Here is a 71,160-nt window from a genome sequence, read left to right as displayed (position 1 = left end):
ATGTGAAGACATTCAAGGTATGTCCATCTTGGATCTGCATTACTAATAGAGTTTGGATGCTGTGGGAGTGGGCAGAGAATGCAGAGCTTTCAGAGGGAGCTGTCACAGCAGAACCATCCGCAGCTGGGAGGTCTCCTGTACCTCTCCTGGACCAGGCTCTGAGCTCACCTCATTCCTTCATTGGTTACCAGCCAAGGGCTGCACTGGTGAGGTGCGATCACGATCAGAGATCATCAAGGTGATTACTGTGAAGAATCAGTTCACACTGACCCAACTGCACCAGTGCAACATCCAGCCTTCGTCACCCAGCAGCGTATTACCTAAGGAAAAACTGACTTATTGGGCAACTTCTTAGGCCTTTCCAACTTGTCCAGGCAGTGCAGGAATACTCAGAGATACCTTCCTGGGTTATTCCTCAAGCCAAATCCTGACACATGGACACAAACTTCACAATCCAGGCTGCTCCATGGATAGTGACATTGACATGCTCCCCTTGAGCAGATGGGTGGAGAAATTCCTTCATGCCAGGAAGGACGTAGACAGGCTCTTGCTTTCAGAGAGCACTAACTCACACTCTGTGATAGCAGTGTCCTCCTTTCACGCCATAGTGAGCTAACCACAGAGCTCTCCATCTGCCCTACCACCCCATCAACCTTACCACCTCTAACATCTTTCCTTCCTTGGGACATCTGGATCTCCATGTGCTGAGGTGATACCCATGGCCCAAAAAACTGCATTCCCATCTCCCCCATCCTCCCTCACTCCTGTGTCTCAGCCCCCTCCCCCTGACCTGGGGATAAATGAGACGTCTACTGTGGCTGCAATATATCATTCTTACTATTTGTTATGAGGTTTTAATGAGTGTGGAAGATTAGGATGTTTGCAACAGCGTAACAATAAAATACATATCTCGCTCATTCCTTGCCAAAAAGTACTTACAAATAATAAAAGTGAGGCTAGCTGAATGCATAAATCTCCTTTCACAAGCCCCCACCCACTGTGCAATAATTAGTACAAAGTGCAGTGCTAATAGATCATCTTACTTGTGTGGGAAACTTGACATTATGCTTTGTTTATATTATCCCTTTGGCAAGAATCTGCATGGCAAATCCTGGCAGCTTGCAAACAAGAGGCTCTCAAGGAAGGTTTCCAGACTGTCGTGCAGAAAAGCAAGCCACAGAATTGCGTGCCGGTCAGGATGCCGAAGCCAGCTGGGGAGCTGAAGCGTTAGATCCAGCTTTTATGGAGTGGAGCTACCAAGTTTCCAGCTGACTAGGAGCAACATCCTGAGACTGATTTGCTAAGGGCTGTTCCCACCCCAGCCACAACAGACCAGTGTGAACCTTGGCTTCAGGATGGTGCCCTTTGCTTAATTATATATTCAGGGCCCAATTTACCGCCTGGGCCTCCTGATGGGAACAGACGGGGTTGCCCAGACTTGAGGCAGGCACTGAGTACAGCCCCTGCGGTCTCTGGCTCTGTAAGTAGAGAGTTTTCATCCAGTGCCCAAATAGCTCCAGCTCCTGAGACCCTTCTGCTCCACTCAACCCCTTTGGAAGTTTGGCTGATTCAGGCTTCACTTCACCAGGCTTCACTTCACCTCTGTCCTGGGGTATAGGGCAGTTGCAATACAGCTTGTCCAGAGCAGGAGGAGTTTCAAAACACTGCCTGTAGGCTCAAGGGCTCTCTTCAACTCTCTGATGACCAAAATGAGCAGCAGGTCCATGGAAAACCAGCCCTCACTTGCAGCTCTTCATCCCACATTTCCTTTCTCTCTTGTTGGACTCAAGTCCCTTCCCTTTGCTCATTTTTCCATTGCAGCCCAGGGAGAAATGGACAAACCAGAGCCCAGTGCTTGGACATAGAGATGCATTCCTGCCTGGTGAATCACAGACCATTGGCAACCAGAGGTCAAGGTGTGTTAACAGGAGTGAACATTGTTATGGAGGAGAAAAAGGGTTTTCTTACCAGTTGGGTGAAAAAGAAGGGAAAATTTCCTCTTTTTTTTGAGAAACTTGAGAACCGTCTCCACATTGTCTGTTTTGGGAGTTTAGTAATAGAGTGCCTCCAGAATGAACCTTGCTCTAAGGATGGATCCCAGTACTGGCAGCTAGTATTTTCAAGGTCCTTGAAGTCTGTTGCTCAGTAATTTCCTCTGCTGAGGGTCTCCCCACACTTGGTCCCACTAATCCTAATTCCCCAGGAGCATTTTTCACCCATTCTGTAGGTCTGGTGAACAGCAGAAAGCCAACAATGCCAACCTCTATCCTTCCACATGGGGTACTTTCTTATTTCTCATAAAGTGCCAGCATTACAAGCTCCACCAGGTTCCCCCTTTGTGGCTCCAGAGCACCTATCTTTGACTCAAGCTGGCACTGGAGTGTGCTGAGCATGACGTCCTCTCAGCACTTTCCCATCCCTTTCTTCTGAAGGCGTTTGGAAGGACTACCTGAGAGATGAGCCCATCTGCCAGACAAGCCCCAGCAACCTTCACAGCAGCAGGTGTGGCTCAGACTCCACCTTCTCCTATGCTTTAGCCATGCACGTCCACATTCATTCCTGCTCTGGCAAAGCCTTGGCTTGATTCCTCATTTCTCTGCAAAGCATAGGTGGGCTGCCAGCCCCTATTCTTGCTTAAATCTCTCTTACTGTTCTTACTCAAGCGTGGCCTTCCAGATGTACCAAGCTTGTCCTGCTTTGTGGCTGGAGAATGGACAGCAAGTGTCTTATCCAGATGGAGAAATGACTCATCTACCTGGGAAATACATGGCAGTCAACGCAGGCTGCCCTTTGCCCTTCTACTCAGGTGCTGTTGCAAAACCTCCAGAAAAGGGGGAAGATTTTGACCTGTGGGCCTTGCAGATTTACACCCTGCCTGTTTTTGAATTTGGGTATGCATACCCACAGTCCCCTACCACTGGAAGAAACCTGGAACCAAATTTCTGACGTTGTATGGTACTTTTAAAGCTTTGAAGTAAGAGTTGGCATTGATGTTCCACATGGGAATGACAAAGAGCTTGCTTTGTAGGTGTTGGTCAACTGGAAAGAGTACTGCAAGCATGTGCTTTGCCATGCCAGACCCAGCTTGCTGGAACCACTGCAGATAAATTTATTTTATTTTATACGCTGGAGGGCTCAGGGAATTCTGGTAACGTGCGAGTAATCCTGAACAAAGTGAGAAGAAGAGGCGCAGTACTGCCGTGCTGGCGAGGCTGCTTCAGGCAGGAGGAACTGGGCAGAGCTCTGACATTTCGGTGAGTGATGAGGTTATTTGAGGGGAAAACATTCAGAGCCCGGTGTCCGGCAGCCAGTGCCGGCAGCAGCCTCTCCCACTGCCCGTGTTGACTCCGCTGGCTCAGGACAATGGCAAATGGGCTGAAGAATTGACAGTTTCCCCACAGAATCTTCCCAGAGTTACTAAAATTAACCTTTTTATTCCCCGCTACTGGATAAATATAAAGGTTTTACTTCCCTTAACCTCTTTTTCCCACCCAGTGGGCAAAGAGTTTGTCAGAGCTACAGTTAAAATAATATATTAAGGATTTCCAATGGTGCAAGTCAAACTTCACATTTCCTAATGATTCCAGATGCCTTTTTTGTCCTCAGACATTTCAAGTTAAACCTCTATGAAACTGACCTTTTGGCTTGTCATTCTCGGTAAAGACCCCAGAGATGAAACACTTCTTTCAGTCTGTCACTACTGTCCGCAGACCGCCCTCCCCTCTCCCCCCTCCTCTATTTTATCAGCAAGAACCCATAATTGAGCCCTTTGACAATAGTGGGACTGTGCATTTCTTTGTCAACAACAATGGGCCGTCCAAGTTCATTACTGGAGATTGTTTAAAAATTGATTCATGGGCCAGTAGTAGTAGCTTATTATACAGCATAAGTGACAGTGTGATCTGGATGGAGGCCGAGTCATTCTTGACCAGTCATGTCCAATTAGAAAGAACATTGCACACATTCCTGTTGGAGCCACATTAATGAATTAGTCCTACCACAAACTGAGAGAAGCTTGCAGGACCCTAATACCCTTTGTTCCTAAGGATAATTCAGTAATTTATAAAGAGAACAGTGTGGAGCACATTAGCAAAAGAATAGTAATCACAGGATTCAAACTGTCCTTGCACTCGCCCTTCCTTTTCCTGCTACGGGGGAAAATCCTCCAGGTTTCTGGTGAGCTCTGCAGCCTTTAAGCTATGTGTTTTCATATAGCACAGCCTTGCAAGCCTCCTTCATCTCTCCTGCAATTGTGAAAGCAGTGCTGACAGTGACCAGGGCTGCAGTGCTTGCAGCCCCTTGGCTTCACTTGGCTCCTCAGCCTTGGCCAACATCTAGCAAGGATGCTCCACTTCTCAGGGTGACAGAACAGCACACAGCATATCATTGTCATGCAAAAGTCAGACCCACGCATGTTTCCGTGTTTTGGTGCTTTCTCCTTGCTCTGCAATTAGGCACTGGTGTAACTCATTGTGCTGGAAGAGTTACCTCTGCACCTCGTTAAAAATAAGAAAGAACCATTAAAGGCACAGTCCTCAATCTTAGAAGTCTAGAAACAGTGTGTAAGTCTTAAATAACAGATCTGATATTTAGACATGCTGACATCAATTTAACTTGCAGCTCTCTGTCACCAGGTGACTAGACTTGAATGAATGTAGGAGCCATGAACCAGATAGCCAGCACTAACTGGTAGGAATGGAGTCCTCGCAAAGGCTGTGTTCAGGAGAAAGATCATGAGAGGTGAATGTGTCCAGTTTGCCAAGTGCTGACAAAGTCCTAGAGTGGAAGGTAGGAAAGCTGTCAGCTAGAAGAATGCTGAGGAATTTCTTGGGTTGAGGAAATGCAATTAATGAATCAAATATTTTCAGCAGAAAACACTTGCACTTCAATACCATGGGAACTGTGCAAAGAGCCAAGATAGAAATAGTATAAGCTCTCCACAGAGAGAAGGTTACCGATCTTCTCCATTACAAAATCAGCCCCCAAAAGGAGTCCCCCTCCACAGGTATATTTGGAAGTGCACTGCACAAAGCACGGTTCTGTGCTACCCACTCACTGTAGGTGACCACAAGCAGTTACTGCTGCCATTGCCTTCAGTACGTAACAATTTTTGATGTGGAGCAGATTCTGCTTATTGCTCACTACATCCTGTGTTTTGTACAGCAGAAATGCACCCATGGTTGGTCACTTGCCCTTAATGGCAATATAAGTAGTAATAGTACTTTAGTGTCATTTTGCTAATAACATTCATAACAACATTTGGACTTCTAAAATCCACTTGAGAAGAAAAACAGACCATTTTTGTATAGTGATCCCAAGCTGTGATATTTTAAGAAGAGCTGTCATTTGGTATCAAACTGTGCTTGCTGTGACAGCAGTGCTTATAGAAGTCATTGAATAGCCTGTGAAATTCTGGTGTAGATAACTTCAAAAACCTGTACTTTTTTGTAATTAGTAGTCATTGATCACCATGTGCTCTCTTACGAGAAGGTTTCAAAAATGTGCAGTTCTCCACATGGTCTTTCCAACCTTATGATTCTATGAGGTATGATGGTGGTGGGTTCATGGTTGGACTAGATGATCTTAGTGGTCTTTTCCAACCATAATGACTCTACGATTCTATATGTGCTACATCATTCATGTCTAAGTCATTCGTGCAGAAATATAGCAAATGTAAATATGCAAACGATTGTCAAATTTACCAAAATCTCAAGGAACAGAAGAAATACCATATCACTTGTCTGTAATCTTAACATAATCATGATTAAAAATTTATGCAGTTAGAATTTAATTAGTGAATCATGCGACCATAAATGTGTTTGCATGTCTATTGTGAATGAAGCCTGCATCATCTCAGGGGTGGCTAAATAAAAATTCTTTTTGGAATGAGAACAAACCTGTGTAGAAATACAGAATTCTCATTCAGCACTTCAGCAGCACCACTAGTAACAAAAGAATTTGAAAATGAAAGTATGCAAACACACATTAATAGCACAGGACTGAGTAAACGTGTGCTGAAGGCCTACTGAACTGCAGGATTACACTGGTTCTCACAATTTTGATAAGGCTGAAGCTTTTTTTTTGTATTTTCCAAGGAAGTGCTGATTTTTCCCAAAGATCTTTCAGCCTCTGAAATACAGGGCTGAGTTCCTCTGTGCCTGAACTCGAACTTGTAATTAGAATCTCCTGCAGCAGATAAAAATGGGAAGGGCATGGTAGTGTCTTCAGGTGCTTTCAGCAGGAATACCAGTTGAAAGCAGTAATTTCCCAATAAAAACACGCTGTCTCAGAGTCTTTGGCCCACATCTTAGCTAACGAGAATTATTATCATACAGCAGAGGAGCCCACCTGCTGTGCTGAGGGCTGCTGCAGAAGGAGGAAATGGGTACAGGGTCTGAGCAAAATCAGATCCCACCCCATGATGGCTCTGTTTGGAACCTCTGTTTTCACAGAAACCATCAGGGTTAAGAACAGAAGACAATCAACAGGAATAAGAAAGCATCAATATCTTAGACTTCTAGATGGGGAGCTGACTCACAGGCATGTAGACATCTATTCCAAAGCCACGACTTAACTTAATTTTCTGCTTACTAGCCCAGTGCTCTGACCACAAAATTGCTCTGGGTGTGAAAGTTCCCATAATGGTGAAGCAGCAGAGAAGCAGTCAAACTCTCATTTGCCTAATAAAATAAAATGGTTATGAATTGGGAAGGAGGCTGGGGGTTTTGGAGAGCTACTTTTGCAGTAAAAGATGTCAAACCTTATCATCACCTGTAGTCACACACATGTTTCTCATCACATCCTGGCCATCCTTCCCATGCTAATCCATCTCTACACCAATCTCAATGACAGCTTTATTTTTGGAAAGTCATTTCAATACAAATTTGAAGGGACACTCTGAGAAGTTTGATGCTCAGTCATAAGGCAGAAATCCAGGCTGGTGGCAAGACAAATCTCTCAAATATCCCAATGTGAAACCAAATCTAGAAGTTCCACTCTCCATGGTAACAGATTCTGTAGTTTAGATTCAGAAAATGTTGCAGGCTATTCAGGTGTGGCATGGTCACAACCAGTGCAGTTAATTTTATACAGTCAAGTATGAAATATGTCCGTAGGTTTCTCCATGTCAATGAATGACAGGAAGTGCTGAGCTCATTGCAGAGCATTGACTGTATGCTCACATCCACTGGGCATGTTTCAGCATCTCACCTCTGTATATTCATGTCTTGTGCACTAAATGATCATTTGGAAGAACATGAACAGGAAAATATATTAAGGGCATTTAGCACATTTTGTTCATACTTAACAAGTACAAGAAACCATGTAAAGGTAATAACCTTTTAATACATGACCCTTCTACATCTTGCTGTCAGATCAAGAATTCCCTTGAAGGAACCTGCTCCATCACACACCACTGGGTTTTTGCAGGGGGTATGCTATATCCCATTATGGGATGGGCAAACAAGTGAAAGCATGCTGGGAAAAGCAGAGGAAGGAAATTGAAGTGATCTGGAAACTGTAGGGCGTTTTGAATACCCTAATTTCTGCATGAGTAAATTTCAGTATTTAATCTGCAGAAACTTTCTCTTCCACCAACAGCCAAACGTACACAGGGAAAACAGAAATCACTATGAGAAGACAGGGATGTTTGTGCATGTATTGAAACATGTTAGGGTTCCAGTGTCTGCAACTGGAAGAGAATTTGCTCATCACCACAGATGCAGAGTCCAGCTCAGATATATGAGGTAAGTATGCATGGGGAAACACATGGGTTCTCCTGCGTGACAGCAGGCAGCCCTCCATGCAAACACAGTATCTGCAAGTTGCCCTGTATTCCATGAAGGGAAAATTTTACTGAGTGAGAATTACAGTGCTACCACCTGGGAAGAAGAGCTGCAGAGCTGCAGGCAGGAGCCTCTTTAAACAGACTGATGAACCCAGGAGAGCTGTTCCCAGCCTCCAACCAGCGGGTGGATCTCAGACAAGATCAGGAGTAATGTTATCTCAAGTGCCTTTCTGCCAAAGTTTCCTTTCCCTTTCCACTCATGGAAGTCTGTCCATGCACTCTGCATTGGACTGGGTAATGAGAGTATTTATGTACAACAAATGCTGAGTTTCCGTTGAGCTGATTGAGACTTTGCCAAATTGTGTTTTGTTCCCTCTTGGCTAGTTTTCTTTGAGCTTTACAGCAAAAATGTCACATCTTTTCTTTAGCTGGGCGTGTTACATTTGATTTTGTTAAGCTATATCTGATGGCACTAACCAGCAGTAAGATTCAAAGTCATGCAACATGTTCTGGCACAGACAGCATTATGAATTTACACATATGGTTGTTCAGATCTTGTATCGAATATCCTCTGGCATCAGATCTGAAATTAATTGTATATGGCAACCAAAGACACACAGTATCTGTCTGAATAACACAAAAGAGAGAAAGAGCTTTGCCGTATCACCAGCTCTCATCTGGATGAATGGCAGGCATCCCAGCCAGCAGTAGGGCAACCCTGTTGCTTTGAGCCTTGCCCCGTGCTGTTCCCATGGTCCCTCTCTTCCCAGTTTCCTTTCTCTTTTCTGGACCCACTGGTGCCACAAAAAGCTAACCAGCCATCTTGCGGCAAGAAATCACAGAATCACAGAATGGCCAGGGTTAGAAGGGACCTCAAGGATCATGAATCTCCAATTTCCCTGCCATATGCAGGGCCCCCAGCTTCCCCATTTAATACCAGACCAGTCTGCCCAGGGCCCCATCCAACCTGGCCTTGAACACCTCCCGGGACAGGGCATCCACAACCTCTCTGGGCAGCTGTTCCAGCACCTCACCACTCTCATAGTAAAGGAAGTTCCTCTCTGTCTTCTTGTAATAATCTTGTCCATTAATCTGGTTTGGATGTTGACTCCTTTGGCACAATTAAGCTTATTCGGTAAGGTTGTAGGCAGATATCCAGTGTATGAGACTGCTAAGAGAACACCATTAGGATTTTCTGCAGGCAATTGATTTTCAGCCCATCAGAGCTGTGTGCCATGAAGAGCAGTGTGGAAGCAAAAAGTCACCACTAGCCAGGAGTCCTTTGGGAAGATCGATGGAGCAGAGGGAATGGGGTCTGGGAGCAGCATAAGGACAAAAAAAAGCTGTATTTTCCATTCACACAGACCCACCACAGTGATGTATTCTGGAGTAGAGATGCTATTCCCTCACTCCTAACCCCACTGACATCCTTGACTGTTTCCAGTGACCCAGGCTGGTCATAACAATTTACTATTACATCATTAAATTGTATTATTTAGATTACAACTATGGACTTGCTACAAGTCTCGAGACTTCAGTATGTGGTTCTCAGGGTAAGTCTTCCACTGAGGAGTTCTGATTACTCATCTGATTCCCATTTTCTTTTTCAGCTCATGCTCTAAAGTCCATACGTTTCATGAAACTTCCTTTTTCTGTTTACTGGTGTCATCAGTAATGTCCTATGTGCCATGGTACATGGAGCCAGCCAGCTCTGCCATACCAGCTAACACTGGAAGACTTTAAAAACCCTAGTCCTTCTCCTCACAGTAATGAAACCAGGTCACAGGATGTGAGGAACTGCATTCATAGAATCATAGAATCATTAAGTATGGAAAAGACCTCTAAGATCATCTAGTCCAGTCATTGTCCCATCCCCACTAACCACGTTCCTTGAACACCTTCATCACTTCCCTTGGTAGCCTGTTCCAATGCATTACCACTATTTTGGAAAAGAAATGTTTCCTAATATCCAACCTGAACCTCCTCTTGTGCAACTTGAGGCCATTACCTCTCATTCTATCTCTTTTATCTGGGAGAAGAGACCAACTCTACTTCACTACAATCTCCTGTCTGGGAGTTGTAGAAAGTGATAAGGTCTCCCTTGAGCCTCCTCTTCTCCAGACTGAACAATCCCAGTTCCCTCAGCTGCCCCTCATAAGACTTCTGCTCCAGACCCTTCACCAGCTTCATTGCCCTTCATGTTCCCCTTCATGGATCCTCCCACCTCTTATGTGAACTTCTCCAAATCCACTAGCAGACTTTACAGGAGCTGAGAGGAAGGATATTTTTGTATATCTTTCTTCTATTCTGCCTGCCATAGGCTTCTTATGTCACCTTGAGCAAGCCAAGAACAGGAATTTAGGTACTTTCAGCACTCCCAATAGAAATTGACCTCAAGGTGAATTGGTGCTTGAGCTGAACTGGGGCACTGATGCGTTTTCAAAGTTGTTAATATATTTACCTCTTGGCTGATGGGGGAAAAAATAGCTCATGAAGATCATGAATACTTTGCCTAGAAGTCTCTATGAACACGTGAAGTTGTATATCAGTAGTGCTCTCTGTGTATGGGCATACGAGGATTTCTGTTTTCAACTTCAGCCATCTGTAGACTGGGACTCTGCTGTGAACTGATTTCTTTGGTTTCCTCTGAGGTAGTGGAAGTAGAGCAGGAGCCCTAGGAAAGTGCAAAATCTTTCTGTGGTAGGCAGGGTGCCTTTGTTTTCCCCTCAGTGAGGCTACAGGGAAAATAGATCTAACAATCTGACACTGACAATAAATTGTGTGAATTCAAACTTCTGTGTCCAAACTTGATGAAATCACATCCCTCCTCATTAGAACATATCCAGCTTCAGAAGGAGACTGGGATTTTGTTTCATCTAATCGCTGTGTACCTGTCCATACACCTTACATAATGCCATTTATTCCATGAATTCACTCAAGACCTTCTCACTGGGAGTCTCTGGTGTGGAAGGCAATGTGCAAATGTATAACATCACCATGGGCCTGTTTGTAACGATACAATGAAGCATTAAAATTTTTGGATAAAGTTTCTGAATATGATTTTAGACAGCATGTTAAAGTCACTGGGTCATTGCTTTGATAGCTCTGACTGTGAATTGCTCAGGTCTGCTCAAGCATGCAAACCCTTCATGAGCCATTCTGTGACAGTGCCACAAAACACTGGCTTCACATCACAGCTTCTCCAGCTAGACCAGTCATTGGCCAGTGTGCACCATGCAGTGGCATTTCCCACACAGGAGATTCAGGTGCCTGCCATTAACGGAGGCCTAAGAATCATAGAATCATTAAGGTTGGAAAAGACCTCTAAGATTATGTAGTCCAACCATCCATCAATGACAAACAACTACTCACTAAACCTTGTCCCTAAGTACTACATTTACTCTTTCCTTAAAGACTTTCAGGGACAGTGACTCTACCACATCCCTGGGCAGCCTGCTCCAAGCACCACTGTTTCAGAGAAAAAATTCTTCCTAACCTCCAACTTGAACCTTCCCTGGCAATACTTGAGGCCATTCCTTCTTGTCCTATTGCTCATATTCCTCTGCTTTTCCTGTGAAGGTCCCAGTCACACGGTAAACATGGGATCCTGGTTCATGGTCACCCATCTCTGATGACAGCTTGCTTTCCTCCATCCCAGTCAACCATGAAACTTAAAGACTAAAACAGATCCGTGGCCCATCTTAGCAAGGAGTTGCAGCCACAGGTCAGGACGGGCACCTCTACCAGGCCCAGGCATTGCTGAGGGCAGCGTCTTGGAGAGCTCGATAAACCAGAAAGTTTGGAGAACCCCAAAAAGAAAGCCCTGCTAAATCATTGCTTTTCAAAGAACCTACCCTGGAGCTAGCTAACTGATCCTTTTAGATCTTTCCTAAGTCAGATAAGAAAAATTACCTGGCAGTAGTCATCAAAGGGAGATTGATGCATAAAAAGTCAGTTGTGTGGAGACCCTGGAATCAAAGGTAGAGGGTTTTCAACAAGACTGATGGGACTCAGAAGCACAAAACCCATGGAAATTTCCACCCCTTCACTGTTTGTAAGAAGCGAGGTCTGAACTACTGCCTTTCACTATGAATTGTTCTTCCCAATTATATAAAATATCTTCTGTGTTCTCTGTCTCACGTGACAACTTGTTTCCAGGGACGTGAAGATGAAGAAGGGAAGGGAAAGGCAGATAAAGGAATAGGTAATCTTTTACTGTTATTTTGGCTCAATGGGAAACAAGTGAAGGCTACACACAGGTAAAGGCAAATGTCTTGGCCATGTTGGAAGTTGAGGGGTGATCTAAGCCAGATTGGCTGCTCTTGTGTTCTTTTCCTAATGATGAGAAAAACACTCAACAATTAGATGGCACTTTAAAACAGTATCTGTCCCTCATACTACACTTTGAGGTAGATAAAAGAGGTAAACACCACTGTCTCCATTTACACTTCGGGCAAAAGTGCTTTCTAAGATGTTGTATCTCCTTGAAGCAGGATGGTTCTTACCCTTTGGCATATGCCTAAGTAATATCTAAGTCAAAACTGGCCAAGGAAGGTTAAGGTCTCCTCTTTGAAGGTCTACAGATGAGACATAAAAGAAAAAAACAGGACTGAGCAGCAGAAATGGAAAGTGTACAAACAAGGTGTTGCCATAGGATCCAGTCTGCATCTTGCCAAAATGCCCATAAGCCAGAGATCTTGTCTTATGTTGCCATATGTCACATGCTATAAATAAATTAGTTTGGTTTTGGCTGCTTGCTATTCCTCTTGTTATAATCTCTTGTGTTTCTTTCTATGTATAATTAAGAGCCAAACACTCAGAAGAGAGGGAAAGTTATTAAATGACCTGCTGACATTTTTTTTGAATGGTAGTTACCTCTGCCATTCAAGAGGCTGCAGAAAGTTGTGAAAAAAAGAAGAAATACAAATAAGGTGGAGAAGGTACACTTCCAGGCTGAAATCCAAAGAGAAGCATGGACTTACTTTTCAACTCCAATTCCTACCTTTTGGGAATTTGACTCAAAACAAACAACAACAACAACAAAACCAACAAACACAGTGCATTAAAAAAATGTGGGAGGACAGTGGGGATGTCTTCCCTTCCTTTTCATTTCCTCAGATATGTTCATATTATTTTGGCCACTGAGCAACCTGTAGATGTTGTGAGTCTCCATTCCTGCTCCACAGTTTTTTCCTGGGATGTCAGAGTGGTCCATCCCTACACTGAGGACATGGTTTCTGGACGTAATGTGGGTAGCATAACTGGGCTTTCAGAACTAAGTGTGAGTTTTTGGTGTTCCTCAAGGATGTCCTACGCAGATAGGGGTAAATAATGCAGGGTATGCAAGTCAAGACCACTAAAATGCATGCTATTGTTGCCCCCTATAGCATTTATCTGGTTTGTCTCTCTACTCTAGGCTGAGATCTATCCATTCCAGAGTTCATATATGTTTCCCATTAGAGTATATGAGGAATCACTTCAATTCCATGCTGAAAGGAAATAAAAGCTTGAGGAAAGGCAGCTCACAGTGCTGATGTCCCAGGTGTCAAAGGGGAGAAATGTGATGAATGACATCGGAAAAGCTTTCCTTTTCCAGGCCCAGGCCTGCATACTGGCTTTCTTTACAAGGAGAGTAGTTAGGCCCTGGAACGGGCTGCCCAGGGAGGTTGTGGATGCCCCGTCCTTGGACGTGTTCAAGGCCAGGTTGGACGGGGTCCTGGGCAACCTGATCTGAATGTGTATGTTTGGTGGCCCTGCTAGGCAGGGGGGTTGGAACTACATGATCCTTGAGGTCCCTTCCAACCCGGGTTATTCTGTGATTCTGTGATTCTGTGGTGTTTCAGCGGTTTTCCAAGGAAATGGAGGAACAGCCAAATCACTTGTACATGGACAGTCAGGGCTCATGTTGCAAATGTCTGTATGGTAGATGCTTACTTCTGAGATGTACACTCCACCTTTATACATCTGCAGATCATCAAAGATAAGCAGGGCGTGTTTCATCAGCCAGATGTAGATGCTGAATCAAAGAGCAGTGGAGTTTGGCTCTGAGAAATCCTGTTCCTCTTCTGCAAAGAGCTGCTGAGGCACACACCTACCTCTGACCAGAAGAACCTCACCCATGTTGTCTCTAAGCATGCTGCAGGAATATTCTTCAGAAAAATTGAAGCCACTGGGTGTATCAGGGGATAGCAATGTTGACATTAGAACCTGCCATTTTGATTTTGCTCTATGGTAGAATATATATATATTCATGAAATACTATTTAGAATATTAAAACATTGAGATTTTGGAACATAATATTGAGAGTAAGTCCACATCTGGATACTTTCAAGTTATGAACATTTTCCAGGGTGTTATTTCAAGGAAAATATGACAGTAGTGTCATACTTTTAACCTTCTTTCAGTTTTAGAAATAGGCAGTTGACTAGAGAATTTCCTGCAAGCAGGAGATTCTGTTTTCCTGAAGAGGTCCTCTTACAACCAAACCAACTTTTGTGCAGGAAGTCAGTCTGATTTCTGTAATGACCCTTGAAAGTACTGCAGCGCTATCTATGGTATTTATACATAATTATAATCAAATAGTGACTATTCTCCATCATTTATTGTATTTACAACATGCTATTGAGAGAGTTCTCCATGTTCACCAAACTCAGGTGCTCTCACTGTCTAATCCTTTCAAATATTTTAAACTTCTGAGGGAAGAGATTTAAATTGCCAGCAGGACAAAGAATGATTTTTGAAAGAATACAGTTATTGCAATGATTGCTGTTCATATTCTTCAAGAATACTTCCTTAGTTTACAGTTTTTGTTTACCAAACTTACCTCTTCCTGCACAATGCTAATTACAAGGATTAACAGATTAAGTGCGTGGAGGCTTTGTTGGATTGTTTATTTCCAAACAAGGTTGAAGTACTTTTTAGAACATTTGATAATGAAAAATGACCTACCCACTGACTTACCTAAAGTAGCTGACACTGCTTTGTAACATACCCTATTTCTTATCCATTTCCAATTAACTCAGCCCAAAGATGAGATTACAACCTGACTAAAGGCTACAGCCCAGCCAAAGCACTTACCCAATGCTTTTTATAGCATTTTGGTTTTAAAGACTCTGAAGATCAACCTGGAGATTCTAAAATGCCAGGTTTTTAGAGGTTTATTGTAATCAGTAATAACATTTTGTCCCTTCTCAGAGAAATATTCCAACACTATTTAAATACAGATATGGGAAAATCACTCTGAGGGTGTTTTAGTACTTACAAGAACAACTTTTGCTGATGTTCAGTACAACAAGTAAAGGAAAACCTTTTTACAGACTTCCATCTGCCCTAGCTGAAAAAGCAGCCGAAAAACAAGCCCTTGCTTTCTCTTTAGATTGGGAAAGTATCTCCACAGCACTGGGGGATCTACGCTTTCGTTCTGTGTTAACGGGAAAACTCCCTAATCTCAGACTATTAGGCTCACAAGGCAAAATGGCTAAGTTTGAACTGTGTGGAACCAATCATGTCAGCACCAGTTTCCAGGCTCTTACAAAGCCAGGGAATTGCCTACTTGCTCTGGTGTGGATCGGGGTTCATTCCAGGCACCTGCCACAGCTGTTCCTGGTTATATAGTGTAATACAGATTTTTTTTGGTCCCTTTTCTTCCAGTATTTAAATAACAAGCCCTGTAAAAGGGTTAGATTGTGACTTTGAATGAACATAGGCAGGATTTTCTTGTAATAGAACCTATGGGAAGGATTTGGAGGTAGAAGTTGGAATTCAGGTGCATTTCTTGGGATGTTGCAGGATAACATGAGGTGAGTGCTGCTGCTTGGCCTTTTGAGCTTGCACCGTGGGCTGGCTGGAGTTCAGCACAGACTGTAAGGGACATTACAGTGAAATAACTCCATTTCCCTTACTGTTGTCATTTATGTCAGAGACCTCCACCTCTTGTCTGCAGGAACAGCAAACACTAGCATCACCTGCTCAGGAGGGACTAGAGTGAACCTCCAGTCCAACCCCTCCATCAAACCAGGCTCAATTCTGAACTCAGACCATCTTACCCAGCTGTTGTAAACCCAACAGGTTTGGAAGAAAATGGGACAAGTTAGGATCCAGTTCAGCTTTCTCTAAGAGCACATCTCTCCTTCCTGCTTTCCAAGCAGCTACATTTGTTATAAAGGAGATGGCCTGGCTCCAGCAGCATGCTCCATGTGAGTAGGCACTTGCCTTTAGGGTGCCAGGATCAGCCTGAACAAAACTCCTTTCAGGGCTGAGGTTTGAGCTTGCACTGCTCTCCTTCTAACACACATAGCTCCTTTCTGCAACTTCCCTTGCAGATCAGCAAAGGGCAGGAAGAAATGGGGCACTCCAATGTTTTCGTCCAACTTAAAGTCTATGCTTGGAAAAAAAGCAGAAAGGGAAAAAAAAAAAAGGCTTTCCACTTGGAGTAATGTTCTTGGGACCAACGTGAGGGGAAAAAGAAAAGCAACTTGTGTGTGCACAGATCTTACTGTGGAAAGATCTGTTTCCTAAAAGGGTTAATGCACCCTCTCTTCTTCCCCAGTAGCTCCATGGCCCTCACAGCTTTCATTGTGAAATGGGTGCAGGTGTGGGCTATGCTTTGTTGATCACAATCCCTTTTGCAGAGGAAGCTTTGAATATGTTTGACATAATCAGCTCACAGCCTTTGCCCGCACTCTTTCATAAACAGGCCATTTTCACATCCTTTTCATGGGATCCGACAAGCGGAAAAATAATTAATGTTACCTCAGCCTAACAGTGACCCAGCTTTGATTCAAAAAGACGGCATGTTGCATAAACTAACCATTTAATTGAGTGATAGAAAAAGCCCTCATGTATCAATTCTGCCTCCACGTATTATGATTACTGGGGCTTTGCAAGGATTGTGCTCCCTTGGTCATAAAGCAGAGCTTAAATTCGAGCCCATAAGGTGCTTTCAGAAGGACCAAGTGAGCATGAGCTGGGGATTATCCATGTTTACAGTGGTGGGACATGGGAGCAGGGGAATATGTGGGTGCTCAGCCACCATGGCGCATGTTCAGGTTAAGTCCAGGTCATATCACAAATCCCTGTAAATTGAGAGTGGCCAGACATTATCCAGCCACAAGCCATTCGGGATGATGAGGGCACCACACCACCAACTTGCCGTGACCTTGAAGCCAAAGATAACCAGGATACAACACAGTTAGGATTACACTTAATATGTATAGGACAAAGTCACCCTTGAGGTGACCAACCAGAAAGAAATGCCAAAGATGAATCTCAGTTACATTAGATAGGGTCTTGAGGCACCAGTGGCTCCTTTAATGAGCCATCTCCTCTTGTGGCTGCAGAAAGACAGCCATTTCAAAGGAAGATAAACCAAACCAGGAGCCTCTACTATCAACTACTGTAAATGCAGTTTGGAGATGTCCAGCACCAGTGGTGCCTATGAAAAAGTTGTCCAACACAAGCTAAGCACTCGCTTTATTTATATTTATTATCATTCTTGTCCAGAGCTTAGGAGTTCTAGAAAAGATTATTTGATGTTTCTATACACACAATTAAATGTCAAATTAAAATACAATTTAGGACAGGAAGGAGAACTGGAAATCCTCCTTCTCGTAAAGAAACAGATAGCACCAGAGATGGATTTGGCTCTCATCCCAGCAAGGCAAACTTCCTAATCCATCCTACCTCTGGGATGTCAGGGTACTGAGTCCTTCCTTCGGTTGTTTTTCATCTGCAATCTTGCTAGGTTGGCAGGCATCTATGTCAGGCCCCAGGTTCAACTAACTGGGACCTGCAAGCACAGCATTGTTGGGTAGCTACAGCAAGCTCCTTCAGATACCAGCAGTGCTTTAAAGGGCTGCTGAGAAATGTACCTTTTCAAGAAGATCTCTTCTAGGGAATGTGTTCACACCAAGTCAACTTGAAACCTTGGAGTTCTCTGGAGGGCCACTAGGTGGTCATAGAATCTAGCTGAGATCTACAGGGGCTAAATTATTCAGGTGCTTCCCAAACACTGGAATGAGCATCAGAAATCAAGTCTGAAGAGCTGCTTCCATTACAAACTCAGCATTTGTAATGCAAAAGCTCTACACTGACGGAAGGAAGAGGCTTACTTAAATCACAGTGAGATCACCAGGGACACAGGGAGGCAATTCTGGTGCCTCCTTGCTAGCTCTCATACCCAATCTATCTCCATCAGTACCTTCTCCAGTCTATCCCTCCACAGGGAGCAGTCTATATAATCATTATACTGCATAATTCCCATTCATTTGCATTTGGGAATTCAAAAGGATACAAACAAGGATGCTGTCAATGCCTAATTCTGCCCTCATCAGAACAAAGTAGAGACAACATGAGCAGTGCTGAGATACTCCTCTAAGGGAGGCAAAGAGAAATTCATGCCCTGGTGAGGTTTTACCTCTGCAGAGCCAGAATGTGCTTTGAGACATGAACTGCTTGAATGGTCTGAATGTGATGTCATCACATTCACCTTTATTTTGGAGGAGACTACAGATTTTGCAGCCTGAAGGGATGGCAGCTTGCTTGAGGCTCGATCCTGCCTGCCCTGATTACAATGGGTATTACCTTACCCTGCCCGCTCGTTGCCGCAGGAGCACTGAAGGAGTGGGATGCTCTTCAAGGTGTGCGTGGGGTGGGGGACCAGCCCCCCTCAGTGAAAGAGTTTTAATGTGAAATAAGATCAAACATCACTGCCACACCTCTACCTCCAGCAGTTTCAGCCTACACAAGAAAGGGGAACGTGCAGAGGAGCAGAGCATGAATACTCGTGCTGTGGCTGAAAGCACTGTGGAGGAAGGAGAAGAGGGAAAGGGAAGGGAAAAAATACTTTTCTAGCACTGTGTTAGTATCTTGAGCTGGAAAAGCAAAATTGACTGCACTAACATCCATGGATCTATTTGGATTTGCTGCCTGGGAGCAGGAAAACTTGAGAAGATTATGGAAAGAGAAAAGAAGTTGAGATAAACACACAGTACATTTTAATACTGGTGGTGGGACAATTAGAGATGTAGCCAAACTTTGGAAAATCTTTATAAACCTGGAAGAGATTTAAGTCTGAATGCGACTTGGTGTGACACATCATCACTGGTGTGCCCAATCCTGATTTTTCTTGAGTAGTCAGGTGTTGGAAACATGGCCTGAAATAATAGTTTTGGGGCTGAAAATGTTGAGGAGGAGAATGGAAAATGTAGTGGACTTTCTGCATCCACTGGAACAGGAGAAGGGAGATTTTCCCTTTACATCTAAGACTGCGGTTGATGGACTACATACAGACAGCAATGCTGGTGGAAAGCCTACATTGGTTAGAAGATAAATTCCCATTCCTTCCAGTGAAACACAACTGCAAAGACTCACTGCACAGGAGAACTCTTGTTGAGATCTGGGGAGCAGTTCATCCATTCCTGAAGTAGACCTCAAAGAACAAACCAGGTGCATTGCACTGATCTCACTGCATCTGTTCAAAACGGGGACAAGGGTGACTGGTTCATACAGAGATGCCTGCAATGGGAACACCTGAAGCTGGTGAAACCAATCCCACCCTTAGGAGAAAGTGGAGTTTTTTGTGGGAAGCTGGCAGCCAGGTGTGCAGTGGGCAGAGAGGGCAGGATGCAATTTGCAGGTGTCTTCTGAAGGTGAGCAAGGTGTCCAACTCCTGGAACAAGAAAAGCAAATAGACTCTGTGTAGTCATAGGAGTCTCTGGGGCAAGTCTGCTGCTGCAAAGTGCTGTATGAAAAAGATTAAGATCCTTTCACGGTGGCTTGGAGGCAGCAGTCAGCATTCCCCTGCTTCCAGCATCTTTCCCCTCTGCAGTACCGAGCATCATTTTCTCTTTGTGGAAACGGATTGCCAACAGCATGGGGCTCCATCCATCCACTAAAAACTAGAGGAAATAGGTCTGAGAGCAGGTGTGCTCCAAGCATGGCAGCAGCTACATGGAAGGACATGAGTGCAAATGGCATATGTTTGTGAGGAGTAAGAGTACTGCTTGGAGAGAGCTCAAACAGGGTGGGATCAGGTTGGTGTCACGCACAGATACAAACATCATTGCACCAAGGGTGTAGCACTGGAACAGGTTCACCAGAGCAGTTTGGATGTACCATCCCTGGAGACACTCAAGCTCAGGCTGGATGGGGCTCTGAGCACCTGATGGAGCTGTAGGTGTCACTGTTCATTGCAGGGCAGTTGGACCAGATGGCCTTTAAGTCTCCCTTCCAACTCAAAAGATTCAATGATTCCTGCTGAAATACTTGAGCAGACTGAAATGAGTGAGAACAGATCACATATTACTGGTCACTCCAGCAATGAGCTACTGGTGTTATTCCTGGCAGGTTCAGCACATTTCAGTTGTTTTCTGATTTAAAGCAAGACTTAGACAGTATGGAAATCCCCTGAGAGAGAACCAGTCCCTGCTGAGCTCAACTGTGGGGTTTGGAGAGAAGATTAACTGCCACTGGATGTTCTTGGCAGGAGCAGTGTTCCAGCAGCAATACCCATGCTCCTCTGTGGAGATTTAGACAAGAAATGATGGGGTCCACTGTGCTTTCCCATAACAACACCAAGGAAGATGGCTTCAGAGGTGTGCCAGACATCAGGGGAGAACAGTTTTGTGATGCAGGCTCTGGGAAATGAGGGTTTGATACCTATCTCTGTTGTGGCACTGTGTAACCTTCAGCACATTGCTTCTCCATAGTGCTCCTTGACCCCTGGTGGTAAAGCAGGGCCAGTAACACTTCCTTGGTCATACCTCAGATCATCACTTTTCTAGGAAGGGAATGAAGTTTCACACAGTGACAAGGAGTAGCTGTCTGGAATGAAGCAGCATTCAGAGATATGATAAATGACTTTAATATCTATCACATGTACACTGCTCTGGGCTTACTGCTGCTCACATGTTCATTACAAGCAACACTGAAAATAAATACAATCCCTTGTTCAAATATAATAAACACATTCCCTGGGGTATGGACAGAAACGTGCACCTGAAGAAAGCACATCGTCTGTATTAAAGTAGCCATGTTTGGGTTTTTTATTTTTTAGGGAGAGATCTGCTGAAGCAATTTGAGTTTCTTCAGTGCTCATTCAAATCTGGATTTGAGCTCTGGACAGAGGTCTGCACTGGCTTCTACGAAATGGAGACTTGAAACGATACTTTCAGCTGCACTGCTGCAAACACATGAATGTAAAATGGCTCTGTTGGATCAGGCTGTCAATCTCACTGTCCATCTCAAACAGTGCCAAAAAGTGGTTGCCTAGGAAAGATTCTATCACACAGTGGTACCTCATGAAAACACACTCCTACATTTATATACTCTGTAGTTGAAGCACTGTCTCCCCAGTCCCTGTTGGGTTTCCTTTCTATGATCCTGTCCAGTTAAGCTTCCATCCTCCTGAAGCAAGGAGGTCCCAGCTCATTCCCACTACCAGAAGAGACCTTCACCTCCTCTAGTCTCGAACTTGTTACTTGGTAGGTACCCAAATGTCCACTTACTACAATGGAGGACCACTTAGTGAATGTAAAGTATGAAATTTGTCCCCCCCAATATAATTTGACAAAATTTTTGTATCATTCACATTGCTTAAGGAGGGCTAGGCTTGGTTCTGCCACATAACAGCTTAGACTTGGAGCTGAGCACCAACCCTGTGCTTTTGGGATCGCTGGTTCTGCTCACACCAAAGCTGGAGTTGAGATGAGAGAGTTGTGCCTTCCTTAGAACCAGTCTAAGAGGAAAACAGCACAGTTCAGCCCTGCTATTTAATTAGATATAAAATGAGCACCACCCAAAGGGTCCCAGGGTAGCTTAACCATTGATCCTGACCTGATTTGTCTCTGTTTATTGTAAGCAAGGCCTGGCTGCACGGTGAAAGCTTTGCTTTGTCAGTAAATCCCAGACACAATGCAGTGAAGGGAAGGAAAATGATCCCAGGAGCACGGGGGAGATGGCTTCTGCTCTCCTATGGCAGGCAATTGCCAGGATCAAGCCCACGATATTTAATTTTCAAATGTGTAATCTTTAGCTCCTTTTACGTGTCCTGGGGCAGTCTCATAGACACCACCTGAAGTATATTAGAGCCGAGCTGATTATGGGTCTGCTCCAAAGCCCTCTGAAGTCAGTGGGAGTCTTTCCCCTGACTTCACTGTGTTTGGGGCAGGCCCCGGATGAATATCCCTCGGGTGAGACAGTTTAATCATCCATTCAGCAGTACACAAAGCAGATCACATACACTTTTAGCCTGCATTGTATGGTGTTATGAAATGAGAAGATTATTTGATATGATTCAGAGATAGCTCAGGTATAAGGCAAAAAAAAAAAAAAACACAACACCTTTGATGTTTCACATTACACTTCAGTTATTCCTTGAGGGGCCAATTCTCGTCACCTTACCCAGGTGAATCTTGTGCTTGGTAATTTGGACAAAAACATTCCATCAGGCTCCTTTTTAATAGAAAACATTTGGGGAGTGGGAGTTCAGCTTGATGGAGATTTCTGCCAAAAAGAAGGAAAAATAGAAGGTAAATCCATATATTTCTTCCTTCAAAAATCAGAGGAAAAATAATTGAGAATAAAGTTCCGTTTTGGAAGATTTTCTAAGAGGATGGTGAAATTGGACTCTCTTTTGTCAACATTTTCCCAACAACTGCAGTCTCCATATGGAGCAGCTCTTTCTAGGTGACGCATCACCCACCACTTTTACCATCAGCCAGGCCTGATTCTCGTCTTGCTCCTCATGGGTCAAGCCACAAAATGAAGCTTTGCCCCTCTTCTTTCGTGTGCTATCAGAATGAGACCAACAGGACTGCTTCCCACCAATGAGCAGGAGAGGATTTAGATGCATGACATTCAAAGTCAGGTGAAGCCTGTAGGACTGGTGGGGCATTAGCTAGAGAAGTCTGATAAAGGTTTTCTGTTGTTAGAAATAGAGCAAGGGAAAGACATCCCAAGAGTGATTTCCTTGAACACTACTACGTCTTTTGAACGTCCTAGTGATTGCAGAGAAATGTTGCCCTCCACCAGTGTTATGAAGGCAATCAATCCTTCTGTATGGGCACAATGTGAACAGTTTTTGTGGGCTTGGTAAGTGGCAGCCCAAATCAAAAGCCTCCTTCTTCAGAGGAGATTCAAACCGCAATCCATGGCCAGTAGCAGTAATTGAAACCCTCTTTCTGAAAGAGTTGGCGGGTGATGAAACCCAGTGGATGGCTGTGTTCTGCCTCTCGAATCCCCTCCCACCACCCTGCAATAAACTGAGTTTTGCTGGGGGTGGGGGGTTTAGCTTCTCTGGCACAAGAGTTTCCTTTGTTGATAGGAGCTGGGTCTCCTCTAGGGGACTGGGCCGATCCAGCTGTACTGGCAAAGCCTTTGTAACGTGGAGCAACTCAAGTGCAGACCTGTAATGGGTGCCTGCCTGAACCTTTGCTGGCACATCAATAGGGCCAGAGCTGAGCGAAGTTAAACGACCCCATGCTGGAGAAGTGCCACACGTAGGAGCCAGCAAGCATCTGTGTTACTGATCCAATGCGGCGCTTGAAACGTCTTTGGACTTCTTTTCAAGTGAGGTTTGCCTATTTCAGTAGTTGTGTGTGCAGTGAGTAGCTGGAAGAGCCAGTCCTTGGCTGGGGCTGTTGGAGGTGTAACCGTGGTTTCACATCAAGTATGGCCATGCTTGCCCAGTTAAGGCAGTATCTTTCTGGCACAAACTTAAGTCCCGGAAGCACTCCCTGTCCATCAGGCAGCTCTGCTGTGTGGGTGCACAGGTTGCCCAGAGAGGTCGAGGGGGTCTCCGCCTCGGAGACATTCAAAAGCCAGCTGCACGTTGGCCTAAGCACCCTGTTCTGGCTGTCCCTGCTGGAGCAGGGTCGGGCCAGAGGGGCACAAAGACCCCTGCCAACCGCAGCCATGCTGTGATGAAGACGGAAGCCTGAAGGCTGGGGGATGGATATTTCCCTCTGGGAAAAGGCAATGCCCCGGCCCAGCCTGGGAGGAGGCTCATTGTCATGGAGAACTGCCCATCGCATGGCCTTGGCATTCGGAGGAGAGGGGATTCAGAGTGGGACCAGCAGGCTAATTGCCTTTGTCTTCTCCCTCCTTCAAATGGGGAATCACAGTAAATCCCCCAAGCCCATGACAATAGTCCTACTGCTTTTAAATGTCTTTCGTTAAACTGAATCCTCTTGTCCTCCCTCTCCCAAGGCCTGGGCGTTGTTCATTAAAAGAAGAACCTCTTGTAATGACAAAAGGAAACCTAAAAAGGCTGCCATTAGCTCATTATCTCAGCTCCCTCCTGCATGGTAGGTGCCTATTTGCTGAATGCTACTCCCAAGTGTCCCTTGGGCAGGTTCCTTTATCATGAGTGCCCCGGCCGTGCAGAGATGTGTCCGCGGGAGACCTAATCTCAGCTGCGGGGTCACTTTCCCTGTAGGGAGAAGGATTTGCTGCGCTGGGGACCTGCCAAAATCATCCTCCAGCCCATCACTGCCCCTCCGGATTGGGGCTGGTGTACTGTGGTGGGTGAACCTTTCTCATGCTTTGCTTGTCCAGGTTCTGTCTATGAGACCAGTCAGTCAATGTGCCATGAAACATTATGGAATATTTGCTGAGGACAGACTGTCAGAGTCTAGCAATGCAAATTTAATCTTGAAGATTTGGGATCTTCAAGAGTAAGTATTGGATATTAAGAAAAAATTCTTCTCTGGCCAAGCATTGGCTGCCCAGGGAGGTGTTGGAGTCACTGTCCCTGGGGGTATTTAAGATCTGTGGAGATGTGGCACTGAGGGACATGGTTATGGGCATGCTGGGGATGGGTTGGTGGTTGGACTAGGTGATTTTAGTGGTCTCTTCCAACCTTGATGATTCTATGATTCTCTGAAATGTTTATTGGTACTATCTGCAGAAACACACGGCTGATTTCTGCAGGAACATACGGAAGTGGAAGAAAGTAAAACATGAAATTAATCTTCTGCTTGGAAGAACATGAGCTGGACACATGAAAATATCCTAGAGCGGCCCATTGCTTGCTAAGGTTTGACAACAGGATGATGGAGCTGAGAAGGGGTGAAACCGGCAAATAGATACATGAATAAGCAATTCCTGGCTTCACTTAAGAACTGGTTCTAAAACTTGCCAAGCGTTGGAAATCCCTCCACCATTTTTAGATCAAACCCAAATAAAGCTGTCCCACACCTGCTGTGATTGAATCATAGAATCATAGAATATCATTTGAGTTGGAAGGTACAGTTAGAGGCCAACTGGTCCAACCCCCTGCAATGAACAGGAACTCCTTCAGCTCCATCAGGTGCTCAGAGTCCCATCCAGCCTGGCTTTGAGTGTGTCCAGGGATGGGGCATCCACTACCTCTCTGGGCAACCTGTGCCAGTCCCTCACCAACCTTACTGTAAAAAACATCCTTACATCCAATCTCAATCTCCCCATTTCCCTTTGTCTTGTGAAGGAACTTGGGTAGGATGTGCTGACCACCGTGGCATTTTGCTAGTGGCAATCTACCCTCTCTCTCCCATTATCAGTACCTCTGCATCACCTGAAAGACAGTTAAAAATCAAGACATGGAGGAATTATCCCTAAAGCCAGGAAGATTGTATCTCTGTTGGGGAGGGGAGAGCAAGAGAGGGATGAGGCAGGAGTTGCCGCTCGCCCACTGGTCTCAGCTATTGCACAAACTGATTGGCCATTTCAGGGGAAAGTACTTGGTCCCAGTCCCAAGCACATGGATGTCATCTGACATTTCGTCATGGCTTCATTATATTTTGGATCAGGCCAGTGATTCATCTTGCATTACTGCCATACATGTTGAGCAGGTAGCCAGTGAAGAGGCACTGCATCACACTGCCAACGATTTTATTTTCTAAATAGCCGGCGGAGATGGCCTTACATCATTCCAGATGCACATACAGTTAATAGATGCGATTTCATGCTTAACTTCAGTGTTGATGCTACATTCCTCTGGAAGAAATTTATGTTCCATGGCTGCACACGGAACCCAGCGAACAGTGTATGCAAACAGCAAGAACTGGGGATTAATGGCTTTGCATAAGGGATGCTTCTCCTTTATGAGAAGGATTCTCAGTAGTGTGTTTATAGTGGGGCTCAACCTGGCCTGCCAGGTGACCCGTCTGACTTCTCTTTTTAGGCAGGTGCATTCTGATCTGAAAAACTGATTTGCAAAATGGATGAGGGTCAGCCAAGCTCAGCCTTAGTGCTCCCCGCTTGCCAGCACTGCACTGGAACCAGCCCTGTTTCTTTTCCTTTTGCAAGCTTTTATTATTTCGATTAAACCAGGCTGAAAAGAGACAGTTGTCATTCAGATGACAGTCAAAAACAAACAAACACAAAAGCCCAGAATGCCCATTTCGCACGGGGAGACCACAAAAGGCAGCAAATCAGCTCATGTGCATCTCCTCTGGGCAGCCTTCTTTGTCTTCCTGCAGATGAAATTGTTCACAAGGCTTTGCTCCTTTCATCCCGAACCCTGCGAAAGCAAAACCTGTCTCCCACAGAGCTCCAGAATGCCTCAAACACACTGAGGAAGAAACAGGCAGAAATCTACCACATTTTATTCCCAACAGCTGTTCAGCCTGAAAAGTTTTATTAATGCACTAACGAACAAAAACAAAACCAACAAAAATAATCAAAACCAACGAAAGAACCAAAAAAGAAGGGGGAAACGGAGTAAAATAAACTTCAACCAAGTTGAAAACATTATAAATAAGTACAGCTCCGGAGCATAATTTACAAATATAAAACCACATAGAAACATATGTACAGGAGAGTTACATTACATACAAATATGTATAAAAATACCCCAGTGTTTATTCTCGTGCTAAAGCTGCAAGGCTAGAGTTATCTTTGGTACTAAGCTCAGAGGAAAAGGTGGCTGTACAAAAGCACGGCCCTACCTGCACAGCGTGCCATACACGGGATGGCAGAGCAAACCTCCTGGGGAGCTTGAGGAGATTTTGGGCAGCTGTTTTCCCAACCTGTCCCCTCCCTGTGCATCACATATTGCAGGACCAGGGCAGGAAGGGCTGACAGAGGCAATCGCTGGCAGAAGAGTTTTTAATACATTGTACAAGGCACTTCATAGGAAATCTCTTCATTATTTTTTTTTTCCTGTTCTCTTCTAAGACTCACAGAACATCTACGCACGGCTCTTGCTGACATAGCGTTTTATGATTATAGTTTTTTCAACTTCTTATTCTACATTCAAGATTAAAAACATCTGAAAATGTTCAGTTCACTTTCATTGGCAGAATGGACCCAAAGCACCTAACATTTTCCAGGACGGGGAAAAGATTTTGCATCTGTCTTCCGCTGGTGTTTGTGGGGTGTTTTTGCTTGGAAAGATGAGAAGATCTGTCTTCCTGGATGAACTCCCGGGAAGCGTCCACATTGAAATGCTGTTTGCAAAAGCACGCTGTCCTCCACGCTGCCACGCACACACCTGCACCTCCCATTCCCTTTGCAGCACTGCCCCGTCAATCCTACACCTCCGTTCCATCCCGGGTGTAGATGAGGCTGTTGACTGTGAAGTTGTAGTAGTGGTTGTACTGGGCGCCCTGGCTGCCGCTGCTGGGATGGAAGGAGCTGTAGTAGGCAGGGGAAGGTCCCGCCACTCGCTGCAGCTGTTCTGGTGAAGGCACCTCTTGAGATGAGCTGCTGGAAGGGGTGAAAGTGCCACTGCTCAGCTGTCCAGCAGAGAAGTTCCTGTGATGCAGGTCAGTGCTGAGCCCTCCCGTCAGCCGGCTGCCCCCGCCGCTCAGCGAGCTCATGCCGCTGAAGAAGGTGCTGAGGCAGCTCGGGGTGGATGAAATGATACCGGAGGGAGAGGAGCTTTTGGGATGGTCCCTGGCAGAAGGCGATGGGTCCAGCTCTGGGGGTGGGCTGTTTCCGCAGGGTTTGCCTGCGGCTGGGATGGGTCGCTCTTCCTCGGCCTTCAGGCCCCCGAGCGAGGAGGCCGCAGCCGTGGTCGCGGGGGTGTTGGGCTCTGAGCGTCGCTTGCGCTTGCGCCGGAAGTTCCCGTTGTCAAACATCTTCTCACAGTTGGGATCTAAGGTCCAGTAGTTTCCTTTTCCTGGTGGAAAACAGGAGAAGCAAGAGAGAAAGTCAGCTTCTGTGACAGAGAGCCCTGCTGCAGAGGGATAAGCAATATCCATGCTTTGCCCAACCAGCGCAGCACCCACACCTGCTCCTCCTCTGCCTGTTGTCCAGTACAAGAATCCAAAACCTGGCCCTAAAACATCATCACCCCCTCCCATGCAATGCCCAAGTGAACGTTAAGGCCACATGGAGACGGGGACTCCCCACCACAGCTTCAACCTCTACTTCAGACCTGCCTGAAGGGAACACAAAGCAGGGCTTCCTTGGCTGTGGGTGCCTCTTGGCAAGCAGGGATACCCACATCTGCAGCATGGCAAAAATAGTGGAGACCCTGCCATGGCTCTTCTCAGAAGAGCTGATGGAAAGAAAGGTCAAGAGGTAATGGCTTCAGTTGCACCAGGGGAGGTTTAGGTTGGATATTAGGAAAAATGTCGTCTCTGAAAGAGTGGTAGTGCATTGGAACAGAGATGGTGGAGTCACCATCCATGGAGATATGGCACTGAGGGACATCGCTTTGTGGGCACCGTGGTGATGGGCTGACAGCTGGACTCGACTTGAGAGGTCTTTTCCAACCTTAATGATTCTATAATTCTATGAAAGATGGGTTCAAGCTGCCCTATGCCCACTACTTTGTTCCAGGGGGCTGTGGTGCCATTAGCTGCCTCCACACAGCTAATGGGAGCCATGGCCTTGCTGTGTCCCCTCAGAAGTCCCAGCCCTGAATGTTCCCATCCCACTCAGCACTGTCCCAGCACACCCCTACGCTACACCCACTCCTGGGCACCAGCTGTGCCCCGGGGACAGGCCGGCAAGAGCTGGGCAGGGAGGGGAGCCGTGAATCACGGCCAAAGGATCCAGGCCTTGCACAACCAGCCCTCGTGGCCTCAGCCCACCCGGCCTGCCCAGACAGGGGGACTGAGGATTGGGGCCAGCCGCCATCCCCTACAGGAAGCAGTGGTAGACCCAAGGAGGGCAAAAGGAGCTCGATCTCCTCAGAAGGGGACAAAAGGTGGGAGAGCTCCTCAAAGCCCAGGCTTGGAAGGGCTGAGGGCACCTGATCTCTTCATAGTGGTGGGGATAAGGGAGCCTGGGGATTGCCATGAGTGGACAAGGGAGCCTGGGTTCCTCACAGGGATGGCTGTGAGCGACCGAAGGAGCATGGGCTCCTCAGCACTGAGCTCATGGGGTGCAATCAAAGGGATGGCTACGAAGGACAAGGAGAGCGTGGTCTCCTCACGTGGATGGTCACTGACGGGACAAGGGAGCTCCTCAGAGGGTTGGTCAGAAGGGGTACAAGGACCCGAGTCCCCACACAGCAATGGCCGTGAGGGAATGAGGGAACAGGTGAGCCTGGTTCTCTCACAGGGATGGCAATGGCGGGGTAAGGGAGATGGTCTCCTCATAGGGATGGACACGATGGAGCACAGCCCTCTCGTAGGGACGGCCACGAGTGGACAACAGAGCACTGTCCCCCCATAGGGATGGTCACGAGGGCACAAGGGAGACCGGTCCTCTCACAGGGATGGATATAAGGGGACAAGGGAGCCCGGGGACCGCACGGGGAAGAGCCCACACTCCCGCATCCCCTCACATCCCCGTCCGGGGGCTCCGAGCCGCCGCCCGCCCCCCATCCTCACCGGGGTCGTCCTCGTCACGGGGCACCTTGCGGAAGCAGTCGTTGAGGCTGAGGTTGTGGCGGATGCTGTTCTGCCAGCCCGCCTTGCTGCGCTTGTAGAAGGGGAAGTTCTCGGCCACGTACTGGTAGATGTGGCTGAGGGTGAGCTTCCTCTCGGGGGCACTCTGGATGGCCATGGCGATGAGCGCCGAGTAGGAGTAGGGCGGCCGCACCAACTTCAGCAGCTCCTCCTGGCTCGCCAGGCTCAGCCAGCTCAGCTCCGCGCCGCCCGCCGACGGCGAGCCTGGCCCCGAGGGCGAGCCCACCAGCTGGCCGCCCCGCGAGCAGCCGTACGAGGCGGGCGGCAGGAAGGGCGACGCGGCGGCCCCGGAGCCGGGCGGGCCCTGCAGGTACGGCGCGGGGCTGTTCATGCCCCACAGGTAGCCGGCGTTAGCGGGAGCCCCGTAGTCCCCCAGCGCGTACCCTCCCGCCCGTTGCCCCGACGAAGCGGCGGCAGCGGCGGCGGCGGCGGCGGCCGCGGCGGCGGCGGCGGCGGCGCCGGGCGGGTGGAGGCTGGGCTGGGGGTAAACGCTGAAGTTCTCGCTGCAGTACACCGCCATCTCGGGGGCCTCCTGAGCGCTGCGGGGCTGCGGGGGCACGGGGGCGGCCGCCGGCGCCGAGGGTCTGGGCTGAGCCTGCTGCAACTCACCGGCGCTCATAATCCCTCGGCCATGCAGGGCGGCTCGCGGCTCCTTACCCCCCCCGCCCGCCCCGGGCCCCCCCCCCCCGGCCTTCAAACCTCCCCTTTCGTCGGACCCCCCAAAATCCCAGGGGGGCTGAGAAGCGGCGGCCTTATAGGCGCTGCCTTGCGGGGCCGGCCGGGCGGGGAGCAGCCAGCGGGGCGGGGAGGGAGGCGGGGAGGGGGGGCGAGGCCGGGCCCCAAAAGCGGCCATAGGGGAGGGACCTGGGGTGTGTCGGGGTGTGGGTGTGTGGGGTGGGGGGGTTGGATCCCGGCTGGATGGCCGAGGGGGTGCGGGGAGCTTCCCCCCGTGGCCGTGATTCCCTGCTATCCATCAGCCCCGATCCGAACTTCGGGAGGTTTGGTGCAGATGAGCACCGTGTGGTGCCCCGACGGGAAAGCGAAGTTTCGTTTCAGCTCTTTATTCAGGTGTAATTTTGCCTTTGCTCTTAATGAGCTTTGGATGAGGAATTACCCCGAATTAAACAAACAAACAACCGCCGTGCTCGCTCCCAAAGGGCCGGCAGTCACAAGGCGTGATTTTCTAATAAAAGTTGGGTTTTGCCTTCTGCTTGCGGGGAAAGCGAGGGGAAAAGCGCGTCCTTTGGGAGAGGAAAGCTCTCGGGATCCACAGCTCCGACACCGTCCATAGGGAGACGCCGCCTCCGGCAGATCCCTCGTGTCCGGGACAAACGTCGGATCCACCCGGACAGACAGAAGAATACGAATGTAGGGAATTTTTGTCCGTCACTTTGAAGATGTAAAAGCCCGGGTGTTAAATGCCATTGTTCTATCATTCTGTTTTCTGCCGATAAATAGACGTAAAAATCCCCTTCCCGCGTATATACAAATGCGAAGAGCTCTCCCCAGGGCTGCCACCTCACATCGAGATTTTGGGGAGAAGTTCCCATGGGTTTCATGGAGAAAACTGTTAAAATCGCACATGTACAGCAGTGGAGCTGTTGCAGGGCAAATGTCCTGGGCTTCCCAAATCGCGATATCCGACCCTTGTGTCATCTGAGCAGGGATGTAAGAAATGGAGCATTTTCACCATTACATTTCGTTTTAAAACAAATGGACAATTTTGGGGAAGGAAAATCACAAGTGTGAGAAAGAAATACAGTTTAGAGTTTCCTGTTTTAATCATAATGGGCTTTTCTTTTCTTTTCTTTTCTTTTCTTTTCTTTCTTTTCTTTTCTTTTCTTTTCTTCTCTCTTCTCTTCTCTTCTCTTCTCTTCTCTTCTCTTCTCTTCTCTTCTCTTCTCTTCTCTTCTCTTCTCTTCTCTTCTCTTCTCTTCTCTTCTCTTCTCTTCTCTTCTCTTCTCTTCTCTTCTCTTCTCTTCTCTTCTCTTCTCTTCTCTTCTCTTCTCTTCTCTTCTCTTCTCCTTCCTTCCTTCCTTCCTTCCTTCCTTCCTTCCTTCCTTCCTTCCTTCCTTCCTTCCTTCCTTCCTTCCTTCCTTCCTTCCTTCCTTCCTTCCTTCCTTCCTTCCTTCCTTCCTTCCTTCCTTCCTTCCTTCCTTCCTTCCTTCCTTCCTTCCTTCCTCTTCCTCTTCCTCTTCCTCTTCCTCTTTCCTTTCCTTTCCTTTCCTTTCCTTTCCTTTCCTTTCCTTTCCTTTCCTTTCCTTTCCTTTCCTTTCCTTTCCTTTCCTTTCCTTTCCTTTCCTTTCCTTTCCTTTCCTTTCCTTTCCTTTCCTTTCCTTTCCTTTCCTTTCCTTTCCTTTCCTTTCCTTTCCTTTCCCTTTCCCTTTCCCTTTCCCTTTCCCTTTCCCTTTCCCTTTCCCTTTCCCTTTCCCTTTCCCTTTCCCTTTCCCTTTCCCTTTCGCCTTTTCCCTTTTCCCTTTTCCCTTTCGCCTTTTCCCTTTTCCCTTTTCCCTTTTCCCTTTTCCCTTTTCCCTTTCCTTTTCCTTTTTCTTCTTTTTCCCCCTATGGTTGATAATTTTATTCTGTATCTTTTTGAGAAAGCATTCACCCTCTGTGTGTGTGTTTGAGTATTCATGTTTTGCATCGTCTTTTACCTTCTCTCCTGCTTTGCCTATAAACTTGTATTATTTCAAACAGCTCGGCAGCAAACTGGAGAGCAGTTTTACTAGAAATGCTGATTTAAGTCTGACCGGACAGCATGCATCCGAAACAAGAGGTTTATCGCCAATTCCTGGCTAGAAAGGGCAGCTAAAGGACAAGAGGAGTTTTAGACTTTCCTCTGAGTTTGAAGAGCTAAGCTAAACTTAACTTGTTATTCCCTAAAATTACAAAAAAACGGCGTTTATCCGTTCACTTCTGCGATCGGGGCGGGAGGAGGAGAGCAGCCGGAGCGGTGCTGCCGTATCGCTGGAAATTTGGGTTTTTGCTTCGGGGGTTTGATGGATTTGGGCAAAGGCAGAGCCCTCTAGAGGAGCAGCCCTACTATTGCTGGGATTGCAGTTCTCGGAGCTGTGCGTGCCGCCTTCGAGCTGTCTCGAGTTGATTTCTCTCCTCCCAGCAAAGGAAATGGGTGAGAAAAGAATGCTGAATTAGCTCTAATAAAAACGCGTGTCCTTAGAAAACTCCAGCTTGCTTTCCCAAACACCGGGGAACGTGGAACAAAAATAGCTCTGGAGAGGTTGTTACACAGCCGCCATGGCACAGATATGCAAACCGATGCTTAACTTTAAGTGGAGAGAAGAAAGCTTTGATGGTGTGATGGCTTAAAGAAGTTTAATTTTCTTAATGCCTTTATCCCGCGACTAGCATACAGCATTGCCTCAATGCATTGCTGGCTCTGTGTACAAACCTGCTGCTGCTCCTTTTTGGCATGAGGAGAGCAACGTTATGAGCTCCAGAGCTCTGCCACCGTGCTCTCCGAACAGAGAGGTCTGTGCAATGCCTGCCATGTAGAAACACACAGAGAAGTGGCCAGTGAGGTGCCAAGATGGAAAACTGAACTCATTTTCCAGGTAAGAGGCTGGGGCTGCTGTCCAAACAGATTCAGAGTGGGGTTTGAGCAATGCTGTGGGATTACTCTGATTCCTGAGTCACTGGGACATTTGTGAGCAGGGCATTATGAGCAGGGCAGTGAGGTCTGACAGGTCAAGGAGCCCAGGGCATGTGGGAGCTGGGGTTGAGGCTCATCCCCTCCAGCTGAGATTAGGTGCTCTCCTTTCTAGCAAGCTGCCTTTGAAAGTGGTGCAGGTCTTCCTGAAGAAAAGTGCTGCAGGAGAGCAAAGTCATCCCTGACTGGTGCTGTGTTCTGATTCCTATGTGCTGCTCCTTGTCGTTCGTGTGGGAAGTGCTTTTCTCCCTGATGGGAAGGCATTGTCTTTGCCTCTAAGGCCCTCTCCTCTGAGCATGTAGGTACAGGCTTAGTTGCTGTGAAGCTCAGGTCTGTACAGCTGAACACGGAAATGTGGAAACACTTCAGCCCTGAGCACCCAGCTTTGCAGGGAGAGCTGTTCCCTGCACCCACCTGGGTCTCTTTGCTTCCCAAGGATGCTGAGCTCTAGCCATGGGTGTTAGAGTATCAGGACCTAACAGCCTGTATTTGTGCTGTTGGCTTTTCTAGTGGGAGAGAGCCCAGAATCTCTTCAATGGCTCCAAACTGCTGCAGTGAAGCAGGAACCACAGGTTTGATTTGGTTTGGTTTGGTTTGGTTTGGCTGCATTTGCAATATAAGTCTCAGTTTCTCCCTAAGGCTGGCAAGAGGCGAGGCAGGAACTCTGTAGCCCACATATAAAATAATTCCCATGTGCAGATTGTATCTTCTCCAGAGTCATCCACAAAATTGGGAATGAGTTCCCCATCCCCATAAGGGACAACAAAGGGAAATTATCCTTTCTCTTGCAGTGGTCCAGGACTGTGGCTCCACTCTGTTTCTTCGGTGATATCAGAAAGGAGTTGAATGAGAACTAATCAAATTAAATTTAAAGGCCATGCATTGTACCACTCCCTTGTTTACAGCAAAGCCTGTCCCTTCCCAGGCTTTTTACATTACACACATTAATCTGCTCTATGCCTTGATTCTGGGAAGTGTGTTTGATATTCTTCCCTCCCTGTATCCAGTCATCTATTGGACTGTCACCCAATGATAAGATCAGAGGCTTTAAAACTTTCTTGATTTTTCAGACCCTACAACATTTCCTGAGGAGATGTCCTCATCCCATTATTTTCAGGCTACTGACAACAGGCTCGGTTGGGTTCTGTTTCTTGTTGTTCACATTCGTAAAAGTAGTGCAAGCTGCGGACTGAGAACTGCTGAGATAGATAGCCAGCATTTTGGAATGGCAGGTATTTTTCCTTTGTGTTTAGATGGTGCTGAGTGTGATGGAGCCCATAGACTCTGCCACAAAACAAGGAGTAAGTCATACTTTAGCCATAGTTACTCAAGACTCGTGGGTGAACCCCACCACTGAAAGCAGCAGTTCTGCTGTTTCCACTTCTGTCTGTAACCTCTGTAAGGTGTTGGTCGCTGTGCTCATGATAAAAGTGAGATTAAATAGATACCTTGGGAGCGAGGCTGTTGAAAGTGGGAATCACAGGGTTTGTGGGGGTAAGGGGATAGGGTCAGGCTTCAGGAGATCTGTGTGTCACAAGTGATTTTACCAAACTGGGAGTGAAACCTGAATTTTAGGAGAGAGAGGAGACGGAAGGAAGGCAGCTGTTTGCAGCAGGATCAAGCACACGCTGCAGGTGTTCAGGAATGCATTTGCAGAAGCACTTCCTGCATAAAGCTGGAAGCTGAGCTGGGTTGAAATAAAACAGTGTATTTGTATTTTCTCTTTTCTTGTTCTTGTTGCATAATGGGATATTTGAAATGGGGAGTTTGAACTAGTTGACCTTTTATGTCCCTTCCAACCCAAGCGATTCTATGTTTCTAAATGGAGATTGCTGCTCTGGGCTGGTTGCCCTATACTGATGACTACTGGAGAATAATGTGAAGGCCAACATCTTCTGGTCTTAATTTATCTGAACATGTCTGCTCTGCCCTGGAATGAGTAATGGAAGTATTTGAAGGTAAATTTCTGGTCAGGTAAGGTAAAAATAATCGAAACGATTGCTAGATACAGTAGGCAATAGACACCGCCATCACCGCCATAAGGAAATGGAAGAGTATTAAATTGATATTTCTTTTCCATGTTTGTTTGGGGAAGATTATTATCAGGTGCTGGTGAAAGAGCATTTAGTGCTCCATTAATAGCTAAGGACTAGGTTAAATGGCAACCACATATGTCAAATATTTTATAATTAGCCAATCAAGGCAATTTATAGTCAAGAGTTTCAGCGCTCTTGGAATGAGAAACATGTTGGGCCATTTCTGCTGATATATCACTGTGGGACATTGGAGAGGTTTTAGAGGACTAAGAAAACTGGTATCTGCTTGTTATTTAAAAGGATTGAGCAAATGGTGTGGGGAATACCAAGACTGTTACCTTGTCTCTGTCTCAAGAAAGAAATAGTGGACGCATCACTTGGTTTGTGATTTAAAAGGACATGAAATTAATGCATTTATAGCAAACAAGCCTTGTCAAATCAATTTGCTGTTGCTCTCCAGTAAGAATAAGCAACTCCTCAATGTTACTGATTTCTGAAAGCATTTGATTCATCAGAGGTGAATTTAAGTAAATAAATAAATAAAAGTATAAAATCAACATGGTGCAAATTGAGTGGTTCTAGTTGATTAAAGAGAGATCTCAGAATGTCACTGTAAACAAATCCTTGAGTCTCATTGCAGGAAAATCCTATGGAAACAGGTTAAATATTGATTTGTATTAAGTATTGCTGTTGATTTGGGGTGAAACAGAGAATCATTGATGACTTAATTTGTAAGGTTAGATCCTTACACAGACTTAGATGATTGAGGGTATGTAGACATATATAAATAATGAAGAGGACAGTCCATGGACACAGATATGCCTTGATCTCTGCATGGGAACTGGGAGCAAATGGGCAGAATGTAATTCAATGTGGAAGGGCAAAGGGTAGAGCTAGGAACAAAATCAGAGGCTGATGAGGTAATGAAGACCAGCCTGGAAATTCATTATTTTTCATTAAGTTAATAACTTCATATTGGTACTGCATTAAATTATAGTGCCTATAGCATCATGAATGAAGACAATGAGGTTCTTTACAATTTATTCAAAGGCAGGAGCTGGGGAACATCAAATACAGCCAGTAGAATCCGTGTTCCTAAGAAGATACCACTGCTCACAGCATGTAGTTAAGCCTTGAAACTTCTCAAGGAACTTGGTTTAATTATAGGAAATGATGGTTGTGGCTGACATGGTTGCTATAGATACGTAGGTTGCTCCGAAAGTAATGCTCTCATTTATTTCTGTGGAAACTACAGCAGAAAAAAAAGCACAATAACACTATTTGATAGAGCAAATTCTCAGCTCCAAACACGATTTTTCAGCGTAGTCTCCTGGTCTCATATTAGTATTGTTTCAAACCTATGAAACACTACAGATGTCTCAGATACTCCAGGAAACATCAGAGAGCTCTAAATACCTTTGTGCATGATTGATTTAAGCCCGAGGTATCAATTTTTACTACGGTGTGTAATTGTTCAAAGAAGTTACTAGGAGTTATTGTGGATTCTCCACTGCTTAAAATCAAGGTGGGACCTTTTTTTCTAATACTTACTTGAAAGAAGACTGTTTCTAACAGAAACCTGGGCCTGGGTTTTCCTTCATGCATGTAGCTATACACAGTGATCTCCCATTTTCCCACTGCCAGTTGTATCTTGAGCACTGCACTATGCACAGTCACTTTGCTATTTCCAGCCCCAGATTCAGAACTTTCCTCAGTTGGATTGCTCTCTTTGTACTGTGCTTATTTCTGCTCAGTGCAGACAAGTTAGCAAAAAAATTTCAGTCCAGGTTTTAGTGCCCATCCAAGCAGGCGATTTTGGTAGGTGGAGACTCAAGGCAGCCATTCCATATAGGAAAACTTTGGCTTAAGGCAATGATGCAAAACACAAGAGAGGCACTAGGAGGAATCACAGTAGTCAAAATCAAACAATCCCAGTCAGTTTAAAGTTTGTTACCTTTCAGAAACTGGCCGTTTGGTTTCACCAGGATATAGCACTGTGGAACAGGTGCTGTAGTACTCAAAGACATATGGGCTCCTTTAACACATACCAAGGAAGAATTTCCTTGATTTCTTCAAATAATTTCAGGTAATTTTCCAGCTGTTGAGGCATACCTCAGAGTGAACCATTCATGTACACAGTGACTGTGGTATGTGACTGATTGGCGCATGCCAAAGATTGGCAATGAAAGTACTAACCAAGAGCAAGTAAGAGAAAGCCTGTATGCATTCATGAGGCTCTACAGACTCTACATATGCAAAAATGGGTGTAAGTGCAAACTAAACAGGAAGCAGAGCTGGAAAGCTTTGACTGGAATTTAGGGGGCCAAAACTGGCAAGTAAAGAAAGTACTGTATATCCCCTGGAGCAGTGGTCTTCTGCAGTCATAACCTCATCCTCTGTCTCAGCAATATCTCTGACGTGGCTTGGTTAGAAATGTGAACTTGGAAGTCTGGTCAGCTCATGGCTGGTGAAATCAGCTGTGACATGGATGAGACGGAAAGACCAAAGGTACAAAGGCGTAAGGAAGATACATTCAGCCTAGAGCTCAACTCAGAAATTGCCACTGAGAACCACCTACAGAAGATCCATCAAGCGTTGATGTTGATCACCTTAACACCCAGATGGTAGGCAGCCACTGGGCTTGTGTGTAGGAGGACAGTCTCCATGTGGCCATTGATAAGCACAGGGGATAGGTAAAAAGGCGTATCTTCAGCATGCATACCCAGAGCTGAGCCAAGGTTGAAAAGAAAGGGCAGTCAAGGGGAATGAGTTTTAAAAAGGAAATAGCACTGAAATATTCTTGTGAAAGTCCAAATCAAGATGTCCTTTTAGAACAAATGCTAAGAAAGAGGAACTCCAGAGCATTAAGGCCAGCCTCCCTTCTTTCATAGAAGGTCAGCCTGAGGAGATGGGTGAAATATCACCAGACTCTACACAGATGACTGATCAAGAGATGGAGAGATTTGCGGTGTTTGGGAGATTATAATGCTTCAGGAGCTGTATGACAAAAAGAATCTTGCTGGCAGAAGTTGCAAAGAAGGGTCAGGAAGCTGAAGAAGTCTGAGGGGCTGAGAGTAGATTGGTGGAGCTGTAGCATGGATCATTGACCTAGTAAAGCAATTGTATGTTATTAAGAAAGAAGAGATCTCACAGACAGGGAAAAGTGGATCCTAGGAAGCAAAAACCCATTATGACGGCCTTCGAAATTCTGTGCATTTGAGCATTCTGAGCGAATTCCTCAATGTGTTCCTTGTTGGAGTATTCAGAAGGTATATTCAGTCTCCACAAAGCAAGAGGGACAGTAGAGCAGAAGCAGTGCAAGAGGCTGATCGCTGACAAGTTCAGAGATAGCAAGAAGAAGAACTTCAGTTGCATAATTTCAAAAAGTCATTTGACTTAATGTGTTGCAATAGCTATGTGGCGTGCCCTAGGGCTATATGATATGTGTAAGGAGCTGCTGAAAAACATTATGAAGAGGTGAGGTCAGCAGTCCTGGTCAAGAGCAAGCTGAACAACTGGTTCATCACAATGACTGGTAACAGACAGGGTGACCTGATAGTTCACAGCGACTTCTGGAGCTGCCTGTAGAAAGTGAAGGATGGAGTTATAGTCACCAAATATTTGGTGCAAAGTCAGACAAGGAGATCAAGAGCCTCAGGATAATCATGTCTTTTGGTGGTGCCAGTTCATCAGATGTGCCAAGTCAGGTTGCTGTGTCCCACGGTAAGTGATGCAGATTAAAAATTGATGTAGGCCAGACAACAACCAGGAGGAAAGGCAGAACGGATGAGAACTACACGAGCAGGTAGCAACAGGGCAGACAAGATGGACAATCCTATTTATCTGAGAAATTTCATCACACAGAACAGCAATGAATATCTCTACGGTGATCTGAAGGGGGGTGCAGCTGATGCCAGTGGATGTAGACCACCTGAAACAGTCACGAAGAGACCAAGAAAAATGGATGCAAAAATCAAGCTAATCAGCAGTCCCTGTTCTTACTCTGTGTGAAGAGAAATGGATTTTCAGGAAGTCAAATCACAAAAAAACCCAGTTGGTATTTGCAACAAATTATTAGACTGTCAAACCATGTCAGAAATAAAACAGTGTGCGATAGAACTTAAAGTAAGTCAGTGAGGTGCGCAAATTCCTGTGATCTGGCTGCTGGATGGCTGGATGATCACTTCTGAGGTACCCTGCTATGGTAAAGGGAAAAGAACTAAGATGGTGGTGGTAGGAACACAAGTATCACTTTTCATTTTGATTTTTTTTTTTTCTTTAAAATTTTGTCAACAGAAAAGCAGGCCTTTGGATACTGAACTTATACCTACCTTTGTAAGATGATGCTTCTTAACCATAGTTCATAGACACTTTGGGTCTGTGGTATGTGGACCTGAGAAGGAGAATAGATGACATAAGGAAATGAGTCTGTATTTGCTGAACACAGTGGTGTGCTTATATGGCCACTAGTCAATGGGACAAAAAAAAAAAGGGAAAATGTCTCTGAAAATGCAAGTGACATAGACAAGGTAACTGAGAAGGAAATATAAGTCTTTTACATGCAGCAGTTTCAGGTTCATCCTTGGGCAATAAAGCCACCTGGAGTTTCCAAACACTGGACCTGGACCTATCTTTGTCTGTGACACCAGGTCGCTCTGATGGACCAGATGGAGGGAGTTCTGCCAGACAGCAATCAACACCAAGCAAAGAAGAGGCAAAACCACATTTCCACATTCTCCTCTTGATGAATCTGGGTAAGTAAGTCTTTTTGCAAGTCTCTGCTAAACAGAAAATTCATGTTACATAGTCCCGAATTTTTGGATGGGAAACCTAAAAAAAGTAATCGAATGTGCAGCATAGAGAGAAGCAGATGATTTAATCTGGGTTGCAGGAAGGGTGAACATGATAGAGGTGATTGAGCAGCATCAAAGGATGACAATCAATTTGAATTTCCCTAGAAGTGATGTTGATGCCTGTGTTGCTTCTCCCTGTGCTTTCTCTTTAATTAAATACCGAATGTTCCGTTAGTAGTTGGAATAACACGATGTTCCTGGGGAAAAGAAAACCCGAGTAATCCCTTTATCTGCTAAAATAGATGATTTCTAGTAGATTAAACAGTGGCCTTTCAGCTACCAGAGCAGAGTTCAGGCCATAATTGAAGTCCTCTCCTTGGCCTCTCCTCGGTCCCTCGCAGCCAGCAGTCCGTAGAGCCCCATCATCAGAGATAACCTCAGTGACTCTTGTCTGCAGTGAGTGTTTCTCCAGATGAGGAGATTAGCTTGAGATAAAGCATATTACCTGAAAATAATAAGTGATTACGGTCCCGGACTGTCTCTCCACATTCATTTCATGCTGGTTAACCCTTGCAAAACTGGCTGTTGGCAGGGTTTTAGGTCTTTAAAGAAGGAGGGGGAGGTGAGGGAGGGTTTCCCATGTCTGAGCAGAGAAAAAGGAGATTTTTTTTCCCTTTCACTCTCTCTTTTTTTTTTTTTTTTTCTTTTGCCTTGTATGGATGTTCCTGGGCATTGCAACAAGCACTCAGCTCTGGTGTTGCTTCAGTCCGTGGTGCACAGAGTGGCCAGGGCTGTGCCTTGGAAAAGACAAATGTGCAGTGCCATCACCCTTATTCTGGGGTTAGCAGTGCTCTCCCATTCCCTGGCACAGCACACAGGCTACAAGCTTTGCAGTGGGCAGTTTTCATGGGACCAGTTTTCTGGGATGTGAGCTCAAGGATGAAGAACAGCCCTCTACCTTTTTCTACCATAGATGTACCTGTTGAGATAGGACAAAAGGAAGTGATTTCAGACTAAAGGAGAGGAGATTTAGACTGGATGTGAGAAAAAAAGGTTTTTTTATGATAAGGGTAGTGAAACATTGGCACAGGTTGCCAGAGAGGTAGTGGGTGCCCATCCCTGGAGACAATCAAGGTCAGGCTGGACGGGGCTCTGAGCACCTGCTGGAGCTGTAGGTATCCCTGCTCATTGCAGGGGAGTTCGACCAGGTGACCTCTAAAGGTTTCTTCCAAATCTATGATTCTGTGATTGTGACTTGACAACACAACATTCATTGCTTCTGTTCCCATCAATAGGAAATCCAGAGAAATGCCAAAGAAGCTCGCAGGGGATGATGGCAAATTGTCTGTTTATCCATGAGGAAACACGTGAGTGTGTCATGGGTTTCTAGAAATTCATGTTGTTTGCCAAGAGAGGATGGAGAGAAGAAATGTAAAAGAAAAAATTCAGACTGAAGAAATGCCTTGAAATCTGCTTATGGGGTGTTGGTTTTGTCACTCCTGGGCGTATGCTCCTATGCTGCAGAAACTAAATGTCCTGATGGGAAAACCTTTCGGCCCCGTTCAAGCGGCTGGGAATTTTGTTAATCACTCAGTAGTGGCACTGCCTGCATTTCATTCCCAGGAGGCACCTTCCCAGCTCTCATGCCATTACAGCATCCTCTGTCTGTCATCGCGCTGGTCCCTGGGAGCGAGGGACGAGCAACTTCATCCTTCTTCCTCTAAACGCTTCATCAGCCGCTCCCCTGAAAACTGTAAATAAAGGCCGCTGGGGATAGCTTTTCTGCTTGACCCCTCACCTGAAATGAAAATAGAGGTGGCTGGATTTCATCCTGGTGTGGAGCTCCTTCCCGGGCCGGCTCTTTCCCGTCACTGTTGACAGTTACCTGCCAAGCCCCACAGTTACCTTTGATTTTGCCGTAATGACATCTCAGTACTTAGGATGGCTCTGGGCTCATAATCCTCTCTGCAGCCTTAACCAATTTATGAGTAACCTGAGAGCAGGCTCTCACTTCCTCGTGATTTTGCCTCTTGTTAAATACACTAAAGGTATCAACAAACTGAGCTCGCTGCAGTAATGTGGCTATTGAATGCCCAGAGTGTGCAATTATTTGAATGCACACCTGCTATAAATCTCTGCTTTTAGAGGGTAGCTGCATGTGCTTGCCACATTAAAACTGCATTATGTTTTCTTTTCCCAGTGTGTGCTGCTGAAACAAGTGCTTGTTAGCAATAAGCAGGCAGTGCTCCAAAGAGATGCTAAGAGCAGGAGGGAACATTGAGCAAAGCGGGATTTATCCATAGATTTGCTCTGTCTGTGAGTGCTTTGTCTTTAAAATCCTTCAAGACAAAGTCCTTTATCTGTCTGGTGTGTTTGGAGGGTAAGCACTTCAGGGTTTTCTGTTAGCCTAACAGCTTCTATAATAACTCTGTCTGATCTCTAGAGGACCTACCTGTGCATGCACAGTGCACTTATAAAAGAGCTTCATGGCTGTGAGCAGTCTTGGAATTAGAGGAGGACACAAGCCATGACTCCCCATATGCATGAATTGGCTCCTCTAAAGGAAATTTCTGGGCAGATGATTTACACAGGGGCGGAAGTAGGAGGGGGATCCCTGAGGAAAGCAAACACTTGAGACTTCAAGGTGAGGTGAGTTTGGTGGCACGCTTCTCTAATGTCCATCTGATCCAGGAGGTGCCCACTTCCTAAGCACAGATCAAAGACAAAAGGTGACTTCTGAAATGACATGCAGCCACCTCTCGCATTGCTTAAATTCTCTCCCTCTGCTAACGTTTGATCTCATTTTACTTCTCCTGTCAGTGGAAGCAGGTGGTTGCTTTATTCTCCCTGACAAGTTTGGGTCAGCTAATGGATGCAGTGGGAAAGAGACCTGGATGTGGAATCAATCCAGACCTTGGTTCAGTCAGTGCAGAGGCTCCTCTTTACTGCACTTGCTTTTGGGTGAGCTCTCGATTTTGACTGGTTGTGATCCTGCCAAACCTTTAAGGTGTGATTGTGTATCAACGTGGGACTCACAAAAGCCCGGACAGCTACAATCTAGCTGATAGAAAGAGAGGGAATATCTTCAGGTTGCACCAAGGGAGGCTGAGGTTGGATATCAGTAAAAACTTCTTCTCCAAAAGAGGGGTAATGCATTGGAACAGGCTGCCCAGGGAGGTGGTGGAATCAACATCCCTGTAGGTTTTCAAGAAGCATGGAGATATAGTACTTAAAGACATGGTTTAGTGGGCAGTATTGGAGGTAGGTGGACAGTTGGACTAGATGATGATAGGGGACTTTTCCAATCTCAATGATTCTATGATTCTATGAAGCTCCTTGACATGGAGACATATGTGCTGTGCACAGCCCCCTTGAATTGACTGATGCAAAGGGCTCATGTTTGCTTTTCTATGCTCTCAGCTCTCCATGGTGGCTCTACTGATTGCTGGTGAAAACACCAGACTCTTGATCAGCAGATCTGTGGCACATGTGATTGCAGGTGGTGGGCACAAGCCAAGCCAATATTGTTGAGTTAGATCAGGAGCCTCTCTGAGACTTGGCTTGTTTGCAAAGCTCTGCTCTGATTTGGCCTGCTATTCTGTAACATACGAGGCTGTTCTGCCCTGCTCCTTTAGCCTAACTCCAATTTTAACCTTCTCCTTCCAAGGAGAAAGGGTAGCAGAATTTACTAACAGGCAAGCTCTTAACAAAGCCTTGGATATCTGATACATATAATGGTCCCAGAGGCATGTTTACTTTGGACTGAGTGAGTGAGTGAAAACCATTCTGGAAGGGCTTTTTCACCCCCAGTGACTTAAACCTAACGAGGAGAAAAGTGATGTGGTTAAAGGGCTATTTAAACAGCAGCATTAGTGAGCAGAGTTAGGTTCTCCAACAATACATGTATGTATTTACCTCCCACAGGTGCATAAATATGCATTGATTTGTATCGTGGCACACAGAATACTCACACATAGGCAGTGATGAGATTTTAGCAGTCCTCTGCTGATGGATGCTTGTTGGGGGAAAGAGTGTGAGCAAACAGTGGATTGTTTTTAGGAAGCTACAGCAGAAGTGCCTGAAGACTTGGGACATGACCACTGAGTTCAGCAGCTGCAAGGAGACTTTCAGGGTTGTGATTTAGGTGGCTGGAAGAAAGCTGCTCCAGGTGCCCAAGTGTGGCTGCAGGTGGAAGGGCACTGATTGCTTCACTTGGTGCCATAAATGCCTGCACCAAAATATGCAGAAAATTGGAGAAAAGCATGAAATAAACTCTATGGGGAACCCTGTCATGCTGGACGTGCTGCACTGTGACAAGAGTTCATGTTTTTAGACCCAAATGGATGACTGACCTCGTGCTGACAGAATGGGCTGTCAGCACTCGTCCCTTGAAGAAGAGTCTCCCCTTTGCACTTTATCTCCTGGTGGTGATAACGGGAAGGGAGATGTGCAGATTACACCCTGCCTCTTTCACACGATGGGGGTCCTGCTTGCCGAGCACTTCCCTCTTTCAACAACCTCACAGGGGCAATGGATCTTATTCCCAGCCCAAAGAGCACCTGTCAAGAGCTGGGCTGACAGGAGGTATGTCCTCCTTGGCCATGTTTTCTTGCAGTTAATTCATAATAACTGAGATGATTGACCCAAACCTTGCCAGCACCTCGCACAAGAGCCTTGCAGGCTTAGATAGCAGTGTTGCCATCTCAGGAGTGGAAAAAGACAGCAGGTAGAGGAAGATAGGGCCAAAGTGAAGTGAAATCTCTCTTTGTGCTACCAGAGTCTCACTGAGGCTATGAGACTGACTTTGTAAAGGTATATAGCTACCACTGAGCACAGGAAAATGTCCAGCAGTGTGCCAAGAAGGAGCTGTACTGATCAGGTACACAAATCTCATTGCTTTATTTTATCACTGAGGTCACTGACTGTAATTTAAACTCGTCAGGGCCTGAACTCTGCTGTCACACACTTGGTCTCTGGAAAACTCACTCCAGATGCTGTTAAAACATACCATTTGCCTTTGACAATCTGGTCCCAGCTGGCACATTGGCCTTGCTGTGGTTTCATTATGCCCACTCACAAAGCATGATGTGAAGGGGTCAAAAGCACCAACATCCTCTGGAAACTTTTCTGGTTGTTTGAGGTGATCAATGCCTGAAGAAACAGGGGCACTTCCATTCAGGTGCCTGATTTATGCCCCTGGCCCTGGAAATCTCACCTCTCTGGAGTATTGCCAATTATCTTATTAGATAAGATTTCTTCTGCAGGTGTTTATAAAGCAACGCTGATCATCAGTATTAGCTTCTTCCTTTGTGATGGGCAGCCTGCTATAGAACCAGCATGTTGGGTACAGTCATGTGGGGTAAAATGAAGCCTTCTCAATGGACTTCTCCAAGAGTAGAGGTGCTTTCAAAAACATATGGAAAGTGTTCAGCTGGGAAAAGATGGGGAGGAAAATACACAGCAAGAGCTGCCTGGCCAAACAGCTGCCAGCCAAGCAACCCATTCACAGAATCATAAAATCATAGAATCATTAAGGTTAGAAAAGACCTCCAAGATCATCTAGCCCAATCACCAGCCCAACCTACCGTGCCCTCTAATCATGTCCCTCAGTGCCACATCTTCACAGTTCCTGAACACCTCTAGGAATGGTGACTCCACCACCTCCCTGGCAGCCTGTGCCAATGCATTAGCACTCTTTCTGACCCCTTCTTGTGCGCTGAGCAGTGTGCGTGGGGATGCCAGGGAGGGATGTGATGTGTGAGCATCCTTCTGCCAGTTCCTTTGTAACGAGAGTCGTGGGGAATATTTCAGGGAGTTGGTATCATGGGAGAGGTAATGGCATTACAGTGCATAGGTGCCTGTAAGGAAGTTACGAAAGAAGTCACTAAGTGCATAAAAACACTAAAAAAAAGAAAGGCATGTGGTTTGTTGACTTTTTCTTCGTATCTGAATTAGCAATGGAGAGGCACATATGCTCACTCAGAGCAGGGGAAGATGAGAGCTGGGTATTAGGTTCCCACCCACTTCTAATTGGGATCCTGTTGGTAATTATCAGCTCCACCATTTGGTATCAGGGAAGAATAAATGGGAAGCAATAGTGGGCTGCTCCTGCATGACCTATGCTGGCAACGTGCCTTTTAATTTCATGTGAACTGCGCCTGCGAGAAGACGGAAGGATCAAGCCATCATCAAGGAAGATTAGAATTTGGAGCCAGGTTTTGGAAATTGTTTCCTATCTCAGTAATGAATCAGACACCTTAGGTAAAATTCAGATCCTACTGAATAAGCATTTTGGTTTTTTTTAAGTTTAGCATGGCCAGGATTTCACTAATGACACCAAATGTAGCCAAGCACTGGTGTGCCTGCAGCTTGGAGCTAGCACCAGTATTATACCCTAGAACTGTATCTCATTTGTATTAGTCTCTGGATCTGATTCTGTTCTCTCTGTATGGGATTTTGTCTGCTGAGTTAAAGGTGATGGGACAGTCCCTCCTGTGCTGTGGTGCTGTGCAGGATGCTGAGATGGTAAGAGTGAGTTTCCTCAACGTATGTAAGTCTTGATTATTTTAGAGTGCAGATTGGTTTCATTTACATCAGGAAAAGGATTCTTTCTCCCTTCTCTGGAAGGAAGACACTCTTGAGAGCTTACTGATATTTTTGTGTTTGACTTTAAGGCAGAAGTTTGTTCCTAATTAATTGAATAAGTGCTTTAATCCCTGGCCTGAGGGCTTCCCATAGAGCATTAGCTGTATTAAGAAGGAAATGGAGTGTAATCCCTTTAATATAAGCACAGGAGAACACGAGAGTTTCACATTTCTAGAAATAATTTCTTTCCTTGTTTTTCTTGTTTATCCTGATATTCATTTGCATAAAATACAGCAGGGATGAAGGGCTTCTCCTTCTGCCTGGCTCCCGTGCTGAGGTGCCAGCAACACGTGGCTCTGGCATTGGCATCCTTGGGCTCCGGTTATGCACTGATGCATAACGGGGTGAAAAGAGAAACAGCTCTGGAATTCAGCTCATTCCAATGGTGCCTGTGAAACCAGCTCCGTGACTGCTTTGCTCTGTATCCAGTGTGCTACCCAGTGTGCTACGAGTGCAGAGCAAAAAGGGATTTTCTGTCCCAGTGTGGGGAATCAGAAACTCTTCAGAAATCAGTTCCCATAGGCCAGGGCCCTCTCCACATCCTTCCGAAGAAACTGCTTTTCACTGCTTTTCAGTAAAGTCAGACCAGGATCCTGGAGCCGAGATGTCGTCTTTCTGACTCATGCATCATCACTGGCATTTACCACTATCTGCATTAACTGCAGTGCAGGAGAATCTCCTTTCTGCTCTGATATCCAGGCTCAAATGTGGCTACAGAAATTGGACTCTTGGATGAGATTCAGCTGACCAAACCTATGCTTTCCGAGAAAGCAGTTTATTTCTTCCCAAAATACGTGTCTCCACTGGTCACATGAATCAGGCTAAATGAGCCAGAAGGCCAGGAAGGTTCAGCTCAGAGGGAGACATCCTCTTTGTAGACATCTAAAATGAGTTGAAATTAGTCTTGGATGAGATGGATCCAAAGGTAGTTAATGCTTGATGTTTATGAAAGAGTAATTACTGCTTTGTGGGTATGGGACAGAAGACTGCCCCCCCTCAAGGGCTCAGAAAGGGGCTTTGCCCCTCTCCCGTGTTCCCAGCTGAAGGAGCAGGTAGCAGCTCCCCGTGTTTGCCTTGAGGTGGCTTCTCCCCAAGAAGCCCTCATCCCACACATCATGGTGTAAGGTCCCCTCCCACCAAGGCCTCCAGTGTTCTAGATTGCAGGTGTCTCACAAGGGACAGGAGGTTTCCCTTCTCCATGGAAACCCTGCTGCCACCAAACATATCCCACCGTGCACATATCAAGGCGCTTCTCCTGTCCTGGGAAGGGACACGGAGGTTCACCTCTCTGCCTTTTGGCAGCTGGTGGTGAGGTGCTGTCATCTCATCTCTGCTGGATCCTGCCAAGCTTCATCTCCTGAGCTGTCTGGCTCCATAGGTGCTCGTTGCTGGATGTGCACACTTTGCATCACTGAGATTGGATGATGTCAGTCATACTCCAAACACCGGTTTGGGGTACGCAAGGGTCCTACAGCCACATCTGAATCCCCTTTTTCCTTCCAGGACTCACACCAAGTCTCTAGATCCCTTGCCCCTTGGGGCAGTGGGGAAGAGTAGATCTGGTATGCCAGCTGTTGACGGAATGACTTCTTCTGGTCCAGGTTCCTGGTTCACCACAGAGGATCCAATGAGGAAACCAGTGCATTCGAAGGTGAAAAACAAAAGGGGTTCCCTCCCTCCCTGGAGTTTGAGTAATGGAATTGCAGTCTGCCAGGTTGGGAAGATAAGAGGAGCCGGTGACAACAGGCTTCTGGGTCCTGGCCAAAGGCAGCCACTCGTCTGGGAAGCCCGGAGGGAGAAATGAGTGAAATGCTGGAATAGAGTAATGAGGATATAGAATATGTTCTTGCACATAATGAATGACACTGCTGGCAAGGCACAAGGAACCTTCTTAAGATGCTGTGTGCTGGCGCAGTTATTGGTTCCTTTTATCTCAGTAGGTGCTTTAAGTATTTCAACTTTGTCCAAAGCACCAAAGTGAGCCTGAAGGCTCATCTCACCCGCTTTCCTGTCTCCAGCAGTGAGCTGTGGCAGATGCCAAGGGGAGAGCACGGGAAACAGGATGAGCACATAGTGCTTCCTCCCTAAAGTCCTCTGCATGTCCCTAGAAGTTTACACTGCATTTGTTTTTGGTCTCCAGGCTGGTGTTGCAGCCTTAATATCCCTTGGTGGAATTTTCCTCCATAATTTCTCCGGTTGCTTTACAAAATATATATTGACATTTGCCAGTGCTTGACTTTAAAGATGTGAGTAGCACACAAGAAGTACTGAAATGTGAGATGGAAGCTTAACCTCTGTGACACTGGACCTCAGCAGTGATGAAAGTATATTAGCAGCTTTATGCTTGTGCATTGAGTATCTCTCTACTTGTGCCCTGAGCAGTCCAGGGAGGCTTGAGAAAGGCACTATGGTGGTCTTCCTGGGACTAGAAGAACCTGAAAGGTTCTTGCCAAAAGATCTTGGACCTTCCTGGTCACCCTTCTTGAGGTTTAACTAAGCGAGGGCTGCCCCTGTTGGACTGATCCCAAGAGACACAGATTGCATTCAGAAGAGCAGTTTGTCCTCCTCTAAGCATAAGGAGGCAGGAGAGGTTCAGGTTGGATATAAGGAAAAATATCTTCTCTGAAGAAGTAATGCGTTGGCACAGCTGCCAGGGAGGTGGTGAAGTCACCATCCCTGGAGGTGTTCAAGAATTGCAGAGATGTGGCAGTGAGGGACGTGGGTTAGTGGGCATGGTGGGGCTAGTGGTTGGGCTAGATGATCTTGGAGGTCTTTACCAATTTCATTGATTCTATGATTCTGTGTTTCTGTCACCACCTCTAGGTGACAGAAGGTGGCCAAGCCCTAGCAGTACCCTTTTGTTTGCTTCCTCTCCTTTCAGCCGCCTGTGTCACTGGGTATGTACAGGAGCATGTACAAGAAGGAGTACAAATGGCATGAGGAAAACAAACCACCCACTGAGGAGGACGTGAAGGTACTGTGGGCACTTCCTTGCTTTTCTCCATGCCCTTTGGTGCCAGCTCCCAGCTCTTGGCTATGGGACAGCCAGGGACTGGGTGGGCCTGAGATTGGGTGCGTGCAGATGTGTGAATCCCTTTGGTTCACTTTTGTCCCTACTGCTATGACCCACCAGCAGTTCCATCGTCCCCAAATACCCAAGGCCTCTGTCCCCATCCCTTCTGTGGGAAATCCCCCTTGTGCCCTCCAGTGAACGCATTTGGGCGGGCTGTGCTAATTACACTCATTAAGCCAGGGCATTAACGGCTGCATGCTGAACCGCTCCTAAGCCTTGGACTCCTATTGCTCCTTGTGGGGCCGATGGAGTGATCAGGATCAGATCCATCCCAGTGCCGCCTTTAGGAGGGGGATTGCATTAGGGATGGAGATGTCTCCGTGCCCCGACACGGGCCTGCGAAGGCTTCTGCGGGGAAGCTTACGTTGTTTTCTTTCTAATCCCCTGGCGGTGCGAGTGACCCCCTGAGCTATTTAATCTGATTTGCCGCGCTCCGCCTGCCCTGCCCTAATTGCTTGTGGCAGCCCGGTGGGGACAGCTGTGGTTTGCACCAGGCCACTGCCGAGAAGTGGTGGGGGGCATGTTCGCTTGCTAAAGCACTTTGGGCTCATTCGCTCACGAGAGAGAGGGAAAAAAAAGCATTTGGGCTGGGGAGGGAGAGTGGGCAACAACAGAGGAATCATTGTGTGAAGGTGCCCGCTGGGGCTGTCTGTGCAGGAGGGTGGTGGTGGCTCTCATCCTGCACGTCAGGCTCTGGCCGCACTGCCGTCCTTGGCCCTCTCCTCTCCTCCCCTGTTTCCCGGCTGCCAGCTCCCCTCCTCCTGCCCTTGGGAGCACTCCTGCTGCCAGCAGCCTTCATTAGTGGGGCTCTGCTGGGCTGGCGAGTGCTTCCCGGAAAGCCCAAGCCTCAGGTGGCCTCCAGGAGGGCAGGGTTAACCCCTGCCTGCTGCGGCATGGCGAGAAGCGGTCGTGGTGCCCAATCCACGCACCTCAACTTCTTTTCTTTATTATTACTATTTTTCTTGATAACTTTGGAAGGTGTTATGTGGAAGTCCTCGTGGAGTTGGAAGGAGGAAACAACTGAGATGTGACTGCTTTCATTGGGTTGCATCTCCCATTGACTCTTCATTGACCCTCTATTAACTTGCAAGGAAAGCTGTTCCACTGGACCAAGCGCCGATGAGGTCCTTGGGAAGCCCAAGTTTTGCTTTTGCTTTTGTTAAGTGGATAAAACCACCTGGAGGATTTTCTGTGTGAAGTGTGGGGTGATGTCCTGCTGGAAACTGAAGACATCCTTGGGTTAAGACAGAAAGCACCATCTGCTCTGTCACCCCCACCATAGGTCTCCAGAGGCTCTTGTCCCTCCAGCGATGCCTCATGAGGAGCTCTTGCCATCCTTGTGGGAGGAAACTCCCAAATACAGGTGGTCCCCATACATCAGCAGCCTCCTTGCTCTGATCTAGGCATGGTGAGGAAGTCACCTTGGACTGAGTGACGGCAGGATTTATGAGGCCAAAGGACAAAGGGAAACTTGTGGAGGTCCAAAGCAAGAAGTCACAGATAGCTGATAGACAAAACATGGTCCTGGCAGAGCAGAAGTTTCTTTGGCTGAGCCTTTAGCAAGGATCAGTTGGCTCCACACAGAGCTGTAGCATGCAGCTGGAAAGATGCTGAAGCTGGCAGATTCCCTGAGCAGCTGTGCCAGCTGCCACCTCAGCCTTCCCCTGCCATGAATCCTTGTATGGATCTGTCCCTTCTGCTGGAAAGATCAGCAGCCTTCCTTCCCTGCTTCATGGGTTGTGTTATCATTGCTAATGGTTGAGGAGCTGGCACCCTGCAGTCAGGTCATTGCCTCTTCCATCCTCTTGCTCTGCTCATTGCCTAGGGATGTGCTCATCCACCATGGAAAGATGAGGAAAGATGGAAAGACAAAGGAAGATGGAAAAAAAAGTGGGCAAGAGTGACCAGCCAGAAAATCCCAACATGAAATCAGCTGTGGATTGAGGCCACAACCCGAGAGATCTGGGCTTTGTGCTGTCCTGTTGCAGGTGGTCTCAGTGCCCAGCAAGCCATAAGAAGACAGAAAGAAGATGACATGAAGACCATCTAAGGGCTGGAGCACCTCTCCTATGAAGAAAGATTGAGAGAGTTGAGCTTGTTCAGCCTGGAGAAGGCTTCAGCGGGACCTCCCTATACTTGTAGGGAGCTTATAAGCAGGAGGGGAGCGACTATTTATATGATCTAATAGTGACAGGACAAAGGGGAATGGCTTTAAACAAAAAGAGGGGAAATTTAGGTTAGATGTTAGGAAGGAATTCTTTACTCAGAGGGTGGTGAGGGTCTGGCACAGGCTGCCCAGAGGAGCTGTCCTTGGAGGCATTCAGTACCAGGTTGGATGGGGCCCTGGGCAGCCTGATCTGGGGGGTGGTAACCAGCCTACAGCAGGGGGGTTGGAAGCAGATGATCTTTAAGGTCCCTTCCAACTTAAGCCATTGTATAATTCTAAGAAAGAGGCAGCCTTAATATTCTGTGCATTATTTAATGATACTTGTGTGGCTTCTTTGTGGCTGCGGTGTCCCTGTGGGCAGGTAGCAGTGTTTAGTGATGCTTCAGTAATTGTCCTCCTCACCACGTCTCCACTCACACATGACTTCTTTCTGCAGAAGCTCAGAGCCAAGGAGTTTGCCGTGCCCCAAGAGCCACAGGCAATGCCATACTATGACAAAGCTCTCGGGGAAGGGAGAGATGTCACACAAAGTGAGAAGGAAGAAGGCACTGACCTCAGTCCCAGTGTGCTGCAGCAGGCTCATGAAGAGCAAAGAAAGCACTTCAGTTCAGACCTCCCCCTTGCAGAAAGCTGTGCACCAAAGCAGTACCTCACCACTGAACTGGCAGCAACCCAGGTGGACAGACCAGAGAGGCCACAGGCTCTCAGTGGGCAGGAAAACGAACTGTCTTCTTCCCAGCACCTTCAAGCTGCTGCTGGTGGCCCAGGAGCAACAGGTAATCCCACTCAGCTGGCACCAGGCAGATCCAGCATCTGAGAGCTGTCTGCTGGGCTGTGCTATCCCAAGTCCCCCTGCCCCAGGCTGGCTGGGCACCAATGGGCTGCAGGTTGGCTTAGCAGGGTAGCAGGCTCATGACCTGCTTGTGTGGATTAAAATGCTACTACAAATCCTTGCTAGCACATCAGGAAAACAAAATCAGTGCTCACCATCCGTGCTTGATCTTCAAAAAGCACTGGAGAGCTTCCTCTGAGTTCCAAGGTAGAAGGGAGGAGGGCAGCACTGCTCAGCACCAAGCAGGGGGATATGGGCAGGATGTCCTCTCTGAATTCCCATCTTGCACCATAGGATGTCTGTTTGGAGCTCTCAACTCTCCTCATGGTCAATGGGGAGAAAAGCCACAGATGGTTATTGTAGCCTAAATGCTGCCATGAAGATCCTAGAATCATAGAATCTAGAGGGAAGGGACCCTTAAAGGTCATCTGGTTCATCTCCCCTACAAAGAAGAGGGACAAATACAGCTCCAGCAGGTGCTCAGAGCCCCATCCAGCTTGTCTTTGAATATCTGCAAGGACAGAGCATGAAATAGAGTGAATCCTGGCAGGACTTCCCTTTCTCCATGCACTAGAAGGAGAGCTGGGATAAGTAGCTCAGATGGACATGTCTCCATTTGGACAGATAACCATTTAAAGATGTCTCTTAACAACTGAAAGCTTCAAGCATCTCCTTGCTGAGCCCATCTTACACTGTATTGTGCTAGTGACACAACTGCTGTGGGCTTTTTCTTTCTTGCTCTACCCCTCTATAGTCCAGCAGTGCTGTATTTCTTGCAAAGTTTCTCATACAATTACCTGCAAAGGGTCTCAGCTCCTTTTAGCACTCCGGAGTGCCATGGAGACAGCATGGCTCCTTCCACTCACTTCACATCACCGTAAATCTTTCCCCCATTGGCTTTGTGAACCAAATCAATTCCAAATTGATGCAACTCAGCAAAGCTCTGCTGAAGGGGATGAGTCTTCCCTTGATTTATACCAGCTGAGGCTCCAAGTTGCCGTTGTTATTTGCTTGCTCCCACCCGAGGGCAGGATTTGGGTAATTGATAGATTTTCCTATCTAATGCACTGTTGTCTTCTCTCATTTCTCAGGGATGTTGCTGTATAGGCAGAAGCTGGATCCCACCTGGGGTACCTACCAGCACTTCATGCTGGAGACAGGCCAGGCCCTGCGAGATGAGGCTCAGCAAAACAAGAATGTGGCCCTGTCCTCATCGGTTTCGGTGGAAGGTCAGTGGGTGGAGGCTGTGGCAGATGACCTCAGCCTGACCTTGGGCTTCTTGAATTTAATGCAGGAAGTGAATGAAGGAGGTGAAGTAAATACAGTGGGAAATGCCTGCAGGATCCCCACAGCCATCCGCCTGTTGGTGGGAAGAAGTAAGGCAGGGAAAATAATTTTCATCCAGAAAAGGTTGGAGCATCATAAATAACATCTCTTCCATGCCCATTTTCGTATGGGCCGCTCCAGGTGGTGCAGCTGAAGTTGGTGGGTATGCGTGCATTCTCACTGCTTTGCTGTGAGCGCTGACAGAACGTTTTCTGTAGGCAGGTCCATTTGGTCAGAGGGACACACGTGAAGGAGAGCACATGACAGCCCTTCAAGCCAGCTCCTGCAAGGATTTTTGGGAGACAAAAGCAAAGCAGATGTGATGATCCTCACCTGGGGGCTGCCCTCCCTGCATGCATCCCCCCTGGCGTGGGGCTGAGCTGCTGTCCCATCTCCAGATATCGGTGGTTTCTGCACTAAGAGCAGCAGATCTACAGCCTGCAGACAGGGTGCATGTTTTTACCACAAAGTCACTGCAAACTGGTTTTATTTGGGGTCACTCATGCACTTATTTCCATGCACCAAAGACACAAAAGGAAATGAGGAAAGAGCCCTGCATGAACACCAGTTCAGCCACACATCGGTGTCCATGCATCCTCTTATAGTAACGTTGCACAAGATGGGCTGTGGAGTATTTTTTGTGTTTCTGCAAAGGAACTCATCCTTGTTTTACTCCTGATGAAGTAAGGCAAAGATGTGTTGCTCTGGCATGATAAAAGAGGAAAATGTAGACAGCAGGAGAAAATACATTGCAGCAGACCAGTCAATGTCCACAAGGGACAAGACACCTTGTGTGACCTCCATCATACTTAAGAGGCCATAGGAAATGAGTGCTAAAATATCTCCATCCCTACCAAGGAATCACTTGCATTTTCCCTTGGTTAACTCGTGGTTATGGTAGCTCCAATGGGAGTACTAAGAGCACGAAGTGCTGAAGGAGCTCGGAGGAGGGGGAATGGTTGGACTGCAGGATGCAGGGGATAGAGACCCCCCCCAGAATAGAATTATAGAATCGTTTGAGTTGGGAGGGACTTTGAAAGGCCATCAAGTCCAACTCTCCTGCAGTGAACAGGGGCATCTTCAGCCAGATCAGGTGCTCAGATCCCAATCCACTGTGACCTCTTGATTATTTGTACTCTCCTTCACTAGAGTGCTGTGGCCATGACCGCAGAAGTACCTACAGCACCGACTTCCAGCACCAGCCTGCAGCCTGCACTGGAAGCTGTATAGCAAATAAGAATCTATCTCACATTTTCACTGAAGATGAACGCTTCCACCAGTAAGGGAAAGCTGGGCTGAGGGAATGGGTTGGGAGCAGGGACAGAGTCAGACTAGAAAAGCGTGGTTTTGGAGCTGGTTGGGGTTGGAAGGTGTTTCTCAAGTGTATTTCTCCATGTCTACATTATGCAATGTGTTCAAATGAATTCCCTTAGGGCCACGGCCTTTCACAAGGCTCAACCTTTTCTTGAGAAGTTTTATAGTGGGGTTGGTGTGATCTGGGAAGCTTTTCCTGGGGCAACCATTGACAATTCCCCTCAGGAAGTGGGAACTGAGGTCCCTGTGGGATGGGCACAGGAGGGCACATCTCAGCATTTCGGTGCCTGGGCTTCTCCTGGGAAAGGAAGCTCTTGGATCAGACAGGGCAGGAGCTGTTTGTGAGGTGACTCATCTGCACACTATGAACAAACAGGCATAAACTGCTCCTGAGCTCTGATTTCTCACCTGGAAAGGTAATTCCTCCCCGCTGCCTCATCCCCTCACCTCCCCCTAGCATATATATATATTGCAGATGTACACTGAAGTCTTGATTTTGATTTACGATCTCGGATATAGGTGTGGGCTGCAGATGGAGCTGGTGCAATGGTTGACCTAGGTGGGTGACTGGTCCCTGTGACAATACTCACTCCTCATTACCTTCTCCATGTTCTCTGCAGGAACCACTGGGTGTCTGAGTACAAGGACAACTACAGCATTTACTTGCAGAAGCTGAACTGGGCATCTCAAGGCCACGCTGCAGAGCCTGGCTCTGCCTTGAAGCCCCAAGGGCTGCCTTCCCAGAGTGAGGTTTCACCAGACACAGCCCAGTGAGTGCTGCTGCACGGTAAGTGGCAGCATTACCCGTGTCTGTGCTGGGTGACGCTGTGCTGGGGAGTCAGTAGGATTGCAGAGGTTGAGGCAGAGGAATTACAGGGGCACATTCATGAGGTGAAGAGCCAAAGCCTGAGCAGCCTCATTGAGCTGGCCCTGCTTTCAGCAGGCTTGAGCCAGGAGACCTACATTGCATTGATGTTCTGATTGATGAGGATGCATTACCCATGCTGTTTTGTGATTGCAGCTCCCTGTTCTCCAAGCTGAGGGAGATTTTCCACCAGAGATCCTGGAAGCCTGGAAACCTCTATTCCAAACCCACCGTTACCAAACATTTTTAAAGTGTCCAGCAGAAACGTTTTTACACACATATTTCATGAAGAAACCTGAGCTTTCCTCGTTGTCAGAAATAAAAAGGGTTTTTTTGGACAGTGCAGAACTAAAAGCACTCATCAAAGTAAAGTTTATGTACTTATTAAAAAAAAATCTGTGTTCATTTACTGTCTTAAAAGCCTTCTGAATGTTACTGAGAGCAGCCAGCATTGATTTTGCTGTGTGTTTTTGGGGTTTAGGGTGATATCTAGGATTTGTGGAAGGAGCGAGGCTGCTATCAGCCTGAAGGTGGCATTGCAGGGCTGCAGATGCATGGAAGGTTCTGGGAATGACTGGTGGCCCTGATCCCACCCAGCTCTGCTTTGGGATCTTTTGAGTGGGCACCAAAACTGTCCTAGAATAGACAGTGTAGAAACCTTCCTCAGCATCTCAAACATGCTGCTTTTCGTGTTTATTTGGTACTTTATTTTTTGTTTATTTGGGCTTGTTTATGGTACTCAAGGATAAGAAAGATACTTTGGACGGATACAGACAAAATGTGGAAAGATAACGATGACAACCAATAACCTCTTTTACAGTAATATCAAACACACCTACACCAGGAGCAGGTGGTGATGGCATCTACAGACAAAGCAGCACACTGGTCGCTGCCCCAAGGAACTGACTGTCAAAGGAATCAGCTCTTCTGCTTCTTTGCATGCCACTGGCGATTCACTCCATCACCACATCCCAGTGACAATTTTTGCCATTGGGAAAGCCATCTGCTCTCATCAAACAACAAGAAATAATGGCCGTAGGTTATGCCAGGGGAGGTTCAGGTTGGATATTAGGAAAAATTTATTCTCTGAACAAGTGATAATGCATTGGAACAGGCTGCCCATGGAAGTTATGGAATCGCCATCCTTGGGAGTGTCCAAGAACTGTGTCAATGTGGCACCAAGGGACATGGTTAGTGGGCATGGTGGGGATGGGTTGATGGTTGGACTTGATCTTAGAGGTCTTTTCCAATCTAAATGATTGTATGATTCTGCTTAGACATGCAATAGAAGGATTCTCGGGCATGGGATGTCACTGATCCAGTCAGCATGGCATTGGATATCATAGAGATTCCCACTGCAGCTGTGTACAATGGGTAGAATTTGGAAAGCAAAAACAATGAAACGGCCTTTACCTTAAAAATAGGAAAAAAATAATACTTTTTGACAACATAAGTTCCAGAATTTGTTTGTATTCTTGGGGAACGGGACCATGAGAGTAGAAATGTTCTTAGTGGGACATGCACTTTTTATTGGTTAAAACAAATCCAATGATCTCACTGATAAGTTTACCTTATGAAAACTCATTATCCTGACTCCCCATGCTGGAGACAGGCTCCTTAGACATGCTGGCATTGCTCCACAGCAACAGTCTGATAGGCAGACAGGGTCTGCATGGCGATGAATTATGTATGTAAGGTAATTTCAAGTCATCTCCCCTGGGAAAAGAAAAATACACTGCTAATTGCTAATCAACATGGGCAACCATGATGGAAACAAATGTCCAGACTGGACGATGAAGATATCAGAGTACTAACGAAGATGTTCAGTCAGGCAAACTGATGGGGTCCTTAACTGTGTGCTTATCTGCAATGAATGGTAAACCAGCAGGGGCACCTTGGAAGGTCCTCAGCTTCACATCGGCTCCACTAATGTGTGGCACTTTCAGTCCATGGGTTATTCCTTCTCTCCTGGCAGCTGGGGAACTAAGGCAGATCAAATCACACCTCAGGTGAAAAACACAGAGCCACTGCTCTGGCCACAGAGCATTCTGCTATTTGTTTTCCCAGAATCACATTTGTTTTCTTTCCTATGTTAGTTTTTCCATCCCAAGAGACCTTGCTTTCTATGGAGGGGCCTTGCACTAGCAACGAAGTCCAAAGGAAAGACAAATCAAAATCAACCAACCAAAACCAACAACAACAACAAACAGAAACAGCAGAGGGAAATAAGTGAGAGATGAGTCAGACTGTGGCTGGTGAAGATCAGGATGCATTTTCAAGAAGCGTGTCACCCCAGTACTGCTGGTTGATACTATTGATACTAGGAATATTCCTCCAAAGCATTTGGTGCTGGCCTGTGTCTGAAACCAGGGAAAGCTCCCAGATGGAGGCTGGCTTGATCCCGTTCTCTGGAATGTAGCAGTGAATGTAGTTTGGAGTTTTCTCCTCAGTTCATGCATCACTTCAAGGAAAATAAGTTCTCAGTAGGGCTGAAGTGAAGGATGTTCTGTGAGTGCCTTGGTGCCATCTCCTGGGTGGAAGGGGAAATTCTCCTTTTAGGGGTGAATGTGTGTCCTGACACCCACTTGGTCCTGGCTGTGCGGGCTGTCTCCTGTTAATGGGGTGTGTGAGTGTGGCACTGGGGTATCAAATTGTGCCCCATCCACTTCACTGTCCAATATTTTTTTTCCTTAAGATGCACAGTGAGGATGTCTGCTCTGGGAAAAGGATGCTCCATCCACAGTCATCAACACAGAGTAGCATTTCCCTCTTTTAATTTTGTCTTTCGTGTTTCCAAGCATGGAAGAACAGACTGAATTCTGAACTTACTCCACACATCCTTTATGGGAGAACTCATTCAAAGTGATTGGGCATTAGTGCAGTAAGGACTGTTAGAAGTGAACTGAACACGGCAGAGCCACAGAAGTGAGATCAGCTTGGTATGATGTGCCATCTGTAAAAGAACAGAGCCAGGTCCCTCAGCTCAGCCACCAACCTAGCAGAAATTATAAGCAAAGGCCAACAGCCCAACTTAGGAAGCGATATATTTCAGCAAAACTGTTTTTGTTCATTATGGGATGTCAGTCAGAGCCTTGGGAGCAGTATGTCTTTAATGTAACTTTGCCAACGATGGGGCTCAGAAGAGATGGACAGAAAAGACAAGAAGAGAGAAAAGTTTGTGACAAAGTAGCTGGTGGCTTGGTAGTTGACAGTAAAGCAACCACTCCTCCCAGTTTTCATCATATGGCCTTTGGAAGACTCAAGCACTGCCATGCTCCCAGGGAAAAATGGTGCCATCCAGCCATGCTTTCCTCATCAGGAGTCAGTTTTACATCAAACCAAGCCTATAAGCATCATTTCCTTCTATTTTTTAACAGTGTCTAATTGAAACACACTATCATATTTGCTGTCTCAGTTTTAATTCTTCCACATCCAGCTGGAAACAGACAGATGTTATGTGCTACTCAGTGGTAGAATGGGATGCCAAAACAATAGGAAAAATAAATAGATTTTAGTTCTCTACAGGCTATTCCAGCAGATGAGACAAGGCTCCTGGCCAAGTTGCTAATAATAAGCCAATTAATTTAGTATGTTTGCAGAGCAAATGGTCACATCAGAAAGCTTCTGATCTAATCAACATTGGAGAGTCTCCCAGCCTGGCTGTGCTAAATGTTAGCACTGTCAATCTCAGTTTGCAGTATGAGATTGCTCTGCATTTACCCAAGGAATGTGCAAGGATGTCTGGGTCTGGGGAGTGGTAGTGAGTGGGGTTAAATCCAGCTGGCCATTGATCTCAGGTGGTGCTCCTCCTCAGGGGGATTAAGTGCACCCTCAGCAACTTTGCAGATGACATCAAACTGGGAGGAAGTGTTGATCTGCCTGAGGGGAGGTCCTACCAAGGGATCTGGATAGACTGGATCGAGGGGCTGAGGCCAACTCAACTTCACAACTCTTGTTGTGAAGTTCAACAAGAGCAAGTGCTGGGTCCTGCAAAAATAAAAATGAAAATAAATATTGGTGAAGTAAAGGAAAAACAGATGAGCAGCAGCTGATGGGCCTGGGGAATGTGATAAGCTATCGGTCCATGTGGCACGTGGGGATGGGGTCCTGTGCATAGAAACCTGGGCATCTTACAAAAAGACCATGAAGCTGGGAGGAGGACCTCAGCAGGGAATGCCCTTGTGCTGTCCATGGAGCAGAGGCCACACTGCCAGCCAATGGCCATGGCGTTTCAAGGACATTAAGGTGTGCAGGAAGGTGACTGAGGCTCTGTGCAGTGGGATGTGTGCCTGAACCAGATGCTGGCAATGAAACTCTTGGTTCTATCACTGCATTTGTGCCTGCTCAGTGCTGCCTTGAAACCCAGCCAGCAAGCATGTGAGAGATGGTAGGCATTTATCACTTCTGTTTCTTGCATCTGTTTTCTGGTTGCTTAATAAGAAGCAAATGGTTTGTATTCCAAATGGAGCTGTGCAGCCAGTGTGAGAAATACCAGCTATTAGCTTTGGTGCTTTGGCTTTAAATACAGTTCTTCCTCAAACCAGCCATGGGCACGATGCTGTGTTTGCAGGAAAAAACATCAATGTGCCATTTCTGCTGCAGTTCAGAGTAGTTTGGGAATGGGCTTTGAACTGGAATCAGGTCATCTTCTTTCACTGACACATTTTTAGCTTTCTAGGTAGAGGTCAGGAAAGCAGAAGGTCTTAAGAAAAGACAGTATTTAGTCTTCTGGAAAATTATTATCATAGAATCATAGAATGGCCTGGGTTGAAAAGGACCACAATGATCATCCAGTTCCAACCCCCTGCTATGTGCAGGGTCACCAACCAGCAGACCAGGCTGCCCAGAGCCACATCCAGCTTGGCCTTGAATGCCTCCAGGGATGGGGCATCCACAGCCTCCTTGGGCAACCTGTTCCAGTCCCTCATCTCCCTCTGTGTGAAAAACTTCCTCCCAAAATTATGGTATTATCCCATTCGTTTTTGACCCAATCTAATCTAACCTCTCATCTATTTCAGAGCAGAGTCAGCTGTCGCTACAGCCACTAGATTTCCAGCAATGCCAGAACAAGATGACATCCATCTCCATTTTTAAATGGCTTTGTCACCAGAAAAGATTGGGTTTGTTTTGTGAACAAATACTGCTTTGAAGGAATCCCTCTTTCCCCCAGTTTCATCCCCAGAAAGAAGAGGAAACGTGCCTGAATGTGAGCTCCAGCTTCCTGGGGAGAGGCAGAAACCAGAGGCTGGAATGACAGTCACCCACTAAGCCACTTCAGTGCTGCAGAACAGACACCATCCTACATTGCAGAGATGGCTCTTCTGGGACAACCATTGCCTGAATCACCTCCTGATAAAGCTGCTCCCAGATTCATGTTTTCCATAGTTACTTCACATCCTATAATAGAGGTTTTACTATTTAAATACTGTTGTGTTTTCTTCTTTTTTTTTTCTTCCCTTGGAGATGGGAGGGACCCTTTCCTTTCTTCCTTTCTCAACAAAGGTTTTCTTCAAAAACCTCAATGCTATGAATTATTAATCGCCAGACTAGAGGGTGATAGTGAGAAAAGACTTTTTTGTGTGTGTGTTACCATATTGAAAGAGATCTTGGAGAAAAGGGAATCCTGAGGGCACATCTATGCTGCTACACCAAAGGGCCAGGCACTCAGCTGAATCACCAAAGCAGCACCTTGACTCCCCAAGACAAGCTGCTACAGAGGGCTAGCCCTGATTAGTGTGGATGAAAGCCAGTTTAGGATGCTCAGCTTTATGGCTAGGGTTTGGTCTTGATCATTTTCTGTCTAACATGAGTGTGTATTCATGCTTATGGATGAATATTTCTACGTGCGTGTGTGCTTCAACCCAGTGATAGGCACAATACTGTATTTGTAGGAAAAACAGTATCCAGATGTCAAGCATTGCCAGAGATCTCACTGGGTGGGAAGAGGGGTGCTTTTGCTTATTTCAGGAATCCCAGGAGCATCTTCAGGATAAGCAATACTACTTTATTTAAGTTTAAACCCTTAACGCGTTCCTGCTGAGAGCCACGGCTCAGCAGTGGAAGTCTGTGCATCCCTGTGGTTTGGGTAGCAAGGATCTCCAGGGAGTTGTCTGTCTAACTAAGGAATAGGATCCCAGTTCCTCTTTGGGGATGGTCTGAGCCCAGCTGTAATTCATACTGATGGTATCACCTTGGTTTGGGACTGACATACAAAACAAAAACTAAAGTCAGAGCACCGAGGTTAAAACAGGCTGTTTTTCACACATCAAAGTTGGAAGTGAAAAAATACAGATTGGCTCCAGTTCTGGATTTTTTATCCCACATTTATCAGGGATGGTGATGAGGACAAACCACAGGAGGACAGTGACTGTGGCTGTGTTTCCTACAGCCCACAAATGATTACACCTGGATAACTGTGGCTTCTTTAATCCTCCGCTCAAAGTAAATCAGTGCATTTGGTAGCCTACACCTGTGGAAGCTCATAGGCTCTCCTGGGAATCTCAGGAGCATTTTCTGGGTTAAAATGTTCTGCTCATTCGGCTCCTGGCATTAGCAATCTCCCTGCAAATGACTGTATGAAGATTCAGAAATGTTTCCCTTTCCCTGTTACCAGGCACAAAAGGCTGGGGTCCATTCCTGCTGACAGAAACACTGTCTGCAGCCTGCTATCCAGTTGGTATGGGATTTTTGTGCATTAAGGAGACTGAAGCTTTTTTTTAAACATCAATCTCATCAACTGTCTCCTCTGGATACCAAGTATCTGAATATCTTCTCAATACCATCTGTTTGACCAGAGAGGTGGTGGATGCCCCATCCCTGGAGACACTCAAGGTCAGGCTGAGCGGGGCTCTGAGCACCTGATGGAGCTGTAGGTGTCCCTGCTCATTGCAGGGGGGTTGGACCAGATGGCCTTTAGGGTCCCTTCCAACTCAAACCATTCCATGAAGGTCTCTTCCAACTCAAACCATTCCATGAAGGTCCCTTCCAACTCAAACCATTCCATGAAGGTCTCTTCCAACTCAAACCATTCCATGAAGGTCCCTTCCAACTCAAACCATTCCATCAAGGTCTCATTCAACTGAAACCATTCTAAGATACTGCCCAGAAGAGCCTTTATAAAACATATTTTTAGCACATCTTTCTGTTTTGAATCACTTCAGACACTTTCTACTTTTCCAGACCGATCTTTTAAAAATATCTGTTATCATTCAAATGGTGGAGGATGCTGGTGCAGGTCAATTATTCAACACACTCTTGCTTTAACAGCTGAGCTGTAGAATTGCATGTATTGCCCTTACAGACGTGCAGTGCCCACAAATGAGGTTGCTGGTTGCTTTTAAAATGACAAACCTGCTATCGGAGGAACCTGGGGAATACGATCAATACATAAATCAACACCCTGGGGAAAAGAAACGGAATTGCAGGGTTTCTGCTCTGAGAAAACCAATTTTGTGAGTCATGCAGCTCACGAACGAATGTTAGAGGAGTTCTTGGGCTTTAACTTTTTGCAGTGCAGAAGTTGCCAAACTCAACTGATTGCTCTGCCTATGAAAAAAGAAATGAAATAATTTCATATGCAAGGTTCCCCTCCTAATGCGTATTTAATTAAAAACTTAATTGACTTGAGCTAAGTATTTTTGGACCCTGGTAAAGTAAATGAACATCTAAAGCTCCCTTGAGGCCATTATAACAAGCACTATCCAGAAAAAAAAGGCTTTACCATGACACAGAGCAAAACCAAGATGTATGAAACAGCCAAGATGGTGGTGGGTGGGTCTGAACTGGGCAGTGGGCACCCCACACTAGGGCAGGGTTTTGTTCTGTTGCTGGAAACTGTTCTGGTTTCTGCTCTCCAAGAGATTTTCTTGTCTGTGTTTCTATTATATATAATACATATATTTAATGGAGTAGCATTTTGCAAGTAGTCATCTCACTGGAAAAGAGCTTGAACTGTTCTAATTAGTGCAGCCTTTGAGGACATCTTGTGTTTTCACTGAGAAGGGAACAGCACACAGTGCTCTCCGTTAATGGTCTTGTAACAGGAGCTTTAGGAAAGAAAGGGGAAAAACCCCATAAGACCAACGATTAGAAATGCCATCTTGATATCTCTGGGCTGAAATAATCTAGGGAAATTGCCAGGTAGGCTAACACCTGAAGATCCTTTGAGAGGACCCATTCCCCAGGAGGCAGCTTTGGGAATTGCAGCTTTCCGTATCTGTGGGCTTGGTTTCCAGCAGGGTCTCAGCCAACCATCTCTGCTGGGGTTGCATGCAAACCTTGGAGACCACTTAGCAAAGAGAACACAGGGACATCCACAGAGACTCAGCCCCAGAGCCACATGCAGCTATTTCTATATTCAAATGTTACTTATCAAAATTAATTAAAACTGATTCAGCAAATCTGCTAATATAAAGAGTCTGGTTTCAAATTCTTTGAATCCAACCTCCATTCACCCAGTATAAATTATATTTGTCTAGCAGAAGTTATCAGCAGAATTTAGGCCTAAAATCCAAGCAGCCAAAGCACAGATTGGACTGAGAACTTTGGGTAAGCACCTAGCTATACATCTCTAGACTGATGCTGCTGGGAATTCATAAATAAGCCAGGTCTGTGGTTAATACCTATAACAACCATAAGCAGCGTGTTAAGGATGCAGAGATGGGAGCAGCTGACACTGGGGTAACAGTCTAACACAAAAGATATCTACAGGAGGAATCATAGAATAACGAGGTTGAAAAGACCACCAAGTCCAACCCCAACCCATCCCACCATTCCCACTAACCCACGCCCCTCTGTGCCACATCTCCATGGCTCTTGAACACCTCCCAGGACTCCACCACCTCCCTGGGCACCCTGTGCCAATGCATTACCAATCTTTCTGAGAACAGATCCTTCCTAACATTGAACCAGATGCAATCAGGCTTATGGTGCTGCCTCACAGGGCTGCTCGGGTTCCTCTTGATCTGGACTGTGCTGTAGAAAGGCAAATTTCACAGGACCAGGAAGAAACAAGGCAAGAAGCAGCTTGTCTAATGGGTACCTAGGGAACTCAGTTTTTAATGAGGAAAGCCCTAGGGACTGGTATTTTAGTATGGTTATGCAGATTATCTATACAGATAATCACTGAGTAAAATACAGAATGTTCATAAAGGCTCAGAGCTGGACTCTCTTCACTTCCAGAAGCTGCTCTGGTCATGATGGAGAAGTGTCTTTCCAAAGATGCTTCTATCTGCATTATGAGATCCACTCTCAGAGCTGGATGCCTTCTTTTTCAGCCTGAGAATTATGCATTTGTGAGACGTTCAGCTTTTGCTCTCTGCATTTTATCTGGTGAGAAGCTTTCTGCTGTGTGCAGACAATGGGATTTGAGAGCAGTGCCACAGCAGCTCTGACAGACTCTAAATCATATGGGCTTCATTCCACCACTCTGCTCTCCCAAGGATGGGTGTAAAATTCATGGAAGAAAGCAGAGGAGGAAGAATATTGCTCCATTCATTATAGAAATAATAGCTTAGTAATGGTGAAGCCTGACTTCCCCTGGAAGCAGTCTTTTGATTGGAAAGCAGAATGTAGCCACCCTCTGTTGTTACGTACAGAGACTTTTTTTAGTACCTGCACACATACATTCATAAATAGATATATAGTACATCTTCCCCTTCTTAGTGTTACTCCTTCCTAGATACTCGTGTGACAGAAGCTCAAACAGCAAAAGCACGTGGGATGGAAGTGGGAGCAAAGTGCATATTGTCTCACTGAGATGAGAAAAGCGTTCAGCAGAATTGAATGTTTCCAAATTTCATTAAGATCAGGTTGCCAGAGCCAGAGCTGGAGACAGTCATGAAAAACAGTATAGTAAAAAGAAGGTAATTTTATGTTTTACTATTCCAGGTCAGGCAGTGGAAAGCAAGAAGATCATTACTGTGAAAGGAGGTCTTCTGGGATCTTTAGGACTCAGCCTGACCAGCAGTATATTTTTGGGCTTTGTTCATGAGCTCTTGACTAGATAAAGCGATTCATGCTACAGTTTTTCATTCATTTCTCCATTTACTCCTGGAAAGGATAAGATTTTGACATGATAGATTTTTGTTCTGTTCCTAAAAAGTCATGTATTCCATCACACGGTAGTTCATCTTAGTGATGAGGTGCCCGGTCCATTTTAAGCCTCTTTCATGGTATAACAGATGGATTTTCCCTCTCTGCTGCTCTTTCTGAGCCCAGCAGCCATGCGTTGGGCACAGCTGGGCAGCACAGCAGAGGTGCCAGCATGCACCTTAGTATCTGACCAGCATGAGTCATGGTGCTGGCTGGCTCCCCCAGCAGCTCCATCTCTTGCATTCCTGTACTGACCTTGCATCCCTGCCCTTCTCCTGTCATCCAGATTTTATGACCTAGTAAGGTTCACACACTGTGTAATAAACCCTTGAAGTCTAATGCCTGATTTCCACCATATGCTCCTTCCATCTCCCCAAAGCTTGCTTACTTGTGAAGCAAAACACCGCAGCCAGTTTGATTTCCCATCCAAGTGAAGCAGCGTGTTTCTCATTCTGTGAGTTTAAATTCATCCTCATTTCACCTAACACTTCTGTGAGTATTCAGACCAGGTGTGTGTTCCCAGCACATCCGTGGGCAATTATCCCACACAGATCCTGCATTGCTCCGTTCAGTTTTCACCTGTGGAGCTGCAAGACATGGCATGGCATTAGTTAAGCTAAAGACAAGTGATGCTGATTTTGAGATCCTCCAACATATCCTGAAGTGTGGAATGCTACCAGACAGCTTCTAATTCTTCATCTATGAATCACATCGGTAGAAAGACCCTGGTCTATCCTGGATTTGGGAATGCCTTGGAAAAAAATAGGATCAATTTGCTGTTGCTTCATTCTTCACTATAGTGTAGTCTCTGTTACATTTGTGCTTGTTGTCTAATCCATTTGATGTGGGTGGGCAGCGATAAGATTTGAAAGGAGATACTCAATTACAGCCAAAAACAAACCACAGTTAGATTTATTGATTGTTATAAATGTAATTCAGCTGTTTGCAAAGGAGAATGTGGTATATCATCGTGGCATGGGAAGGTCTGAGATTTAATGTTCTGGCCCCCAAAAAGCATCTTGTTCAATTCTTTTGCTTTCTGCAACGTTCCTGTCTATCTGAGTTCTTTTTAGCTCATGATTTCCTACCCCGAATCCTCCCTGAAGGTGAGGCACCTCTGCTTGTGCCAAGAGATGAAGTCTTTGTTAAGGAGCTCCAACCACACCAGAATCATAGTGTGTGTGAATGAGGCTGGGTGCTGGGTTCTGCTGATCACAATTAAGCAGCAAGAGGATGCATTTTCAGTTAGGACTGTAGAACAGGAACAGCAATGTTCTTTGGAGCAGACTGGTGGACCAAGAGCTGTCAGCAAATCTGTGCCATTCAGGAAAAATTCTGCTTTGGAAATACTCTGCCCACCTTGCTATGGAGGGATGCACGAAGTCTTTCAGGGCTTTCAGAGCAATCTATCATTTTTTTAGGCATAGCTTGCCCTTAGGAGACCCATTGGATCTTTTGGCTCCATCTGTTCAGCCCAGTGTGGCTTCCTATGCTGAACAGCTGCATGGCCTGATGGAAGCAGGAAAACCTCAGAGAAGAGCTCAGCTTGTGTCTGTGATACATGAGGAACTTGTGGTCCTTTCCAACATGCTTCCCATGTCCAAGCAACAAGTTTGTCCAAGCTATGGCAGCAGAGGCTTTGTAAGAGCAGGTCTGGGTTTGGTCTCTGGGATGTGCAATGGTGAATGGAAGAAAACAAAACAAGGGAATGGTTGCATTCATGTCACTGTTGCTCCTAGGTGTTGCCAATATGGATGTTTCCTTTTCCACTCGGACAATGCTCTGTTTCCTCAAGTTTAATGGGTTGCAGAAGCCATTGCTACGGGAGTTGCCATTGAAGGCATTGGTTTGTCTTTCAGTGGTTTCCCTTCTGCAATATCTGTAGCACAATACCAGGTGTCCACTGGATACCTTCCTCCCATCTCCTCCCAATTACTCAGCCTAATCCTTGTCAGCCTGCCATCAAGCCGAGCAGCCTTGTGAGGCATTAATGTGTTTCGTGGCTGTAGTTAGCTTGCCAGCATCGATGACATTTGGAAAGACAGTGATGAGTCACACAAGACAAATGATTGCTGCCTTCTGCTTTTTTATGTATGAATATAATTAGATCTTTTCAACACAAGAGAAAGCAGCCCTTGTCCAGCTTGTCAGGACAATAATAGAAAGGGAAAAGAAAATCTTCTTTGGCAACTTACTTCAGCCTGAGAAGTGGTTTTCATGGTAAGTGTCAGACATGATTTTTTTTTTCCTCAGAGATTTATAATACAATTTCATTGCTGTTGCCAGAAATACAGCAGAGCCATGAAACACAGCTGTTGGATGTAAGCAAAAATTCTGCAGCTATTTAAATAGGCACTGGGCTGTGGCACTCTGTGGGATAAATTGCCTTTTTCCACTGTTTTTTTGTGCTCTCCTCCCACTCAGAACACCACGTATCACTCTGGCACTGCTGCTCTTTCCTTCCAAGGTAAGCATTTGCAACACCCCTCCCTCATATTAGACACTAAACGTTATCACACAGAACCCAGAGCTTCTTGTTTCAGACCTCGATGCTGATTCATTGAGCAGCTTTTGGCAAGTGATGGAGGCTGACAGAAACGTCCTGATGACTCAGCTTGAGAGCTGTGGTACCTCTTGGGCTTGAATTTCTCAAAGGGCTTTGAGAGCCCAAAGTGCCCACTGAGTTACACAGTGCAAACCCAGCCTTGGTATCCCAGTCTGGGCACTTAGGGGGAATGCTGTCCTTACTCACTGAGTCTTGGTTGATGGCTCATTAACACACAGGGGAAATACCAAGGCTCCTTCTGGACAACAGGCTTTTGTTTGCAAAACACCGTGATCCATGGGAGAAAGTGCAGTGGTGTAAGCAGGGAAAGCAGGGTGCCCACGTTGCAAACCTGACCATCTGATAACCAGGACGTGCCCTTTCACAGGCAGAAACATTTTGCTGAGAAGCACTACCAAATTTCTGTTGGATTATCAGTCAGTGTGCAAGGACTGTGATCTGACAGCGTTACATCTTTTTCCAGGGGATAAATTGCCCAAGGTCCCCTCAAGGTGTCAGATGAAGATTCAGATGGTGCTGCTCGCTGCCATAGAGAGAAATGATAGTCCCACAGTCTGTGTTCCAGAGACTCCCATAAAATCACACTCATCTTTGTCCTGCTCTCTGTTTGGGTGCTCTTTGTTTGCAATCCCAACACCAGTAAAGACTGGGGTGTGTCAGCACTGCAATGGGAGGCTTTTATTCTGTTTTCAAGTTTGGTCTTGAAAGTTTTGAAGGAAATGTCCTTTCTGCTCTCCAAGTGGAATCCATTCGGTGACCACAAATTTGAAGAGAGTGTGTAAACACGAGGGGGAACGGCTGTTTATGAGGGTGGATAGTGACAGGACAAGGGGGAATGGCTTTAAACTGAGACAGGGGAGGTTTAGGTCAGATATTAGGAGAATGTTTTCACACAGAGGCTGGTGATGCACTGGGACAGGTTGCCCAAGGAGGCTGTGGATGCCCCATCCCTGGAGGCATCCAAGGCCAGGCTGGATGTGGCTCTGGGCAGCCTGGTCTGCTGGTTGGTGACCCTGCACATAGCAGGGGGTTGGAACTGGATGAGCATTGTGGGCCTTTTCAACCCAGGCCATTCTGTGATTCTATGATTCTATGAAAATTGCCCCATAGGATGAAAAATGTTGGGCATTCATAAAAACACCCCAGTGCTAACAAACACTTGCTGCTATTTTCTTCTATTCTGTCTGTAATTCCACATCTGTATAAATCTTCTCTCTGCCTTCAATGATTGCTGCGACAATAAATGCCTGACGAACTCTGTTCTAGGCTCCAGCAATTCCCATGGATTTCACAGGTTATATTTTGGGAGGATCCTGATTTTTCAGCAGTGATAGAGGGCTAAATGTCATTCCATGCTCTTTACTTCAAGTATGTAACTTAGACAACCGGGACAGGCAAAATGAGGAGCGTGTATCCCCTCCACAGCCTTTGGAGAAGGGAGCAGAGCAGCAGTGCTGAGCACTGAGATGACTGCAGAGCTTCACACCTGGCTGAATCAAGATAGAGAGGAAGGCAAATGCTCACTTCTTCCTTCTAGTCTTCATGCAGTTGCCCTGCATAAACAATGCTGAACAAGGGGCCTTCACATGAGTTTCCTCCTGAAAAGACAAAGAGAAAATAAAACACATCTGACATTCCTCAGGGCCTATTTATCCAGTCCCATGTTACTTACAATGTAGATAGAATCTATAATCATAGAATCACAGAATCACGGACTGGCCCTGGTTGGAAGGGACCTCAAGGATCATGAATCTCCAACCCCCTGCCACATACAGGGCCACCAACCTCCCCATTTAATGCTAGACCAGGCTGCCCAGGGCCCCATCCAACCTGGCCTAGAACACCTCCAGGGATGGGGCATCCACAGCACCTCTGGGCAGCTGTTCCAGCACCTCATCACTCTCATAGTGAAGAACTTCCCGCTGACATCGAACCTAAATCTTCCCTCTCTCAACTTCAAGCCATTTCCCCTTGTCCTGCTGTTGCCTACCCTTTCAGTCGGCTCCCCTCCTATTTATAGGCTCTCTTTAGGTACTGAAAGGCTGCAATGAGGTCACCCCACAGCCTTCTTTTCTCCAGGCTGAACAAGCCCAGCTCCCTCAGCCTGTCTTCATCTGTGTTCTCCAGCCCTCTGATCATCTTCATGGCCCTCTTCT

General features: G+C 46.3%; 2 protein-coding genes across 2 annotated transcripts; one reads left to right on the top strand and one right to left on the bottom strand.

The window, feature by feature from the left end:
* Positions 1 to 26,213: 26,213 nt before the first annotated feature.
* FOXI3 (forkhead box I3) lies at positions 26,214 to 30,247 on the bottom strand. The gene is made up of 2 exons (XM_052683039.1): positions 29,551 to 30,247; positions 26,214 to 27,887 (listed from the first exon to the last, which is right to left on the bottom strand). The coding sequence occupies exons 1-2, from the start codon at positions 30,245 to 30,247 to the stop codon at positions 27,298 to 27,300; spliced, it is 1,287 nt and encodes a 428-aa protein (XP_052538999.1). The 3' UTR covers positions 26,214 to 27,297.
* A 1,973-nt stretch (positions 30,248 to 32,220) lies between these two features.
* LOC128080659 (uncharacterized) lies at positions 32,221 to 57,001 on the top strand. The gene is made up of 8 exons (XM_052683046.1): positions 32,221 to 40,085; positions 48,273 to 48,420; positions 49,651 to 49,743; positions 52,446 to 52,785; positions 53,933 to 54,070; positions 55,317 to 55,446; positions 56,102 to 56,268; positions 56,503 to 57,001. Exons 2-7 carry the CDS (start codon positions 48,334 to 48,336, stop codon positions 56,253 to 56,255), a joined length of 942 nt encoding a protein of 313 aa, XP_052539006.1. The 5' UTR covers positions 32,221 to 40,085; positions 48,273 to 48,333; the 3' UTR covers positions 56,256 to 56,268; positions 56,503 to 57,001.
* The last annotated feature ends 14,159 nt before the right edge of the window (positions 57,002 to 71,160 follow it).

Source organism: Tympanuchus pallidicinctus, unplaced genomic scaffold (assembly GCF_026119805.1).
Source record: "Tympanuchus pallidicinctus isolate F22 unplaced genomic scaffold, pur_lepc_1.0 scaffold2, whole genome shotgun sequence".
NCBI lineage: Eukaryota > Metazoa > Chordata > Aves > Galliformes > Phasianidae > Tympanuchus > Tympanuchus pallidicinctus.
Note: the sequence above shows the minus strand (reverse complement) of the source record. Positions and strands in the feature narration are given on the sequence as shown.

Bases quoted from the DNA above. Each gene is read 5' to 3' on its own strand.
- FOXI3 (XM_052683039.1), bottom strand. From the start codon at position 30,247: ATGAGCGCCGGTGAGTTGCAGCAGGCTCAGCCCAGACCCTCGGCGCCG. The intron at 27,888-29,550 runs GTGAGGATGGGG...GTTTTCCACCAG, and splicing joins CCGTGACGAGGACGACCCCG to GAAAAGGAAACTACTGGACC.
- LOC128080659 (XM_052683046.1), top strand. From the start codon at position 48,334: ATGCCAGCTGTTGACGGAATGACTTCTTCTGGTCCAGGTTCCTGGTTC. The intron at 48,421-49,650 runs GTGAAAAACAAA...CTCTCCTTTCAG, and splicing joins GGAAACCAGTGCATTCGAAG to CCGCCTGTGTCACTGGGTAT. The intron at 54,071-55,316 runs GTCAGTGGGTGG...CTCCTTCACTAG, and splicing joins CTCATCGGTTTCGGTGGAAG to AGTGCTGTGGCCATGACCGC.